This window comes from Perna viridis, chromosome 15 (genome assembly GCF_037379345.1).
Source record: "Perna viridis isolate PV_CMFRI_1.1 ecotype Kerala chromosome 15, ASM3737934v1, whole genome shotgun sequence".
NCBI classification, from domain to species: domain Eukaryota; kingdom Metazoa; phylum Mollusca; class Bivalvia; order Mytilida; family Mytilidae; genus Perna; species Perna viridis.
The window spans coordinates 16,372,189-16,444,277 of record NC_142459.1 but is presented as its reverse complement, the minus strand read 5'-3'; the positions used below and the strand labels follow the sequence as shown (position 1 = coordinate 16,444,277).

The 72,089-nt window shown below is 36.3% G+C and overlaps 5 protein-coding genes and 1 pseudogene across 12 annotated transcripts; 4 read left to right on the top strand and 2 right to left on the bottom strand.

Moving 5' to 3' along the window:
• Positions 1-143: 143 nt before the first annotated feature.
• LOC148597168 (thrombospondin-1-like) lies at positions 144-12,043 on the top strand. 2 transcript variants are annotated; one of them, XM_088563971.1, is made up of 8 exons: positions 187-269; positions 2,353-2,425; positions 3,740-4,110; positions 6,276-7,513; positions 7,970-8,024; positions 8,274-8,384; positions 8,586-9,137; positions 9,614-12,043. In XM_088563971.1, the coding sequence occupies exons 7-8, from the start codon at positions 8,642-8,644 to the stop codon at positions 10,195-10,197; spliced, it is 1,080 nt and encodes a 359-aa protein (XP_088420097.1). In that variant the 5' UTR covers positions 187-269; positions 2,353-2,425; positions 3,740-4,110; positions 6,276-7,513; positions 7,970-8,024; positions 8,274-8,384; positions 8,586-8,641; the 3' UTR covers positions 10,198-12,043. The 2 variants fall into 2 exon arrangements, with proteins under 2 accessions (XP_088420098.1, XP_088420097.1); XM_088563972.1 differs by lacking the exon at positions 9,614-12,043 and having other exon boundaries at positions 144-269; positions 8,586-8,789.
• Positions 6,476-6,928, top strand: LOC148597169 (uncharacterized). The gene has a single exon (XM_088563009.1). The coding sequence runs from the start codon at positions 6,476-6,478 to the stop codon at positions 6,926-6,928; it is 453 nt and encodes a 150-aa protein (XP_088419135.1).
• Positions 12,044-25,759: 13,716 nt separating the features above from the next.
• LOC148597167 (uncharacterized) lies at positions 25,760-37,890 on the bottom strand. Of its 5 annotated transcripts, none has more exons than XM_088564128.1 (2): positions 37,725-37,890; positions 25,760-26,888 (listed from the first exon to the last, which is right to left on the bottom strand). In XM_088564128.1, exon 2 carries the CDS (start codon positions 26,816-26,818, stop codon positions 26,126-26,128), a length of 693 nt encoding a protein of 230 aa, XP_088420254.1. In that variant the 5' UTR covers positions 26,819-26,888; positions 37,725-37,890; the 3' UTR covers positions 25,760-26,125. The 5 variants fall into 5 exon arrangements, with proteins under 5 accessions (XP_088420254.1, XP_088420256.1, XP_088420253.1 ...); XM_088564130.1 differs by lacking the exon at positions 37,725-37,890 and adding an exon at positions 29,770-29,948; XM_088564127.1 differs by lacking the exon at positions 37,725-37,890 and adding an exon at positions 29,354-29,496.
• Positions 37,891-37,907: 17 nt separating this feature from the next.
• Positions 37,908-49,348, top strand: LOC148597165 (uncharacterized). 3 transcript variants are annotated; one of them, XM_088564133.1, is made up of 7 exons: positions 37,912-38,047; positions 40,841-41,071; positions 41,269-41,409; positions 41,904-41,948; positions 42,652-42,805; positions 43,865-43,979; positions 48,692-49,348. In XM_088564133.1, exons 2-6 carry the CDS (start codon positions 40,908-40,910, stop codon positions 43,940-43,942), a joined length of 582 nt encoding a protein of 193 aa, XP_088420259.1. In that variant the 5' UTR covers positions 37,912-38,047; positions 40,841-40,907; the 3' UTR covers positions 43,943-43,979; positions 48,692-49,348. The 3 variants fall into 3 exon arrangements, with proteins under 3 accessions (XP_088420260.1, XP_088420259.1, XP_088420261.1); XM_088564134.1 differs by lacking the exon at positions 43,865-43,979 and having other exon boundaries at positions 37,908-38,047; XM_088564135.1 differs by lacking the exon at positions 37,912-38,047 and having other exon boundaries at positions 40,906-41,081.
• Positions 43,995-47,797, top strand: LOC148597166 (uncharacterized protein KIAA1958-like; annotated as a pseudogene).
• Positions 49,349-49,455: 107 nt separating the features above from the next.
• LOC148597164 (uncharacterized) lies at positions 49,456-69,962 on the bottom strand. Its single transcript, XM_088564126.1, has 7 exons — positions 68,594-69,962; positions 66,349-66,631; positions 66,105-66,183; positions 55,309-55,446; positions 54,876-54,980; positions 52,202-52,404; positions 49,456-51,661 (listed from the first exon to the last, which is right to left on the bottom strand). Exons 1-7 carry the CDS (start codon positions 68,614-68,616, stop codon positions 50,771-50,773), a joined length of 1,722 nt encoding a protein of 573 aa, XP_088420252.1. The 5' UTR covers positions 68,617-69,962; the 3' UTR covers positions 49,456-50,770.
• Positions 69,963-72,089: the final 2,127 nt, after the last annotated feature.

The window sequence follows — 72,089 nt, the reverse complement described above, 5'->3', positions numbered from 1 at the left end:
AAGTACACTTTGTTATCTTAAGATAACAGTGCCCTCGTTAATAAAATACCGACAAGAAGTTTTGAATGATTCACTACTATAATCTTGAAGTTTAAAAAAAACTGCACAATATAGAAATAGGAAGACCATATTGAGTAAATAATACTTGACCCTGGAAGGTACAATAAAAAAAATTATGTAAATACCTAACCTTTTTACTACACAGATAAGAATGACGCGGTTTAAACAAAATCATCGGGATGTCCATATTTGTGCAGAGGTCTTTCGTGGTAAGGTATTTTTTCTCTAATGAATTGACTGTCAGCTTCTTTCTTTCACATTTTAATTTTTCGTTAATCTGTATTTGAAATACTATGTAAACCATTATACGTCAAGCAGCTGTTTAAGGATAATGACCTCCCAATCATAATTTTCTACATTCATTTCATTAGGCCATATATTCATGGTATATACTACATTTGTATGATAAGTATTTTTTTTTTAATTCATACATTCCATTGCTTATACGTAATAATCTCAGATTATGTAGTTTAAGAATGTAATTACTTTCATCTCATTAAAATATTTTACAGTTTTAATGTGTTCATTCCACGTAAAGCAAACATTTGTTTCAAATAACTGTATTGCACACTATTTTGAATCTTGTTGTCCATACCCCTAACCGATTTAATGAAAATTAACCTAAACAATGTGCTGAATACCATTCCAAAAGAAGACGCATTGTTAATTGCAGATTTTTCTAACCATGTTTTAAAAATATATATGTATAATTGACAATACGATATAGAAGAAATATGATTTGTTACATGTATGAAGCCAATAACATTTGTCACAAAGTACGGGTATGCATTAATGTCTAAGGTACAATGTGCACTTCAGATCACCAAATTCAAGCACTTCACTTCAGTTTTCCTCATTGTATTCGTATTTGTCATAATTTGGTTTTTCCATCTATAAATATATATAACAGGTGATATTAAATAAAACATGGTAGTAGTTAAGCGACATTTCATACATGTAAATTTGCTATAGCAGGCATCATACATGTAAATTTGCTATAGTAGGCAGATTAAATGCGGTAGGAAAGGTAACTTTAAATAGACATTTTATTTATTTCGTCTAATGTTAAGTGCATGTGATAAGATTTGATGTTATACTCGAGAATACAAAAAAAAAAGATATTAGCCGTTGTTATAATCGTGTTGCTTCCTGATCTTCCTCAACGCCTTTTCAAGAGAGATAACAAATGTTTTCTTTTTGTTTTTTTTAATAGAAAATTAATTGACAATTGTTCTTGTCTTATTTTGATGACAAAAAGGAAAAGAAGAAGGGTTTGATGATTTTGTTTAATCTGACATATATCCTTAGAATGTTTTTTTTACTGTCATCCCAAAGACTTAATATATCCCGTACAATATTCCTTGAGCTTGTATGTCACACGATATAGACTGAAATGATATACTTTTCAGTTCCAATGTCTCCTTGAATGTATATAAATAATTTATCATAACAACGGAAATCCTTAGAAAACAACAGAATGAACATCAAAATGACAATAAAAAAATAAAATTAATAATGGCGCCCCAGAAAAGTCATACAGCACAAATACCACTATAAACGAAGATAAACAAAGGTGCCTAAGAGGGTCGAGCAGTTATTTAATTATAGTGTTTTGTTCTAGTAAAGTTAAATTATATCCAATAGATCTATATGCGCACATGCTTAGTGTCAGCCGTTAACCCCTAGAAAGCGCGTGGGTTGCAAAACAATCATTCAATGGGTTTGAGCAGATCGAATGTTATCTCAACGAAAGGACTAATCTTCGGTTTCATATGTATTAAAAATCGCAATCACGTATTCGTTCATCTTTCTTAAACGATAATTTGTTCACCGGTGATATTCATTAAAATACGTATCATACTCATGATTCACTGCAGCGAACAAACATAATTTAATATGTACTAGTACATATTGAAATAGGACCTACTTACTTTTCGGTAAGGTACTCCGATGATGCCACATTTTCCTGAACAATCAATTAGTGACGCATTTCATCTCAGTTATTTATTGCGATGAACAAATGGACGAACATATTTCTTATTTTGATGGTCGCCACATCATGATCTCGTGGATCATTACGGTGTAACCATTGGAACATGATGTATCAAAAGCGCGAATCTTTGCTCGAGATAAAAATCGAAATTGAAAAAAACAAACCTTTGCATGTAAACGTCCCGGAAGCATTATTTTCAATGAATAACATTTTTTTTGTAAATACAATACGATATGAATTGAGAAATGCAAAAATGTGTTTGTTAACAAAAAATGATATTTTCATTTTTTCTTTAACAGAATAGAAAAAAAATGCTTCTTCATGTAAAAGTTCTGGCAATATTATGTATATCTATTTGCGCAACAAATAACGGTAGGTAAGATTACTAAATTTAATTTCGTAATTAGTAGTGTATTAATTAGTAGAATGATAAAATGATTAATTATAGCACAAAATAAAGTATCAACCAAATAGTCAAATATCAGAAGATGAAATAACATTTCTTCATGTGTCCAAAAACGTCTATCTAATCTGTAATGTTTGCAAAAGTAATTAAGGAAACCAAGGAAATCAAAAGAAAGTAATCCAGGGACAAAGACCAAACATGCCATACCCACCAAAGAACATGAAGTAACTAAAATAATACATACAAAGTAACAAAAGCAAATGAGCAACTCGGACTCCACTAAAAACTGGGAGCATGGACCAGGTGCACCGGTAGGATAAGGTCCTCTGCTTTTCTAGAAACACCCGCCGAGTTGTTCATAAAAATTCAAGTCCGGGGTAGACAAACGAGGAAAGGAAAACTTTGACCCGTTGAATAAATCAGTTTTCATGGTGCACATGGATACACCATAACGATCCACGAGTTCATGATGGCGACCATAAAAATTTTGTAGTGATGACTTCAATCTTGTAGCAATATATCCCTGTTCCAGAAGCCTTACTGTAACAGTCCTAGCGCGATACAATAAGTCTGCGTAGTTACGGCAAGCTCTGTCATTTCGTATGAGTTCTGATATGGAAACTCCATGCGCAGGTGTTTAAGGGATGTTACCACAGATGAAAGGAAAGTTGACAATCTGGATGAAAAGCCATGACGTTTGTTGTAAAGTTTGGTCAGTAGTTCCCCTTTACCATTGATATCTAAGTGTAGGTCAAGATATGAGGCTGACTTCACAGGGGAGATATAGTTTGTACAAATATTATATCATATGTTAATCATTGGATCAAATATTATGGCTAACTTAACAAAACAATAATTAAAAAAAAACATGACATCTTTTTATGAAGAATTTTCGCTTTTATTCTGTGCTAGATTTTGGACAAAATGTTCATAATTTTTTTTATTTGCCAAGCACTGAAGTTGTTTGGGTTTTTGTGCTTATAGGAGAATGTATGGATTTCAATCGTTTACTTTTCTTCCTGTTTATATTTTAATATGGCTGGTTGAAAGCCTTTCTTATTTGTTACAACTCTTTTGAGGAATGCATTTAAATTATATGTTTTGATGACACTTTCTTGTTGGCGAATTTCATTCCTTACATTAAAAATAAAGAAACACCTGCTATATTTTACACAGTTACGATTGCATTTTTACTATACATTACATAACTATTCTTATTTTGGTGTCTACGGTTATTTTGAATGTTGGATGGTGAGATTGAACATGTCATTACATTTTAGATACTGACATTCCATGGGGTAATATTACAGCATCATGGAGTGAATGGGGAAATTTCACGACATGTTCAGTGACATGCGGTATTGGGGAAAAGGTTCGGAACAGAACATGCGATGCTTTGGACTCTAATATCAACGACACATTAACCTGTAATGGGAGAGTCACAGATAGAGTTCATTGTGTAAATAAGCCTTGTGACCCCGTAAACGGCAACTGGAGTAGTTGGTCAACATTTAGTGAGTGTTCCAAGAGTTGTGGCGGTGGCTTTCAAACTAGAACAAGATATTGTGACAATCCATTCCCTCAATATGGAGGTTCAGACTGCGAGGGAGAATCTGCCGATAACGTAACTGTAACTAACATGACTGCCCAGGTAATTTGTTAAAGGTGTAGGAGCTATGGATATGGCTTAGAAATATTAACTTTTGTTGTAATAACATAAAAAGGATTCAAAACATAGTAAAATATAGAAATATCAGGAACGCATATAATTTGTGGTATTAGTTTCTTGTTCTGTCTTTTGAATGCAAGAATTATCATAAGTTTTTATTTTTTCTCATTTCTGATGGATTCACATCTCCAATTTCTCATGTAAATTATTCAACATTTAATAATTAATTTGAAGATAATGTTTTGGCCAATAAGGCTCTTTATTGCCCTTTCTCCTTTCATCTTCGTCAAGGTAGTAGTTTTTTTTTTACTAGAAGCAGACGTAAACATTGTTTTAACCTATTTCATGAATGAGGCTTTGAACTACAGACACACTACGACACATTGTATAATAAGCTTAAATATCATAATAACATGGCCTTTTTAACGAAGTAAACTAACGGGGAAAGTTTGTTACAAGTATAAAAAAAAATATCAAAAGAAAATACACTTTCGACGACACGTAAAATGATTCTAATATTAGAAAATAGAACGTAAGATTAAGTACGCTGGTACAGTAATTGAACCGATCCGAGCAACTACAATTGCGATCGGTCAACGATCACCAATTAGTCATCGAACCGGCAAATCCGTCTGTTAAACCGGTGATCGCCTTAATTGATCAAACATCAATTTATTAATTTTATTTTACATTTGGTCTATTTTTTTTTAACAAAATGCAATGTGTGGATTTAAGAGCCTCTGTCTTAGAAGACCATGCAAAATCGTCCAAAAGTGATTTCAGTCCAAAATAATTTAAAGTACATTGGGTAGGACCCCATGTGAAACCGAAACAGCATAATATTTTGGTTTCGTAAAATTTAAGATGTTCGAGATTTGGCCGCCATTTTGTTTTCTGAGAATTTCCAAGGAAAATACCAATTTTCATGTAAAAGATATGCAAAATCAAGACTTTATTCATTTAGAAAGTTTTTAATATATGAGCAATGAAATTAATTTGCTAAATAAAGTATAATTAATTTTCTAAAGCAACAAGCATATGATTATAATTAGTGACCAAAAAAATATGAATATGTTTTGCCAAAGTTCAGAAATTTTTTATTTTAACCACACCTTAACTTCTTTTAATTGCCGAAGTAACTGTTTTATTTTTTTATGGAAACATAATGAAACACCCCAAAGAAGGACTGCAGCTGGGAATTTATCAAAAGATAATTTTATAGCATGAAGGAGTTGGCATGGTGGGTGCAAAAACTTGTATTTATCATTGATTCTTTACTTCATTTACAATATCTTAACAAGTGAGAAACATCTAAAAAAAGTTTTAGGTATATAACATGACTTTTTATGAGCAACTCGGCGGGTGTTTCTAGAAAAGCAGAGGACGCTTACCCTACCGATGCACCTGGTCCATGCTCCCAGTTTTTAGTGGAGTCCGAGTTGCTCATATACTTTTGTTACTTTGCATGTATGATTTTAGTCACTTTATGTTCTTTGTTGTGTATGTCTGTTTTCCATGTCTGGCCTTTGTCCCTGTATTACATTCTTTTGATTACCGCTATAACCTTGCTTCTCTTGATTACTCTTTATATAAGATATTGTGTTTCAAATTGTTGTAAATGCTATTCATTGTTTCTCTGATTTCAATCTTTTAGTCGACTTTCTTTACTGTACAGATTGTATGAAGATAAGCATATGGTATATACAACATCTAAAAGAAATGCTGAACAAATTTCGAATTTTTACGTAAAATACAACTTTTTCAAGTGTATGAAAAGTTATGAAAATGTAAAAATCCCAGCTCGACATTTTATTTGGCAACAGTGATCTTTTAAACGTAACGGTATTTGATTTGAAGCGTTATTCCGGCTTTGACATTCTTCCGAGAATGCAAAAATGACATATGGACAAACAATGAATTTTTGCATGGTTTTCTCAAAGACAGCTTCTTAATATCTTGAATTTAAATTAAATTTTGCATTATATTGGATTCTTTCCATTGAAAGTTTCCACATGAACCCGGTAACCCGTCATTATACATAACAAAGCTGTGGTAAAATCGGTCAGCAATCATGCAACAAACCTTCAACGTTCCGTCTAATTGTTGCACGGATCGGAACTCTAGGTACCATTTGTTTTTTTTCATAGGATGGACCAACAAAGGGAAAGAATTTATTTTCGGATTCATGGAAAATATTTATAAACCAGCATCGTTAAAAATATTTGTTACAACAGATGAAGATGGTGATGTAAAAGTGAACGTGACTGTCCCACTTTTTATGTCATTCTCAAACTCATTTGTTGTTCGAAAAAAAATGATACATAAAATTGATCTCGATGTGTCGATCATGGGAAATGCAACAATAGAAAATAAGGGAGTTCGAGTTGTTGCCGAAAAGGATGTTATAGTTTACGCTATAAACAAAAATATATTTTCTACCGATGCATTGGTTATTCTTCAAATCGCAGCACTTGGACAAGAATATTATGTTCTTGCTTGGTCTAAAAACTCCGCATTCATGGTCATTGCAACTGAAGACTACACAAGGATTAATGTAAAGTTAGGACCTCACAGTCCGTCGATTATTATTGAAGGATCTCAAAGATCACATGGAGAATCAATCTCAATAATTTTAAGCAAATTTCAGACTTTTTTTGTTAAATCAGTGAATGGTGATTTTACTGGGACGCATATCTATACTAATAAACCAGTGACTGTACTTAGTGGCAGTGTTGGTGCTAGTATAGGAACTGGAGGCCAAGACCACATGATCCAACAAATGCTACCGATAGAAAAATGATGCAAAGATTTCTTGACAGTTAGCATGCCTAGCTGTTCTTCATCTGACACATTCAAAGTAGTTGGAAGCTTTCGTTCCACTACAGTAAATATATCTGGTGTGGGTCTACACAGAATTGCAAATCCAGGTGATTCCTTTGTTTTTCAATTAAGCGATTTAAGTTCAAAGACTGTATCTGCTGACCGACCTATCGCACTAGCTCTTTTTGCTAATGGTGGCTGTGATCTAGGAAACATTGGGGACCCGGCAATGGTTTTAATTCCTGCAATTTAACAATTTTCTTCTGATTACACATTTGCAACAGTATCGCTTGATGGGAGCGACTTTGTTAACTCCGTCGGTCTTGTAATTGCTGAAAGTTATATAAACGGGTTAAGATTCGATTGACAAAGCCTGCCTCAAACTACCTGGAGATCTGTTGAGGGACGTCCAGATATTAAGTACACAGAATTTATCATAACAAGTGGTGTACATTCAATTGTTCATGTTGACACAAAGGTGACGTTTCTTGCTCTCTCAACTGGAGTCCAGTCCTTTAACTCTTATGGGTATCCTGCCGGTTTGAATTTCCGTCAAAGTATTACGGTAGGTATTTGTTCTTTGTGTTAGTATGGTATGTTTATAAACGAGTTATTGTTTTACTTCTGTCATATTGTTTCCTGCTAAGCTCAAAATTAAAAAAAAATAACAAAGGAATAAAAAAAGAAAAATTGCAAATTTAGCGTAACTAAGCTAAGGCTAAGATGAATTAACGTTTCAAAATAATTCAATACCTTTCATGGCCATGATTCTTTAATTTGCAGTTTCAGGTACATTGTATATGCTGCGTGTTAAAGTTTAAATAGGACATTTATTCACATGCGCGTATTTATGCCATATTCATATACACTGTAGCTGATTTTGTTTGTTGTTTGTTTGTTGGGGTTTAACGTCCGAGCAGCAATATTCCAGCTATATTCAGACAATGAACATGAAAGCTGATTAATGGATCATATTTCAATATAATGACAATCATAACACATTGGCTATTGATATTTGTAGAATTGCAGTTCTGACAGAAACAGTAAAGACGTTAATCGTTGCAGTGTAGGGTTAGGTAATGACAACTTCTACTTTTTTTTACTTATTTCAGCAATTGTATAGAGTTATCTCTTGGTTCCATTGTAAATTATAAATGCTTATATTTTGGGAGTTCCGGCTAACTAAATTCTGTTTCTGTGCGTTGATTTTGGTCATCTTCTGTTGAAATTTGTTAAGATTTATGGTGGATTTGTTTTTATATTGACGAGGTGTATTTGATTTGATTCACTAAATTAGTATTGTATAGTTTTTTTCGATTTTTCAGACCCGTGTAAAGATCAGCCATGCCTCAACAATGGAACGTGTAAACCAAGAGGGTGGACAAACTACGAGTGCACATGTCCCCCTACGTTTTATGGTCCCGTCTGTGAAATAGGTAAAATGTATATTAAATTTTGTGAACTAAACAAGTATTATTTGACATAAAAACCTTTAAAGATATATTAAAAAGAAAAGTGCATTTTGGTGCTAAGAAAACAATTGTAATTTTCTATAATGAATGTATACAACTATTGGTAAAATATCAGAATCAATTCTTGAAATGTGTCCAATTGTTCACATGTGTTTGTTGTTACAGATTTGTGTCAACCGTTTCCAACTGATGTTCTGTTTCTAATTGACAACTCAAGAAGTATGGGAAAAGAATATTACGCTTTACAGAAACAGTTCATAATTAATGTAACTACGAATTGGACGATTGACATTAACCACTTTCAAGTATCTGTTGTTTCATTTGCAAACACAGCAAAAATTGAGGTTGACTTTGATAATGTTAATAACATAACCGACTTTCGGAAAGCAATTCCAAATTTAAAATATACTGGTGACATGTCAAATCTGCATAAAGGATTATCAACGGCCAAAACTATTCTTGACAATCGAAACAGACGGGTTTTATTTACAAATGTGAGAAAATATTTGATCGTGTTATCAGACGGGCTGACAACTCCGCCGATAAACATCCAATCAATCGATTCACAATCCATCAAAACAAGAGTTATAGCTGTTGGAGAAGACATTTCCCATTACTTTTTGCGAGAGATAACTGATAACATTGATGTGTTACCGTTTGATGCTAGAAAATTTATGATACAGCTACGATTAGAACTTATCCATCCAATGTGTACAGGTAAGGACACAATGAATGTATTCAATCTAATCTTACAGAATAAGGGCGTAAACGTAGAATACCCACCAATTTCAATTTGTAGCGGAATGGAATATTAAATGGTTAACTTCTAACATTAACCATATATTATCCCCTATTCCAGATCGTATTCACCATTCCCCATACAAAAACATTATTGCAAATAGAATCCGCATGACATTTACTATATCATTTTAATATATCATAAACATCATATGATTACATCGTATTGTATTTGTATTAAATCAGGATATAAAACTATTTCCTGCATTCTTCTTAACAAACAAGATTCCATATTATCCATCCCGACATACCATATCATTATGGAATATTAAAAATTCAAAAATGAAAAAGTAACGAGATTTATTAATTGAAATCTACTCAAAGTAAAATGAAAATAATCAAAGACTGGTTTTAATACTCCATTATTGAAGATTCAATTCTTATCTATTTAATAGGTTGTGGAAAAAGTGAGGAAACTGACGTGCTAATCGCACTTGATATTGGTATGGATCGTAAAGACTTAAATGAGGCGACGAAAGCTTTCATCGGTGTTATATTTAAGAAGATTGGATTAGGTCGACCCGATGTCCGAATATCATTTGTTACATTTGACGAGGATGTAAATGTTCTTTTCTTAAACAGATTGTATTCAAACACAACACAAGACTTGACGACACGACAGACCTCGTATTTCCAAAAATCGTCATCACAAGTTTTGAATTTTACAAGAATCTTATCATCTTCAGTCGATTTGATTTCTGATTCTAAGAAAGGGCGTCGAGACACGGCAAAGAAAGTTCTACTAATTGTTTCAAATTTTAAATTCAACATTGACAAAACTGATGTGCAAGATGTATTAAGGGGGCACATAATTGACATATATACAATCGGAATGAATTTTGAGGATGGGACCTTTAGAAAAATGCTTACCTTATCACCCTCGCCCTTTCACGTAGGAACGATAGGTTCAATTTTTGCTGATAAGGTCGATGTATTTCTTGACGCGTTTATAAGTCAATTGTCATATGTGAAATGTTAGTACCCTTGATATGAATAACTATTAATGTTAACTGATATGCTTGTGATTTTATGTTACAGCTATTCACGACAACATGCTTCTGAGATCATTTTTTTTACATGACAAATATTTGCCTCCAAATATCTCAGCGACTGCTTTTTTTTCTTATGCGATTGATTTTAATTCATGGAAGTGCTGCAACATTTAATAGGAAGTTTCATTTCGTTCCCTTTCGTTATGTAGTAGAATTTGAATTAGTGCTTCATTGTATTTCTGATGTGCATTGAATGAATTTTCATTCTGCTCACTTTTGTTATGTTAAAGAACCTAAATAGTATAATGTAATGCGGCTATCTGTGTAAAATGCCAACATTTGTTGTAACTAATTCAGATATGTCAATTGACAGGATATATAGTATGCTGCAAACGCACACAATTAATAGGAAACAAAGAATAATGCGGTATCGTACTGTATAATGACTTATTTTTTGCTAACAAATTTTACATGGTTGTAAATGCATACATGTGTGTGTCCCCTGCTATTGAAATGATTCGAAATTCACTCTGCCCCAAAACTCTTACGCACATATTTTGTCGTCAAAGTTTGATTAAAAATGGAAGAAGCCATCAATCTTTTCAGAAAGGGTATACACCAACAGCGTTTTTGACATTTGAGAAATGATTAAAAAAATAGTCGTTCTAAATTACTAAAAGAGTCTTTCAGGTCTTACAAATGTGATTAAATCAAAATTGCCGTATATTATTTTCATTTATTGTGAACACACACTTTAAACTATGTAATATACCATTAAACGTATGGACGTAAGTCAACCATCTGTTTCAAAAGAGATGCGTCAATAATGAGTGGACAAGAAAAAATTGTATACATGATGGCGGTAAATTTTAGAATTTCATGTTTAAGACCAATGCACCCGCTCAAATATGGAAGGCGTTTAACACACAGATTATGAGCAGAGGGGTCAACAAAGTCTATTATTAATAGATCTTGAGACACAAATCAAAGAAATAAAAGTCCCATATAAAGTTTGTCGAATTCAAAGTATGATAAAGTATGAAATCGAATACTACATAACATTAATCCATCAAAACATGAAACAGTTGGGTATTCTCAAAGTTGTTGATTTTTCGATGGAAAACAAATTATTCCCGTCATTTACCCAGTGCATATCAAAACTTTTTTGTTTTGTCTGTAATTGGTTAACAAAACATAAATATTCAGTACTCAAATGAATGAACAGAGAGAATAAATATGCCATTAATAATTCTCTAACATATTTTATTCGTATCTGCCCTCTTTTATCAATTGAAGAATTAAAGTAAACAACCATCTTTCAAATGTGTAAATGCATATATTTGGAATATTTTCTACTGTAAAGTATTAGTCTTCGTGTAATAGCTCCCCATAAATTAGCCTTAACTATTGATATTTGTCTGTATGTTAGTAGTTCGTAGCTTTAATTAAGTTCACTAATAAAATTCTGCACTAAAGCTGTTGTAATATATATCGTTTGTATTGTGTTAAATTTTCAAACACAATAAAATAATTCCGTTTAATTACTATGTACATAAGGCATAACAACTTATATTTTATTAGTTTCAATTGTAAGAGAAATAGCTTCTCTGAGGAAATATGAACAGACGAATCGGAGAATATTATGGTTCATATGTACTCCATATGTGTGGTCAATTACGTATTGATCCTGTTTTCCGTATTGAACCTGTTTATCTGTACTTGTCCTGTTATTGTTTTTGTGACTCTTCGATTTGTGTTGAATGACCAACCAACTGTGCACATATTTCACGAAATATGTTTATACAACAAGATATTATTTTTTACATTCAATATAATGGGTCATCGTATTAAAAGTGTAGTTAATTCTTTGGATAATGTCATTTAAGAATTGGCTATGATAAAAATGTTGTCTATTGAAAAATAAAAATAAATTTTCCATGTGCATATTGTTTATTGCGCGATGTGCAATAAACAAAATATGCACATGGACGATTTATGTTATTTTTCAATAGACAAAAATTTTATCATAACCAATTCTTATAAATTAATTTTAAAAAATATTTTAACTTTAACATGAAAAAAGTAGCTCTGAATTTAACTGAATTTGGGTGTGTCAATATTTTTTTTATCTATCGAGATATAACAAAATTATTTTAGCCAATCAGATTACAGTATTCATCTCAAATTAATTTATTTATAATTGATTTCATATTTTTAAAAGTAAGCTGAAAAATGTATTTGGCCGATATGATAATCCGGGTAATGATTTCAAATTGTTATTACACTCGTAAAACATCAGTCAATCAATATTAATCTTGTCCAATGTGTTGTCATAATTCACAATTAGTATACTAAAACAAAATATACTTAGTGTAACGAACAAAACTAATGGTCCCATCCCAAAAAATGTATCGTCAAGATAACAAATCCAAAAACTCAAAAACGTCTTAGTTCGTAAATGTTCAAAGGTATAATGATTGATTGATTGATTATTGCTGTTTATTGCCGTTTCGGCGACCAGGGCCATATCACGGCAAGAACATTTAATGCAAGGAAAATATTAAAATTAAGATCAAAGTCTCTTCATAAAATAATGAAATTAAAAAGAAGCAGCTATTTACATATAAAAAGGTACATAAAAGGTGAACCTAAGACATAAAATACATATAGAAACATAAATTCGATAAAACATTTAAAATATTGAAAAACTAAGGAAGGTATCCAATTTAGATTTTATTAAATAAACTGATGTCCCGAAAGAAATCGATGATGTTTTCAGATGAAACGGTCTTGAACAAATCAAACATATTGGCGCAGTCAAAATAATTTTGCCTGGTGTTGGCAAAATCCACACAATCTAGAAGAACATGTTTGATAGAGAAAGGGCAATCACATGGGATACACTCAGATGGAGGATCACCAACAAGCAAATGGCCATGTGTAAATCTAGAATGTCCAATGCGGCATCTAGTCATGACCACTTGCTCTTTGCGATTGCCCGACCCGGATTGATGAACGCCTAGATCGGGTTTTATGGAATTGAGTTTGTTGTGATCAAGACCGTCCCAACGGTCCTGCCACATCTTTAAAATATATTTCCTCATTAAAGGTTTAAAATCGGTGCATGGCAAACTAACGTCCTTTATTATTTCATTTAATGCCTTTTTGGCAACCCTGTCTACAACTGAATTCCCCTGAATACCAACATGACTGGGTACCCAGAGAAAAACAATCTCTTCATCAAATTCCCGAAGTCGATGAATAAAATACAAAATTTGTAAAATAAGAGTGTTTTTCAGTTTGTGATTCTTAATTGCCAAAAGACAGCTCAAAGAGTCAGAACAAATAATAAACTGTGACAGATTAGATTGAGTAATCAATTTAAGTGCTAACAATATGACTCGAGGTTCAGCTGTGAATATGGAAGCGCTCGATGGCAACCGTTCAGTTACAATTCTGTCACCATGGACAGCAGCACATGCAACGCTATCGCCATCTTTTGAGCCATCTGTATACACCGTCGAAAAATCCGGATAATTTGCTTTAATTTCAGAAAATTTTGTTGTAAAAATAAAGGATTGGTATCGGACTTTTTATATTCACGCAGATCAAAAATGAAAAGGATGTGGAAGCTCCCATGGAGGGCATTTCGAAGTAACAACAGGTGTCACTGCATTGGTCTCCAGATGAATTGCTTCCAAATGAGGTTTTATTCGAATTCCAAAAGGAGGGGTTTTGCTTTCATGTTTTCGATAAATGTCGACATAAATAGGATTAATGACACAGTCGTAGGCAGGGCTATCTGGGATAGGCCATAAGTTTACTTACATATTGAAGACCTAATTTCAAACGTCTGTCTCCAAGGGATGGTTCATTTGCCTCGGCATAAAGGCTCTCAATAGGAGAGGTTCTGAAGGCACCAAGGCAAAGTCGCAACCCCTGGTGGTGAACAGCGTCTAAAATTTTAAGGTAAGATTTTTTGGCGGAACCATAAACAATAGATCCATAATCAAGTTTAGACCTAACCAAAGATCTATATAAATTTAATAAAATTGAGGTATCAGCACCCCAATCGGTACTGGACACCATTTTTAAAATATCTAGTGCCTTAAGACACCTAGATTTAAGTAATTTGATATGGGGAAGAAAAGAAAGTTTACTATCAAACAGTAATCCAAGGAATTTTGTTTCTTCTACTATTTTGATTTTATTACCATAAAGAAAGAGATCTGGGTCCGGATGCAGCTTTCGCTTTCGACAAAAGTGCATACCAACAGTTTTAGATGTAGAAAACTTAAACCCATTCTCCAAAGCCCACTGCTCAATTCTTTTGAGGCAAAGTTGTAACTGCCTTTCAATATTACTCATATTTTGTCCCCTGTAGCAGATCAAAAAATCGTCTACATACAAGGAACCGTCAATATTGTCCTTCAAAACTTGGGCTAAACTATTAATTTTAATACTGAAGAGAGTGACAGAAAGAATACTTCCCTGAGGAACACCCATTTCCTGTTCCTTCTCCTCAGAAAAAGTCGAATTTACCCTCACATTAAAATGACGATCTGACAAAAAATTAGACAAGAACAGAGGAAGTCTTCCTTTCAACCCCATATCAAATATATCTTTTAAAATACCATATTTCCACGTCGTGTCATAGGCTTTTTCTAAATCGAAAAAGACCGACACAACATGTTCTTTTTTAGCAAATGCATTTCTGATGAGCGTTTCAAACCGGACTAAATGGTCAAGAGTACTTCTGCCTTGCCTAAAACCACACTGAATATTAGTGAGTAAGTTGTGCTTCTCAAGGAACCACACAAGGCGATCATTGACCATTCGTTCCATTGTCTTGCAGACGCAGCTTGTCAATGCGATCGGGCGATAATTTGAAGGATCCGTATGATCCTTTCCTGGTTTTGGAATAGGGACAACTGAAGCCGTTTTCCAGATGGACGGAACGTTACCAGAAGTCCATATCTCGTTCATTAACGCAAGAAGTGTATGTAGAGATGGATCAGGAAGATGTTTCAAAAGTTGATAGTGAATATTATCTAGCCCACTAGCTGTATCGTGGGCTTTAGCCAGTGACGATTTTAGTTCCTCTATAGAAAATTGAGAGTTGTAGGATTCAGCATTATTTGACTTGAAGTTTAATTTTGTCTTTTCTGCAGATGATTTAATTTTTTGAAAATCCGGTTTGTAGTTAGTTGAGGATGAATGTTTAGCGAATGTTTCAGCTAGCTTATTGGCGATATCTTCTTCGGTGGTTAGAGTGGTATTACCAACTTTAAGGTGTTTCACTGAAGAATTCGATTTTTTTCCTTTTACTTTTCTAATAAAATTCCATACTTTATTGAGGGGAGTGTGAGATTTAATACTAGAAACAAAATTTTTCCAAGAGGTTCGTCTGGCTTGTTTACATGTACGTCGAGCTTTTGCTCGAAATATTCGGAAGTTTGACAGATTTACTGGTGTAGGATTTTTGTCAAACCGACGATGGGCCTTGTTGCGTTCTTCGATCGCTTTGTCGCACTCATCAGTAAACCATGGTTTACTAGGCCTTTTTGGATTTGTCGAGGTTTTAGGTATTGTTTTATTAGCAATTGATGTCAGTCTTTCATTAAATAATAAAATGGGATCTTCAACATCCTTCATCGTTTCTAATCGTAATTCTTCAAGACAGTGGGCTTCAAATGAAGCCCAATCTGCTTTCTCAAGTTTAAAACGAGGTTGACGTTCCTCCGTTTTGGAGGATAAATGCTCCAAAATAATTGGAAAATGATCACTACGGCACAAGTCATCATGAACTCGCCATGTAAACTCTGAAAGTACGAGAGGATCACAAATGCTTAAATCAATAGAAGAATACGATCCATTGCCTGAATGAAGGAACGTTGAAGATCCGTCATTAAATATGCACAAATCTTCTTGCTGAAGGAGCTCCTCAACTTCTTTACCTTTATCATTCGTATGATTACTTCCCCATAAAGGATTATGAGCTTTAAAGTCACCCAAAATAATAAATGGTTTGGGCAACTGCTTAACCAAATCAACTAATTTATTTCTGCACAAAATTGAATTTGGGGGAATGTAAATGGAACAAACGGTTATGGTTTTATCAAGGGATAACCGAACGGCCACTGCTTGTAGATCGGTAGTTAAAGGAACTGAACTATGTATTACTCTGTCCCTAATAAAAATGGTAGATCCACCAGCAGCTCGTTCATTTGCCTCAGCAAATGTACTATACATTGTATATCCTTTTACGGAAATTTGATCCGTCTCTTTTAAATGAGTCTCCTGGAGACATAATGCAACTGGTAAAATAGACTGAACAAGAAGAGTTAATTCCAAAATATTAGCCTTTAAACCTCGACAATTCCATTGAAGTAATTTGGCCATTTTTATGGGTGACGAATGGGGGATATTTTCTCTGACTTGGATCCGCGACCACGACTCGATGACCTTCTAGTACGAGTGCCACCATTAAGGTCAATTCGAATTGACTGAGCGCGCTGCTCCTTGTATTTTTTCATGGCAACAGGATCTGTTTGGTCAATCTGATCAAGGTCGGGACCCAGCCAGTTTTCACCTGGACAAAGTCCATGATCTGTTGTTTCCATGTCAGATTCGGAATCCGAGTCCGACACCACAGGCGACACAATCTGTCGCCTAGACTTGGATTTCTCCAAGTCCTCCACACGGAAATTCCCCAACTTTTTTGGGGGTTGGACATTCTTCTGTTGAGATTTGGAAGACGATGACTGTTGTGATGATGGAGATGATTTTGAAGATGATCCGGAATTTTGGGATGACTGAGTCTGGGAACATTGGTGAGATTTCTTAGCTCTGGCCTTTTTAATTTCCTCTAAACATTTTTCGGATGGTTTCATTATTTTGGTGGATACCTCAGTGGGCAGTTTGGCAAGACCATTGATATCCTCTTTCCAACTCATGATCGTCTGCACCTCAACAGTCGAGGACAGACAAGCACGCTTTGCAACACTAGCATAAGATGTTTTGCCAGATGCAAGAAAATTGTTGGAAAGGGACCACTTCTGGCGAGCTTCACTATATGAAATTTTATTTTCAGTTTTTATCTTTAAAATATCTTTTTCTTTCTTATAAAGAGGGCAATCTTTAGATGATGACATGTGAGCTTCCTCACAGTTTCTGCATTTCAGATCTTTTCTGCAGTCGATTCCCTCGTGTCCTTCTTCAGAGCATCGGAAACAAAACAGTTTTCCTCTACACTGGCCCTTTCCATGCCCAAACTTCTGGCATTTAAAACACCGAAGTGGGTTAGGAATATACAGACTGACAGCTGTCCTGTATGGACCAATGTATACATGAGATGGCACTGAAGTGGAACTAAATGTTAACAGGATTGTTCTCATTAGTGTGGTTGCATCTGCACGTCGAGAAGTAAATCTTTTCACTGACTTAACGCCTTGTGATTTCAGTTCCTCACAGATCTCCTCATCAGTCAAGGCGTCGAGGTCTCGACCCCGGTATTTAAGGACACTCTGTGACTGATTTAGTGACTTGTGTGCAGATGAAACCATATCAAGGTCACCAATCCTGGTTAATTTTAACAAATTTGATGATTGGCCAGGTCTGAGGCATTCAATTAAAATTCCTGATCTTATATTCTTTGTATCTTTAACATCACTTTCTACACCCTTGATAGTTTTCTGTATTAAAAAAGGAGAAAGGTCATTAACATTTTTGTCTTTATCTTTTGCAGAAATTACAATAAATCTTGGCCAGTTTTTATCACTTTCGTCAGAAGAATTGCAGACATCACTTTTTCGTTTTTTTGAATAAGAAACATTGGACTCCCCGTTGTTTTTTGTCGCAATGTTAAGTTTTAGTAAGTTTCATCGTCTCTGTTCCCCACCCGCCACCGAGTGCCAACACGGGCGATGCTAGGACTCTACGGATTTCCAGCAGATAGCATCAGGGATTCCAGAGACGACATACTCGAACAGAGCGTATCTATCAATGGCGCATAGACAGCGTACTACTCAATTGACCCATGAGCCACCGCCTTCTTCATTTGCCATTTGTAAGCTTTTGAAAATCTTAGAAACATTGGATTTAACAAAATGCCATCAGTAAAGCAGGTGGACAAATGAAGGGCATGGCGCGACCAGCCGATTGATCGAACCGGGTCCATCCGATCTCCCGTTGAGATGACCTAAGAGCCGAGTGGCATATACAGCCGTATCCTCGATCATCCAGCCATCGATGACACGGGGTTTACGTCACGACTGGAGTCTAGATACGACCTTCATCCACTAGGACCTCCTCGCCCACCAATAACTCACGGGTTGCAACTCACGGCAAACAAGTAGGTGAACCCACTTTTTATTTTAAACACCGGGCCCACGGTCGATGTTCGGATCGCTTTAGTCTGGCCTCTAACCTTTGACCTTTCCAGCATGGGTAACCCTACCAGGAGAAAAAACTCCAGCTGGCATAGCTCTTAGGATCACTGAGGCACGCAAGCCCCCCTACCACGACAAGGATAGCGATCCACAGGGGGGTCAAAGGTATAATGAATAAAATGGATGTGAACACTTTTCACAATTCCAATTACTTGCATAAGCCAACTACAAGTCATGGTAAGGCATGGTTATTATCCTCATAGGAATGGGGCTTAAGATGAATAATAAAAAAGTTCAAAGTTAAGAAACATATTTATAAATACACATTTTAAGTCGCAAACAACAAAGATTGCCTATTAGCAATTGAAAGTCAATGTACTGAATGTTATTTATTCTCAAGAGACAAAAAAAAACTATTATTCCTAGAAACAAATAGATACTTAATCGAAATTTTAATTTAAAAGCATTATTTGAAAGAAGGACATCGTTTTGCTTGATCCTTTAAAATGAAGATGTGGTAAAACAATACTGCACCATGCTAGACTACATACAACAAGATTTCTGGAACAGGTTAGTATACCGCGAAAATGAAAGATGCCACGTTCCTCGCACGTTAAAGAACCCTACTGTGGTATTCTCCCGGAGTAGGAACCATAGGGCTCCGCCACAGGAGGCTAAATTGCCCGACCCTACCCATCTCTCCCTATTTCCAGTGGCTCATTTTCGCGGTAATAAGAGGAGTATGGGTTGCTCATTTACTTTTGTTTCCTTGTATGTGTTATTTTGTATGCTTCATTCTGTTTGTTGTTAGGGTCTACCTGTTTAGTCTGTATCTTTAAGTCATATCATTGATTTTCCTTTCATAACGTGGTGTTCCCGTTATTGTGCATATTCAGAAGGTTTTGAAATATTTTCAATACAGTCATTCGAAACTCAAATAGGAAGCCAGAAAACGAATATGTCAATAGTTATAGAACGCCTATATGATAAATGTTCAATATATTTCAATTTTATGATTTTTCTTCGCTAATTTTAGAAATTGACCAGCCTGACAATGGCATATCCAAGATGATTAAGAACATCACAAAAATGTCTTACACAGAAAAAATTATTTTAACTCGGCATTTAACATATCACACACTTTATCAACTTTTTAACTTACATAAATATTCAAACGAAAAATCATATTTGTGTACAGTAAATCATCATTTATTTAACCAATGCTCTTAGAACAGCTTTGGTGGACACGCTTTCAATACCCCTCACACCCACATGTGCACATTAAAAAAGTCTCAAAAGCAAACATAAACCTGTTCCCGGTAGGACAAATTTCAAAATCAATATCATTCAAAATTTTCATTGCTACAAGCATTCAAAAAATAGGATATTATTGAAAAAAAAATGATGTACTCTCCAAAAATAATATGGTGCATCTTGAATGATTTCCCTAAAATTATTTCCATCCAAGCTTTACAGCAACGTAAAGTTAGACGAAAATTAATTAAAAAAAATTTAAAGCGCCACGTTGGCTCAAATTCTCAACTTTTTATCGAAGTCCCCTTCCAACAGTGGTTTCCCTTGATCGATTTCTTTAGAATTCTATTCTATCCAAGCTTTTATAGCTACTTATCATTCAAGAGGAAATTTATTAAAATGGAAGCGCTGTCCAATCGATATCCCTGCATCTTATTTAGTTGTGTAATGCAAAATCACTACACTTTACTACCATCATTTAAAAGTTATATATCAACTTGACCTTTTAGCGAAGTTTGTCTGTATTTTTCCTCTTCACAATCACGATAACTGACTTTCATCAAACTTAAGCTCTTTATACAAAATAATATATTAAGATATTAGTTACATCCCTTATGATTTAATATGTTTTGCACAAAAAAACCCAAAAAAAACCACTATAATGAATGCAATAATAAATGAATTTAATAATATTCCATATGTTTTCATTTGTACCTGTAGAATATTTACACTAATCAGTGTAATCATTTAAACGGAAAACACAACCAAATATCAAGTATGTAATTTTTTTTTTAAAGATTTTTTTTTTTTTTTATTATTGAACGACTAATCACTACCAAAGTCGTGTAGTTGTAAGTATTGATACAAGTAGAGAAATAAATCCATTTATAACACATAACAAGGATGTGGAAAGATTGCATCATAAGTGCGAACAAGTCGAATTTACTATGATTAGAAAGACGCTCTAATAAACAGCTTATAAATGTTTTGTTTGTTTGTTTGTTGGGGTTTAACGTCCAAGCAGCAATATTTCAGCTATATTCAGACGATGAACATGAAATTGATGATAAAATGAACATGAAATGATGATGAAATGAAAAAGGGATAGGACACAAGGACAATAGGTTCGACAAATTTTGATTGCCACTGGAAATAGGGAGAGATGGTTAGGGACGGGCAATTTACCCTCCTGTGGCGGAGCCCTATTGTTTCTACTCCGGGAGTATACCACAGTAGGGTTCATTAACGTGCGAGGAACGTGGCATTTTTCCCAATACGGTGCACCACTATGGCTTGCGGTCAGGTTTTCCGTATTATAGCCTGACAACCCCAGCATGTAACACACCAGGGGTACCCCATTCCACCACCTGGGACACACAACCCTGTTGCTCTGTGGGCAGAGCACCCTAGCCCCCGGTTAAAGTTCTGAGCACTATTTAGTCGCCCTTTACGACAAGCTTAACGCTGCTGCAGGCCTATTCTTTTGACACCTGGACCTGCACGGGGGCTTATAAATGGTATAAAGTTTCAATTCAAAACATTTACCATCCCCCATTCCTTCTTGTCCGCATCACCATTCCTCACAAACAAATCACCATTGCATTTAAAAAAAAAACATTGTCCCTTAACCCTTTTCAAAATCCCAATCCCCCCATACACTTACCCATCCCCTATTTCCCATCCCCAATATACCATAGAATGGGAAGTCCCCCATACAAGTACTGTACTGTTTGTTTGTTGGGGTTTAACGTCCGAGCAGCAATATTTCAGCTATATTCAGACGATGAACATGAAATGGTTGATAAAATGAACATGAAATGAAAAAAAAAAAGGATGGGACACAAGGACAATAGGGTCGACAAATTTTGATTGCCACTGGAAAAAGGGGGGATGGGTAAGATCGGGCAATTTAGCCTCCTGTGGCGCAGTGCAAAGGTTCCTACTCCTATCGAATACCACAGCAGGGTTCTTTAACGTGCGAGGAACTTGGCATCTTTCCCAACACGGTGCACCACTATGGTTTGCGGTCAGGTTTTCCGTATTATAGCCTGACAACCCTAGCATGTAACACGCCAGGGGTACCCCATTCCACCTCCTGGGGCACACATCCCAGGTGCTCTGTGGGCAGAGCGCCTAGCCCCCGGCTAGGTTTCTGAGCACTATTTAGTCGCCTTTTACGACAAGCTTAGCGCTGCTGCAGGCCTATTCTTTTACCACCCGGACCTGCACGGGGCACAAGTACTGTACTATACAGTATACTGCATAAGTAATAAGTAATAGAATGATAGACATTTACATTATTATTCATGCAGAAACTTATTATACAATTCTGTTGTTGTAGTTGATTTTTGTATAATGTTATGATATATCTAAAATTCAATCTTTCCCATGCTTTTGCAAGCTGACATTTCGTCACCTGACAGTTATCTGTCACCAACTTGTCCGTTAAAGTTTACATTTTTTTTCTGATGAAAGGAAGGTTGACAATTATTATTGAAAAGTCATCGCGTTTGTCGTTTTCCTTTAACATCGGTGACACTATTTAGTCCAATAAGAAATTAGTATGAATGTTCCAGAGGGTATTCTGCATAGAACTGATGAGAGATTTTTTTTATCTATGAAAAAACACACCCGCTGTTACTAATACCTGGTCAGACAGACGTTTTTTTCCTATGTATCTCCAAATCGTAAGGATTAGCCACATTCTGACCGGGTAAACGTGAAGAGATTTATCTATGGTCAAATCTTCTTATAAAGTAGTTTAGCCATGTTTGAATAATTGTCCTTCTTCGAGGTTTTTTTTTGTTGTTTGTGCCCCGTGCAGGTCCGGGTGTTAAAAGAATAGGCCTGCAGCAGCGCTAAGCTTGTCGTAAAAGGCGACTTAACAGTGCTCAGAACCCTAGCCGGGGCTAGGGCGCTCTGCCCACAGAGCAACTGGGATGTGTGCCCCAGGTGGTGGAATGTTCATCGTTTGATTATAGCTGAAATATTGCTGCTCGGACGTTAAACCCCAACATACTTTGTTGTTTGTAACGATTTAACTTTAAAAATCTTCTTTTCTGACACTACCGTACCAATCTTATATAAATGCATCTTTTTGCATAGAATTGATGATATTGGTATTTTTGATTCCTTGCAGACATTAACCGCCGTTATTAAAACAGAACATAGGGTTCAGAGAAGTTTTTCGCTTCTAACTAAAAATACGTTAGTTTTAACTAAATTCGGACAATTTCAGACCGGATTAATGTGCTCAGCATGATGAGATCTATCTTTGGTCAAATTGTAAGTAATTTTGTCATGCCATGTTGAATTTGATATCATTTTTCGATGTTTTATTGTGGGGGGGGGGTTGAACCGTCAAAAACATGATTGCTATAAGAAAAAAATTAATCCCATATATCTCCAACCCAATTCTCGGGCGACTCCTCGCTAGAATACAAGTTTTCAGCTAATTTCTAGAAAATCATTATAGATTGAACGAAACATTCAATTTTTTTTTATTCTTATTAAGTCTTTTTTTAGTTGAAATTGTCGGACAGCACCTTGTTAGAGTTACTGATTTTGAAAACATAACCATATTAGCGATTCAGGCTCTTGTTTGTCATCTACTTGGATTTTAATATCTCTAAATACTCTGTTCTGGAGCTTTGGAATTTTGCGTAAGTTGTAAAATATTATTCTGTTAAAAATAACAGTTATACTGCAACCGTTCTATTTGAGCAGTCAAAATGCATTGCCCGTATATTTGCAAGTGATATACGGTCACTTACTGAATGTACTGAATATAACTTTCTGATCTGACATTACAACCGTTACATTGTTTTTTTTTAAATTAAGTTTCGAATGAAAAAAAATAGTTTTCAGAACTTTTTTTTCTAAATTTTTGTTGCAGTTAAAGAAAATAACAATAATCTAGAAATGTTGCTATACTCATTCGGATCGAACCGGTGAAAATGCTTGGTTCAGTCTTGCATATTCCAGCAATTTTGAGCTTCACCTGTACATCAGTTTTAAGGCATTGCACAGTTACTGTCTACATACTTTTTAGTTGATTAAATGATTGTGGGGGTTTAAAGCCCAAGCAGCAATTTTTAAGCTATATTTAGGCGATGAGCATGAAATGATGATGATGATGATGGGATGGGACACAAAAATAATAGGGTCGAGAAATTTTGAGCGCCACAAGAAAAATGAAGAGATGGATGGGGCCGTGCAATTTAGCCTCCTGTGGCGGAGCACAAAGGTTCTTACTCTTATCGAATACCACAGGTTTAACGTCAGAGAAACGTGGCCTCTATCTGAACACGGTGCACCACTATGGTTTGCGATCAGGTTTTGCGTATTACAGCCCGACAACTCCATCATGTAATACGCCAGGGGTACTCCATTCCACCACCTGGGACACACAACCCAGTGCTCTGTTGGCAGAGCGCCCTAGCCCCTGAGCACTTTTTAGTCGGCTTTAGCGACAAGCTCAGCGCTGCTGCAGGCCTATTCTTTTGACACCCGGACCCGCATGGGGCTTTGTCAGTTGAAAAGGAATCAACATTTTCTATTTGTACCAATAAAAAACAAACTTTATAGGAATATTACTTATGATATTCTGCTAAGATCTGAGAATGTTTTAGTTTTTTTTATCCTTCAAAAACAGCAAATACCCTAAAAACTATGTTAGAAAGTAACTGCTGACATGATTCTTATAATACGTCTTACCAAAGTCTTTTTTTTTTGTCAAAATTGTCGGACAAATCCTTGATAGAGACATTGATCTTTTAACAAGGTGAGTGATTCTGGCTCCAGGGAGCCTCATGTTTGTCATGTACTTGGATTTTGATGCCTCTAAATTTATTTTGTTTTCTGTTTTTCTTTTTTAATACTTATATTGACAACATTTTGTTTACTTAAAAGACGGTGATATATAAAGAAAGCTTCCACGATTTAGGCAAAAAGGTGACACCCAGTCAAAAGAGGAGTGATTATCAAGTGAAGATGCAATGGCAAAACAAATTATCTCTTCTCTAACATATAAATGCTTTTGTCTAGTATTATCACCTAACCGTTTCCGTCACACGTATCCTTTTCTTCATTTTTTTAACATTTACCACCATCATGATTTGATGCACTTTTTTGCTGCAATGATGTTGATTGTAATATCTGGGGCTTTAAATATAATCAATTGCAAAAATTAGATACCTATAATTTACACTAAGGTAAGTTGCAAAGTACTTTTCGATAACAAATAACATTTATACTGTACATCACATTTCTCATAAAACGTCAAGTCCGGGGTAGACGAAAGAGGAAGGAAAGCAATTAATGACACGATGAACAAATCAGTTTTCATGGCGCAGATGGATACATCGTAACGATCCACGAGTCCGTGACCATAAAACTTCTGTAGTGATGACATCAATCATGTAGCAACATAGCCCTGATGCAGAACCCTAACTGTAAGAAGTCTAGTGCGATACAAAAAGTCTGCGTAGTAATGGCAAGCTCTGACATAACGTATGTGTTGTGATATGAAAACTCCATACGCAGGTGCTGAAGGGATGTTGCCACAAATGAAAGGAGAGTTGACAATTAAATTTAAAAGTCATAACGTTTACGTTTGGTCAATAGATTTCCTTTACCATCGATCTCTAATTGTAGGTCATGATATAAGGCGGATTTAAGAGTGTCTGTATTTATCTCTAGTTCTTTAGGGTAGATGCAATGTAAACAAAACTCGTAATTCTTAATCTTAAAATTAAAATTACTTGTCCTAAACTGTTTCAATGTGACATTCAATTAAGAAAACAAACTACAACTAACGTTGCCTATTAAAATTATTGTACTACTTGAACACTGATAACTACCTTAAATTTGATGTTGTCAAGCATTTTTGTAGGGAGATAATTCGTTTATCTTTTAATATATTTAATTCCCAAAAACACAAGAGCTACAGCACATGTGAAATATGAACAGTATAACCTTAGATCACCGTTTCCCCTGTTATCATTTTCGTTGCCACCTTCATGATGGTTTCCTCTATCATTGTCACCTCCGTTTTCTTCGCTGTTTTTGTGGTGATATTCTGCATCATTCCCAGGACCCTTGTCTTTGCTCTTGTCATGCTGCTTTCCAACATTATTTTCCCATTCCTTTCCTTAGCCCTTGTCGTACTGTTGCTCTGCATTATTCCCCCGACCATTTCTTTTTTTCATTTTGTTCTGATGTCCTGCATTATTTTCCCGTCCCTTTCTTTCGCTCGTTTTGATTTGATGGCCTAAATTATTGACACGTCTTTTTCCTTCGCTTTTCTTAAGATTACGTACTGGATTAATTCCAGGTCCCTGTCCGTCGCCGTTTTTTTTTTTTTTTTTTGTTGTTTTCTTTCTATATTTCCTAGTTCGTTTTTGTCGTTTGTTTCCCATATTTTAAGTTTGTTTGCTTCACTTGTAACGAAATCAGCGCGTTCCTTTTCTTCTTCACCATTTTCAAAGTTATTTCTTTTATCTGTACTTGTTTCTGTCGCACCGTCGTATTCATTATCTTCCACTATATCATATTTTCTCTCTCTCCAGGTGACACGTGTTGCTCCCTTACGACACTGAAGCCTTTCCGTTTGTAAATCTGATGTTGTAACTTCAAAACTTTTAAATAAAGGTGAGTTTAAAGCGTTTTTGGACTGGTCCTGTTGGCTGTTATTAGATCTACCAGATGGTTGGTTTACAGGATATTCAGTACTTTTCTTTTCAGTTAAAGTCCCCTCAAAATCATTTCCATTTTCAAAATCTGATTTAGATTCATTGACATTGTTATTCCAAACACTTTGTCTCAATCGATAATTAATATTCCTGTATAAGCAGTCACGATTGCTGGCTTCTGATTCACTCTCCGCTGAACTATCATCCTCCTTTTTAACATTTGTTTGTCTGTAAGGATGATACATACTCCGTAACAATTTGTCCTGCTCCATATAACTTCAGACTTGAGTACAGTAGATCACAAGTGAATCTTTAACCCTTTTCTTCTGGCATTATTTCTATCTATATAAGACAAAACTTGAAATGTAAAATCAGTCATTAGTATTGTCATTAACATCAGTTTTACAGTAAGTACCTGACCATATAAAATTGTGACAGTGCTAAAATTAAATTGATTATCGTTATCGTTATGCATATGTAGTATACTATAATTGGGTATGTAAGTCTCGTTCTGGTTTCCTTTTCATTACCGGAATTTCCGACGTAAAACGTATTGAAAACCGAAGACCGATCTGCATTTTATTATTTACTTCCGGGTACTCGAAACACTATATAACAATGCAAAATCTTCTATTTCTTCTATTTTATGTTTTTTTTTCTTAATTACCTATATCACGTAGAAATATATATTTGTCATTTTTATCGATATGTTTTACATAAAAAGATGTTTTGTCTTGAACACTGAACCCAACGCTCTCTAAATGACATATCTCCATGCATTTGAATGGTAGACAAGGACCCATTCTCGTGAATTCACGAGGTCACGTTGACGAGACTTACATACCATATACGTAGAATTAAACTTCATCGTGTGTTCGGTTGGTTTTTTATAAACCATAAATTAAATATACTATAGTGTCTGAATTTAATCTCGACTGGTAATAAGCACTTTCTTATGAAAAAAAAAATTTACATTACAAAATGATGTCAATACATGATAAAATGCAAAATCGGTTAATAAGGTCGTATATAACATTTGTGTAAGCAAGTTTTGTGTGTTTCAATAAAATTTTATGGATTAATTCCGAATAATTCTTTGAAAATAGTACGACTAGAACACATAAAACTAGGGAAAAAAGTAATATTAAAATATGAAATAATAATTGTTCATTGCATTGTTTAATAATATTGAAACACATAATCTAGAGTCAATACAATACAATACCATGAAAACATAGTAATTAAGTATAAATGAATGAGACATTTTTTTTCTTTTAAACGAATTTGGATGACAGATTTAAGTATTTAACTTTAACTTAATAACACATTTATTTTGCAATGTGGTACATAAAGAATATTACTTGTTGAAACCATATGCAATGGCCCAATGCGTGATGTTCGTCAGGTGTTGAGATGGTATATGAAACAGATTTTCATTATTTAATATATTTCAAGTATATTGCCCCGAGGTAAACACTATATGGCTTAAACAGAAACTTGTAATGCATTTACAAAAATATATATTTTGATTCAAATATAAGACATAAATAGATGTCAAAAACGACAACTAATTTTGTTTTACCTATGGAACATAATTTACATACAAGCTCAAATTGGAGAGGTCATTAGATTAGCCCGCATGAAATGTTCTAACTTCACACCACCTCCAGTACTAGCAGACCTAATTTATCTTAAAAGGGAAAATGCTACTAATCGCACTTGTTATGGACGCGTTTTTCACCAAACGGTCGGCATTCCAGTGCTCCTCTTCTTGCTGACATATTCCTTCACTCTTATGAGACTGACTGTATAGCTGATCTGATCCGAAAGAAAGAATGTCGTTTATCTTTAAACAATCCTAATTTCGGGGATTTGATACAGCGCATCTATTCCAAAGAACGCGAGATAAAAGATACTACATACACTGTCAAGTTAGCCTCATATCTTGACCTACACTTAGAAATCGATGTTAAAGGGAAATTATTGACCTAACCTTACGACAAACGTGATGACTTTTCATTTAAAATTGTCAACTTTCCCTTTATTTGTAGCCACATACCTGCGTATTGAGTGTTCATATCACAACTCATATGTTATGCCAGAGCTTCCTGGAACGCATACTTTTTTGTATCTCGCTAGAATTCTAACAAATAGGTTTCTGGAACAGGGTTATCTGGCTACAAGATTGAAGTAATCACTACAGCAGTTTTTTTGGTCATCATCATGAACTCGTTGATCGTTATGGTGTGTCCAAATGCGCCATGAAAATTGATTTAATCAATTTGTCATAGTTTTGGGTTTCTCGTTTATCTACCCCTGGTTTGAATTAATATGAGCAACTCGGCGGGTGTTTCTAGAAAAGTAGAGGACATTGATTCCTTTGATTATTCTTTGCACTACATGAATTTCTTTATATAAAACTTGTCTAATATAAACCATACACGGATACGTGTACGAATGTATAATAGATCTAAAAAGCTTCTTTATGATGGTTTGTTTAACCAAGATTATTTAAAGTAGCGACTTGATCGCTTTCTCGGCCTTTCTTCTTGAAAATAATATCCGAAACAAATAAACCGAAATTAGGCATTCATGTAATAAGTAAGTACATGTAAAGGTCTAATTTGTTTGAATTGTTCTGATCGTACAAGGGAAATCGAAAGCCGATTAATAGAAGAGAAAGTAGAGGACAAATAACGATTTACCAGTATATCTCCAATTAAATATTGTCGTATTTAAAGAAAGAGTAAATTTTGGTGAAGTATGTTTCAATTATAATGTAGTAAATTAATAAAAGTTAAACTTACATGCGACTATAAAAAATTGCTGCAAAAATATGTATCTTTCCGTGTATTTCGTAATTGGTCACGCAGTGATAAAAGTAGAAATGACAAACAACTGATAATAAAATAAAGGTCTCTTCAAATTTCGTGTAATCTGAAAACATGTACTAAAATACATTTAATATGACAAGGTGTCCATAGACCGTACTCTCAATAAAACCCTACCTAACATGATTTTACCTACTTACCGTTTTTCACCTAATGTTATCTCAAACAGACCGGCCATTTTTCTTGGCCTTATTTTAAAATTTGGAAATATATTACCTGTTTTTGTATTACAGTATTGTACCGCATTCGTTATACAAATTAATAAAATCAATATCACTGTCCTTGTCGTAGTGTCACTAGGCATTGATTTCAACAAAAACAATATGACATACCTATGACTTTTTATTCTGTATTGTCAACTTTCCTTTCATCGGTGGCAACATCTATTCAGCACGCTCGTATGGAGTTTTTATATCACAACTCAAGTTATATCAAAGATTGTTGTGGGTATGCAGACTTTTTGTATCGCAACGGACGTCTTACAATTAGGCTTGTGATACAGTGTTATGTTGTAACAAGATTAAAATCATCAGAACAGAGTTTTAATGGACGTCATCATGAACTCATAGGTCATTTCTGTGTACCCATTTGCACCAGGAGAATTGATTTGTTCAAAATGTCATAGTTTTCTTTTCCTCTTACGTTTACCCTGAATTTGACATTTTTGAATAGCTTTGCGAGTGTTTCTAGAAAAGGTGAGGACACTTACCCTACCGATGCACCTGGTCCATATTCCCATTTTTTGTTGTGGAGTCCGAGTTGCCCATTTACCTTTGTTACTTTTTATGTTTTATTTCGTTTTTTTTCTAATGTTCTTTGTTCTGTGTATTTGTTGTCCATAGATTGCATTCTGCGAGAACTTGGTTTCCTTGATTAACAAAATATGCAATCACTTTTATTTGATTTTAATGCTGCTGATGAGAGATTACTTTTTGAAACAATATATGTACAGCATATCGAAGTTCAAAATAAATATGAATGATTGTTTTTGGTATTTTGTGATCGCATTTTAAACTTTTGAGTACGAATTGTTTGAACAGAAGTAAAATTACAAAACCAGACTATAATGAGGTTATAACGTTATAATTTTCCAAGACGTCTATTTAAAGTACACGGGCCTAAATGTATCGAAAATACTTCATATGGGTTTATATCAAAATCTGGTTGTAGATATACACATGCATTTGTTATCTTAAAAATGGCTAGACTTTGTATAACAAAAACATCTTTTCAGATAACGATAACATTGACCTTATTTTTAATCTATATTAGTTTAAATACAAAAGAAATTGACCGGTTAATGGAGCATCATTTTGTTTTTATGAAAAAAAAATAATAAGAATTTTAGTTGGTCTTTATTCACAATTTAACTGGTCTTAATATAAACCTTCTCCTCCAACACTACAAGACCAATTAGAACCAAATTTGGACATTAACAACTTTACTACACTTTGTTCTTTTGAAAATATTTGACTAATTAAAACAAAACTTGGTTTGAATGTTTCTTGTTTTTTGCACGGAACTAATGAGAGATTTTTTTGATCTGTCGAAATACCTTGGCCGCTGTTACTAATATTAGAACATAGGGGTTAGATAGGAGATTTTCACATATATCTCTACAAGCGTCAGCTTTATCCGTTTTTGACTGTTATTTTATATATTTCATATTTAAGAAAAAATATTATCAATTGAAAAATAATAAAATTAGTTACTCAAATGTTCTTACAAAATTGATTGAATCAAAATTGCGGAATAGTTATTTCACATATTTTTCAAGCTTTCGCCTGAGTAATATATTATTGGCAGCATAAACGTAAGTCAAGCACTTATTATAAAGGAGATTCGTCAATGATTTAAATGTTGACAATCAAATGCTTTTTAAGTGAAATATATCTGACCAAATATACAATTAATACTTAAAACAATCAATCGAAAGTCAAATATTACTTCATAATGTAAACGTCAACGCAATTTCTTTCACTCTTAGTTTCTTTATATCGCAAATTAATCATGTCAATTACAGTGAATTACAATTCACTCTGGTAGATCATGACAAGGACTGCTACCTTTCTTTAAAAATAAAACCATGATCTCATCAGGTATGAACATTCGAGAGATGACGGTAACAAATGAAAGCATAAAAGCATGACAAAGTTATGATGCAAATCCAATAAAAAAAGTTTGACAAATAACGCCTTTAAATAACTACATAAATGCATTTAACATATCAATATAATTTCAATATTTCTATTTTTTCCAACTATTTGTCAAATATCACGTTTAGCCAAGTGGTATCATTATTAAACAAATACCAGATTTAACGATTTTCACTGCAGCTTTGTCGGGTTTGAAATGGAGTGCTCTGTCAAGAAAGTCTTGTTTATCTTGGTTACGGTTTACTCTGTGATTATCTAGTACTACTCTTTCAGTGTGATTTTTTTTCACACAAATTTAGGTAAGACGTATGATAGTTTACAAAAATATTATACAAGTGAGATATTTGCCAAGTATCAGTAAAAGCAACTATGATGAAAATACCGTTTTATTGACACTAGGATTATTAAACTTTTGTTTCATAAAAAAATATATAATTGGATACGACGGTTACAAATTTACCAATATTCATGAAGTGCACTTTTAAAGCATATACTGACGGTAAAATGTTTCTTCAATGATAAAACTTTAAAAGGTTTTAAACAAAAACAATCCAATCAGGATTGATAAGGTCGTCGTTTAACTATAAGAAACAGTATTCCACATGCTAATGCTCCTGCAATAGCCTAAATCCAAACTTTTTCGCTGTTTTCATGTTTCATTTCTTAAATATCTTCATTTTCGACTTTCCTACAACGATTTCTTTTTCATTGCCTTCATTATTTTCAAGTTCTTTGCTAACGCAACTATGACATTGTGTTTCATTGCTTTGGTTAATTTTGTTTGCCTCCATATTTGCCGTTGTAGTTTTTGTATCGGGAGACGGTTTCTTTTTTCGATCATTTATTGTTCCATTACCTTGTTTTTTATTCCTTTTATTCGAGTTATTTTCCGGAATGTTTCCAAATAATTTTGTTCTGATGTTCTTTGATATAGTATTACAATGTATTTTATTATCATTCTGCAGCAATATTTATGGTATCAGGATTTGTAACAAACAGTCCCTTCTAAATCAGATGTATATTCAAGAGATCGTATTTTGAGTGTTGAATCACCAGCGGCAAAAGTGTCCCATGTGGGGACTGATTTTTTCGTCTTTTTGGAGTGGTTTTATTTGCATCTGTTGGATTTGACCTTTACCTGGTGAACAATTCATCGAAATTTGGTTTTTGTCTCCCGCTCGTAGGTGTACTGACCTGTCTAATATATAATTGCACGACGCACGATACATGAATGATCGTGTTTACCGGAAGTATTAATTACTGTTATTGGCATATTTCGGGAGGGTCTACAATGCATAAGGGTTTTTGACATTTTCAAAGGTCAAATCATAAAAAGTAATATACCAACAATCAAAATCTACAATGTATTGATAATATATATCTACTCGTGCGACAAATATATATATATATATATACAACGTCTCAGGATGTGACGACTCTATTCACTACACTGCTCCATCGGATCAAATTGATACAGGGAAGATAACGTAAACTTATAGAAGGGTCTGAAAAATTCCCAACGATGTTAGAACTGTCAAATTTGCGAAGCAAATTTTTGTCGTTCCCTCCGCGGGACTCGAACTCGTACCGCTGTGACATCTATGGCAACACCGCCTGCACTAAGTCCAGCGCCCTAGATCACTCGGCCTAGCTAGGGTACGAGTTCGAGTCCCGTGGAGGGAACGACAAAAATTTGCTTCGCAAATTTGACAGTTCTAACATCGTTGGGAATTTTTCAGACCCTTCTATATATATATATCCTACAGGAAACTGTGCACATGTAGCAGGAGGAAGTGTCCTGTCAAGTTTTTCGCCAATATACTTTTCCTCATATTCCCCGGGTTGGTTTCTATGCCTATCAGTATTTTCGTCACTGGAAGCCGTAGACACAGAAGTGTCCTCTGGTATATCATTCAGCTGTTTTTTATTAACTAAAAAGAAGCCCGTGCAGGTCCGGGTGTTAAAAGAATAGGCCTGCAGCAGCGCCGCTAAGCTTGTCGTATGAGGCAACTAAATAGTGCTCAGAACCCTAGCCGGGGGCTAGGGCGCTTTGCCCACAGAGCAACTGGGATGTGCGCCCCAGGCGATTTAATGGGGTAACCCTGGCGTGTTACATGCTGGGGTTGTCAGGCTATAATACGGAAAACGTGACCGCAACCCATAGTGGTGCACCGTGTTGGGAAAGATGCCACGTTCCTCGCACGTTAAAGAACCCTACTGTGGTATTCTCCCGGAGTAGGAACCATAGGGCTCCGCCACAGGAGGCTAAATTTCCCGACCCTACCCACCTCTCCCTATTTCCAGTGGCAATCAAAATTTGTCGATCCCATTGTCCTTGTGTCCCATCCCTTTTTCATTTCATCATCATTTCATGTTCATTTTATCATCAATTTCACATTGTCTGAATATAGCTGAAATATTGCTGCTCGGACGTTAAACCACAAACAAACAAACAATTAGCTAAAAAGTTGACCTTTTTATTTTCTTTGGAAAGATTTTCAGAACCTTTTCCTTCCATTTTAACAGACCTGTCTAATTTATCACACTTAGGCTTTGCTTCTCCAATCTTCTCTTCGGATCTAAATTTATTTGCAGGATGTAGAACGCTCCGATCCAATTTATCACGCTTGCTTGACATTTAAATCATATATCGCAATAACTAATGCTCATTTTGACAGCTTCTACTCAAATATATTAGGACAGAATTTTACTGCAAAGAAGCAATTATTAAAACATAACTGTGATTATTTAAAACTGCTGTGACGTACATGTATTTAAAAAAGCACGCTTTACAATAATGACTCATGACACCTATTATATGAGTAAAAGGCTAGATTCATAAAGAGACAGAGTTATATGTCCCTGCAATCCACAAATTTAAGATGGTAGGGGTGAATAAATAGTTTGAGTGTGCAGAGCTTGTCCATGTTCTTCGGTTTATAAGCCTTTGGTATAAGATTTATCTTAATTTGTTAAGAAATGTAGACGTGGCAGAGTTTAAAAAACACACGCCAAGCCATGTCCAACCTCACAACATAAGTCACAAGAATTCATTGCAAGAAATGTTACCTACAGTTTTTTTTGTTTAGAGTGTAAAAGTTATTCTTGACATTAATTTAAGTTTATTTTAATATCAGATAATATTTACCCTTATAGTGGTTTAAGAGGAGAATAATTGCAAAGAAAAGTTAACAACGGACGACAGACTACGACGACAATGCCTACCACGGACGCCATGTGATGACAAGACTTTACATGACCTTTTAGAGCATTTGTTTGTTTGTTTGTTGGGGTTTAACGTCCGAGCAGCAATATTTCACTATATTCAGACAATGAACATGAAATTGATGATAAAATGAACATGAAATGAAAAAAAAGAAAGGATGGGTCACAAGGATAATAGGGTCGACAAATTTTGATTACCACTGGAAAAAGGGGGAGATGGGTAAGGTCGGGCAATTTAGCCTCCTGTGGCGGAGCGCAAAGGTTCCTACTCCTATCGAATACCACAGCAGGGTTCTTTAACGTGCGAGGAACGTGGCTTCTTTCCCAACACGGTGCACCACTATGGTTTGTGGTCAGGTTTTCCGTATTATAGCCTGACAACCCCAGCATGTAACACGCCAGGGGTACCCCATTCCACCACCTGGGGCACACATCCCAGTTGCTCTGTGGGCAGAGCGCCTAGCCTCCGGCTAGGTTTCTGAGCACTATTTAGTCGCCTTATACGACAAGCTTAGCGCTGCTGCAGGCCTATTCTTTTAACACCCGGACCTGCACGGGGGCCTTTTAGACCAAGTAAGGGAGCACTCATCACAATATTTATTCGTGACACCTTACAGAGATATGAGTAAAAGGCGATATAAATAGTTACAGAGTTAGTCCAAAGTTTAAGATAGTAAATATAGCGTTGTCATATAAATGACCTTAGGGCGCTAAGCTTGTCACAACATTGGTCACAAAAGATCATTACAAGTTTATTTCAAGAGTGCGAAATGGCTATCCTTTACATAAAAAAGTTTTTTTTAAACAGAAGATATGTTTCTTTTCATATTCTTTTTATTAATTTTTCTGTTTTCACCTTCCCCGTGCAGGTCCGGATGCAGCAGCGCTAAGTTGTCGTATAAGGCGACTAAATAGTGCTCAGAAACCTAGCCGGGGGCTAGGCGCTCTGCCCTAAGAGCAACCTGGATGTGTGCCCCAGGTGGTGGAATAGGGTACCCCTGACAACCCCAGTTGCTCTGTGGGCAGAGCCTAGCCCCCGGCTAGGTTTCTGAGCACTATTTAGTCGCCTTATACGACAAGCTTAGCGCTGCTGCAGGCCTACTCTTTTAACACCCGGACCTGCACGGGGTCAAAAATGCGATAATATGGAATTTAGCCGTCCAATATGGTTTTGGCCAATACGTCATATTGGCCCGGTTAAAATACATAATGACTAATATTACGTATTGGACTATTTAATCAACAAAGGTATAATTGCGAAAGGTTTTCCACATTGCCCGAATTATTGGTCATAGGTTAGCAAGGGACCACTTACTACGCCAACATAGAAAACGTTACGCAATAATACTATAATATTCATTTCAATATATGTATATATGTTCATAAAATATGTTAGCATTAAATGGTTTTCAGATTCATGTATATGTAATGTGGGAAAATTTTTTAACTATTACCATCCAAAGATGTGTACAGTTACTTTCGTGCAAAATAAGTTTGATATTGAAAAAGAAATTCGCTCGTAAATTAATTCGTTCTGCCTATATCATTTTTACGTGAACGTGAAAATACGTACATTTTAGGGTTCAAATAACATCAATTCATTCCAGAATAACTATGAACTTAACCATGAGCTTATCTATCAACGATCATTGTAATTCCATTTATTGAAAATACAATAGCCCCTTACAAGTTCGGTTGTCGAAAGAATAGGCCAGTAGCAGTGCTAGGCTTGTAAAAGGCGACTAAATAGTGGTCAGAAACGTACTTACAGAGCAAATGGGATATGTGTCCCAGGTGGTGGAATGGGGCACCTCTGGCGTGTTACATGCTGGGGTTGTCAGGATATAATACGGAAAACCTGACCGCCAACCATAGTGGCGTACCGAGATGGGAAAGATGCCACGTTCCTCGCACGTTGAAGAACCCTGCTATGGTATTCAATAGGAGTATGAACCTTAGCGCTCCGCCACAGGAGGCTAAATTGCCAAACCGTACTCACCCCTCCCTTTTTCTAGTGGCACTCAAAATTTGTCGAACCTATTATCCTTGCGTCCCATCCCTTTTCTTTATTTCATCATCATTTCATCATCCACTTCAAGTTCATTGCCTGCATATAGCTGAAATATAGCTGTTCAGGCGTTAAACGCCAATAATCAGTCAATCAATCAATCCATCTACAAATACATTAGATTTGAATTAATTTTAATATTGCAATCAGAGCTGCACTTTTTTTCCAAGGCGGGTCAAGTTCTTGAACAGCAAGTGAAACGAGGATACAAATGCAAAAGTACAACCAACTATTCTAGAACAAAGGTTTAAACCCAGTAAAAGATTCGCCTACAACTGACAAAAACAATTGTCAGGGTTGCCGCCTTTATTTTCCGATGATGATGAGAAACCCAAGTAATCCAAAGGCGATAGCAGTTACAGCATATAACCACAATTCACTTTTTCTATCATCGTCAAGTAAATATTCTTTTCTAAATGAACTTTTTGAAGAAGCAGCATGTCTCTGATGTAGTTGCATACGATCTTCATCCGATATTCTTTGATATAGGATAGTCACATTTTTGTCAGAATGAGTCGAAGCTAAAACTTCCGTCGATTGTTTGTTGGATGTATTGTTATTCCATAGTTGCATTGGATCCTCAACTGATAATGTAACCATTTTATATCGGTTAGCCCTTCCTGATAGTGAATAGATCTAGTTAATGTATCTAGTTCATGCAGTGTATCACAACTGATGTGAACTATGTTCCACGGCAATATTTCTGGCTTTATATGAGGACGGTTCACGATCCGTCTTAACTTTCTTTGTCAATGTGGTCCTTGGAGTCAAAATGAAAGTTAAAAAAGTCTTACTTTTATTTGCCAATCAAAACGAAAGTTGAAAAAAATATACTCACAGTAGCTGTAATTGATGTGTCCTATATATTTGTTGTCTTTACGAATGACCCACTCGACACTGAATAATTATAATCCTAATTAAATTTCCTACTCCCTATAAGGAAATTGAATACCTGTACACGTATATACGGGATGACCCGTTATGACCTACCAATCATGAATGAATACGTCATTTTGCAGTGTTCTCTTGTGTTTTTTCTTTCACACATAACAAATTCATTCTTATCCGTGTCGCTGACTTCTATACCAAATAGTACACGAAGGTCAATATGAAAACTTCCGGTAAATAAGATGTTGGTATTGTCAGAAAATCATATAAAACGTAAGTAGTAATGTAAAAGTATACATTGTGTACATCAACAATTATCGTCCATCTTATGTAGGCTGACGATCAATATATCTACATAAATCAACACACCATTGGATATATTTTGTTCTTTACCATTATATTATGTTTGTTTGTTTGTTGTTTGTTGGGGTTTAACGTCCAAGCAGCAATATTGCAGCTATATTCAGACAATGAACATGAAATGGATGATAAAATGAACATGAAATGAAAAAAGGGATGGGACACAAGGACAATGGGGTCGAAAAATTTTGATTGCCACTGGAAATAGGGAGAGGTGGGTGGGGTCGGGCAATTTAGCCTCCTGTGGCGGAGCCCTATGGTTCCTACTCCGGGAGAATACCACAGTAGATTTCTTTAACATGCAAGGAACGACCATTATATTAAGATTATAAGATTACTTAATATTCAGAAATATACCATTTCACTTTTCTGTATTTGTTTGGCTTCTTTGTTTGTTTGTTGGGATTTAACGCCCGAGCAGCAATATTTCAGCTATTTTCAGGCGATGAATATGAAGTGGATGATAACATGAACATGACGATGAAATGAAAAATGGGATGGGACACAAGGATAATGAGGTCGACAAATTTTGATTGCCACTGGAAATAGGGAGAGGTGGGTAGGGTCGGGCAATTTAGCCTCCTGTGGCGGAGCCCCATGGTTCCTACTCCGGGAGAATACCACAGTAGGGTTCTTTAACGTGCGAGGAACGTGGCATCTTTCCCAACACGGTGCACAACTATGGTTTGCGGTCAGGTTTTCCGTATTATAGCCTGACAACCCCAGCATGAAACACACCAGGGGTACCCCATTCCACCACCTGGGGCACACATCCCAGTTGCTCTGTGGACAGAGCGCCCTAGCCCCCGGCTAAGGTTCTGAGCACTACTTAGTCGCCTTATACGACAAGCCTATTATTTTTAAACCCGGACCTGCACGGGTCGTTTGGCTTCTAATATACTTTTAAGATCTTCCTTTGAAATCCAAAATATCCGGTTTGACATGTTGACTTCGCCCCAAAATCAAAAGAACTAAATTAAATTTGTTCAAATGTCACTCATCAGTTAAACATAACCAAAACATAAGTTACGTGACCGCTTGATCATCTTTCGAACCAGCAGGATAGCGTTTAAAGCAGCCTTCCAAAAACAAAAAAAGTACGTGAAATGATTTTGAGAAGTTGTTTGTCAAAACAGGTTCCTTTTGGTAAATAAATTTGCTGCGGATTAAAACATTTCTATGACATTTGAAATGTTCATATTTACTTCAATGTCAAATACCACAGCAAATATAAAAGTCCTGTTTTATAACCTTCCTTTGACAGCCATTTTCTAGAAGATTGCCAAGCACATCAAATTAGTTTTACCATAACTTATTGTATACATGTTACTCTTGAGTGCTTATTTACTTTCCTTGACAAGATTTCAATATAAGAAATGCACCTATCTACGTACCATTTCTGCTATTACATTGACTGTTATATTGCAATCACCTTGTCCGTCTGTCCGTCCGTTGGAATTTCGTTGCAATTATAGATTGAATGGTTCCAATTATGGTGTTCCGCTTAACATAAATATTAAGTCAGTAATTGTGGGTGCTGTCCAATGTCATACGTCGTGTATGAGTGGGAGTATACCTAGCACGACAATGCTTTCGACTTTTCTTCATAAAAAATGGCACTCTTACAAAGAACTAAAATAAATCACAATTGTATAATATTGTGATAGTAATAGAGTTTTGGAATCGTTTAATTCTAGTACTCTATTACTAAAAATAGAGTAATAGACCAGTAAGACAAAGTTGATATATTTACCACATATAAAAAAATGATTTAATAATTATATACTTACAAAAAATACACAATATAACCAAAGACAAATCCTGTTTATCGCACAATTTCGTAGATAAGACCTTTCAGAAACAACATATAGAGATACTGAAGGGGTTGAAATCGCCTGGCCGACAATCGTCTTGGTTCAATGTTAAACTGCTTCTGCTGGCCTATCCACAACTTTCAAGTGCGTGATTTGATTTATAATGTCACGAACGATATGTTCATACAAAATCTGAACTGCTCCTTGGTACTCAGAATACAAGGTATCAATTCAAACAATTTAACCAATTCTCATGATAGTTGACAAATTGTAAAAAATAATCAAATAAGTTCTAACCCGATCTTGAACTTAACAGAATGTTAGAGTAGAAGAATATCAAGACGGTTCCTAGATGTATTAATCTGCTTTCGAGGATTCCCAACTGTTTTTAGCCTTTGTTGTATTTTAATATAAGCACTTCTTTACTTGACTGTCAGTCTCTGTAAGAATCAGGCAGTGGGTGAAACATGGTATGAAAAAAACAATACCATATTGAATGTTTAATTTGACTATATGCACCCACAGATTCAAAGAAAAGAGATAGAGTTTTTCATATCATTTTGGTAAATTGAGTTATAATTTCATTCATTCATGTCAATCTAACGTATTGGACTGTTTAGTTAATAAAAGTATAAATAACGTAAGGATTTCCATATTAGCTGAGTTATTGGTCCGTGGCTTGTCATATTAGATTTCTGCTACGTCTCAGTCAAATATGGCTAGCCTCGGACCAATAACTCTGCCAATATGAAAAACCTGAAGCAATAATACTATAGTATTTAAGTGGAGAGAATATCATTTACACGTACTAGTATTAAAACATGTAATTCTATTGATAATATGTCTGTCCATTTAAACGGATCAATATTTACTTCCACGTGACTTTATATAGGTGTGTATTGTGTGACGTACCTGTCACTGTACACAAAATGTAAACAGTGAGAAGATGTAAACAAACTATGACAAATGTTGGAGGCAAACTATATACAAATGGAAAACAGGAAAATGTTTGCAATATTTGCGTTCGGTCAATGGAAAGGAATGAGAAGGACTGTCAATTTGTAGCTGAGTTAAAGGTTCAGGCGAAGCAGAGGGAATATATTCATGCTACAAGTAGAGGAAGGTACTACTGTGTGTGTTTTTTTTTCTTACTTCTAAAACAATTCCTGTTCAATGAAATATTAACGCATTAATTCGATCCATATATTTTTTAAAATATTGGTATTGTTGATAGTCTCTATTGAATTGTGTTCATTGTAGCATTGAAGCTAGAACTCCCATTTTTCTTTTGCTTTTTTAACATTTCTTCATCACCTTCAGTTTGGATACTATAAGACGAGTATTGGCAAGAAATCACGAAGAGCAAGATGACTGGTTCTACAGTCGCCATTTCATCATCGAATGTAACGGGGAACCAGCTGGTATGTTGGCCTTGGCATTTCCTGGCGACCCAAAACCGATGTAAGTACAAAAAACTGCACCGCCATCCTAGATTGATTATTGTATGCCGGCAAAAAGAAAGACTACGAAATTGATCAACAGTTATGTAATAAATGTCAGACAAAGTAGTGAGAGAACAAGGATTTTGTATTTGATGAAGTGGTAAAGACAAAAAAAGAACAGCCATCTTGCCAACATTTTTACATGTACATATCAGCAAGATTTGTCTGCAGATAGCATTTATACGTTTCCACCTCGGGGTAGGTGTGGGGTGGGTGGAGGTCGGGTCTTTATAATTCAAAATTGCCAACCCTTTACTTCAGATTCATTAGGGTCACGTGATGTATATTTTTGCACGGAGTTCGGTAAATGCAGTCATTAACCATATATATTTTAAAATACGACATAATCATATTCGTCCACCGGCATAAGATACAATGTACATGTCTATTTGACAAGTTTGTTTGGTTTTTTATATATATATCATGACTTTTTTCTGTTGGTGATATTTTTAGCGAAAGTGACTATGAAATGGACTTCGGATGCACTGATTTATGTGGGTTCGTATTAATGTTAAATAAATATGTTCTCATAAATCTAACACAAATTAGAGGTACCTCATTTCTCTGCTGAAGTTCCGTTTTGCTTACCTTTTTCTTCTAGTCAGTTTTCTGTTAAGATTTAGACCATTATCATAGGTGTTTATCTAACGTTTGTTCAAGTTTATACCGTTGTCTTCATGATCCGTATTTTCTTATGAACATGAGCATAATCATGGTGCTGTTCTTGGATATGTTACGCTGTATCGAAGCTTAAGTGCCGTGGTTTGAGTCGTACATGCGAATCATGGTGCTGTTCGTGGATATGTTACACTGTATCGAAGCTTAAGCGCCGTGGTTTGAGTCGTGTATGCGAATCATGGTACTGTTCGTGGATATGTTACGCTGTATCGAAGCTTAAGCGCCGTGGTTTGAATCGTGTATGTGACTTTCCTCTAAATCAAGCACGTATCTCCGCGTATAGACAAAACTCTTCATTTCTCATTGTTGTAAGTGTTCCTATGGTCACAGTTTGTTTTAATTATGGTGGAAAACTTCAAATATTACACATGACATTTAGTTTAATTTCGTGTGTTAAAATTCGCTTTTATAACATTTTGAGTTTAAAACTATAATTTGTTTTCGAGGCTTGCCTGTTTGAGATGTAGTTAAAGTTTTTTTCAAGGCGGGCATGTTTAAAATGTTGTATAACTGTTTTTTCAAGGCTGGCATGTTTGAAATGTGGTATAGATGAGACAGTTGGAGAACTGGAGGGCTATATCACTATTATGTATGTGCTGGAACACTACATGCACCTCGGCTTAGAACAACTTTTACTTCAGAAAGCAGAGCAAGAAGCACGACATTTCAACAAAGAGGTGGGTCTTCTAGAACCTTGATCTTCTTCATCGTTGCCACTCTCTTTAATTTGTTTTTTTAGATCTTCAATATCTACCAACATCTTAACCGTGTTAAGTGATGGAATTAGATTGGACACATGTAAGATATTGATGTTGGTACACACTTTTCGCTACTCACGCAGAGGCAATATTCGCTATGTCAAAGCTTTTTACCTCAGCCACACCCAGTAAGTTGTCCCGCCTCCTGATGCAATTTAGTACAGAACATCGGTGACAGCCTCGCGGAATTATGACGAGTAGTGCTGATGCCCTTTGAGTTCTTTCACATCCTGGCCCCGTGCAGGTCCGGGTGTTAAAAGAATAGGCCTGCAGCAGTGCTAAGCTTGTCGTATAAGGCGACTAAATAGTGCTCAGAAACCTAGCCGGGGGCTAGGCGCTCTGCCCACAGAGCAACTGGGATGTGTGCCCCAGGTGGTTGAATGGGGTACCCCTGGCGTGTTACATGCTGGGGTTGTCAGGCTATAATACCTGACCGCAAACCATAGTGGTGCACCGTGTTGGGAAAGATGCCACGTTCCTCGCACGTTAAAGAACCCTGCTGTGGTATTCGATAGGAGTAGGAACCTTTGCGCTCCGCCACAGGAGGCTAAATTGCCCGACCTTACCCATCCCCCCTTTTTCCAGTGGCAATCAAAATTTGTCGACCCCATTCTCCTTGTGTCCCACCCCTTTTTCCATTTATCATTTCATGTTCATTTTATCATCAATTTCATGTTCATCGTCTGAATATAGCTGAAATATTGCTGCTCGGACGTTAAACCCCAACAATCAATCAATCTTTCACATCCTGTGTAGTAGCGGTTTCAAGCTAGCGGAGTGATACGTATCTAGGAAACTTGTAATGTCATTGATAAAACAAACACATTTAAGTTAAAAATTACATACTGTCGGCGGAGACGCTCTTGTAAGTATATCAACATTGAAATAACGAAAGAAATCTAAAACAAAAAATAATCATAAAAAAAAAACTGACGTTTCGTGAGTTTTGTTTATGTTTAAACTTATTATATATTGTAGAAACTTTTCTTATATGTTCCATTCGGTTGTCCGGTCAAGCAGTTTTACACAGAAAAATGGCTTCCAAGTTGTGGATAAAACATGTTGTTGCGTGTGGTGTGCCATGGGCCACTGCGTAAGATATGATTAAGACTTCTATGCACTTTAATTAATAAGTAAAGAAATTCGTTTCATTTGACATATCAGTATGGTTATCGTATATCCTCAGAACTAAGGGCATGTTATAAATTCACCGTTGTTGTTTCTAGACTGTTCACGATCAAGTAACAGTTGGACGGGTGATATGAGTGTGATATGAAAAATGACATGTTATGATCTTTTTATCATATACTTCAATATTGGTGTTTCATATATAGATCCCTTTGGACTCCCTTTATCAGACGGAGGCATGTGATATCAATTTAGCTGAAAATAACTGGGTTTTTTGCGTTTTTTTTCAAAATGTACTACACACATTCACTCCATAAACATTTATTTTTATTTCTGTCATCTTGATTAATAGTTCAGTAATTATGGACAATATGCAGTTGAAAAAATTTATTGTGTTAACATAACAATAAGAAAACATAACAATGGCTTATATCATATGATCAATGATGTGAATCAAAGCCAAATTGATCTAGCTGAAGCTTTTAAGAGGGAAAATTAATTGTTACATTTCCAGTAATTGTTGCCCCTGAAAACATCTGAACAACTTTGTCCTTGAAATTATCATTAATGATCTCCGGCATTTCTTGGCGGTTTTGCTTTGGGGTTTCAGTTTTTTTCAAAGTTTGTAATGTGTGTAATATCTTTCAACACAACATTCAATTCTGCCTCCTGAGAGGCAGTTCATCATCATCCTCATCTGGCATTTCTACAATGATATCGTCAGGCGGCATATTTTTGTCAACATTTTTCTGTTGGTATTGGCATTTTATGTGAGTTTATGTAGTCCTGCGTTTCGTCTCCGCTGTCGTCTGCCATGTTTTGATTCTGGGCGATAATAGATTTTGAATCGATAACGGAACATTACGTGGCGCGATTACGGAATTACAGGTGTGATATAATCCGAAAGCGTGTGATATAACAATGTCATATCACACGGCGGGCTGAGGCAATTCGGGGATCTAATGGAAAATATATAATTATGTTTATGTCATTGTCATATTATCATAGGGTAAAATTTTGGCATTATTTTCTCTAAGTATATTGTGGCGAATAGCGTCTTTAATTTGCATTCGTTTTTAATAAAAAAAAAACTTCAACAGAGGTTTCCAAGATCATTATACCTTATATTTGAGTGATATTCGTGTTTAATTTGGTCTTTTGTCTCTTTTACTTCGTTAGGTCCATTATGATTGTCCGCGAACTAATTGAGTTTTGAATGAAAATTTACTCTCGGGTTTTTAGTATTGGGTGCATTCAGGGTTAAAGCATGACTACTATCCTCATTTTAGGGTAAAGCAATTTTATTTGAATACTTTTCATAGATGTATTAAACAAGTTATTTGGAGATTCCTTTTATGCAAGTGTACTTTGTTTAACCTTTTTTCCAGTAGTATATAAGCTCGTGTGATTCTCACTTTAGGGCTTTTTTTCTCACAAGAGCCAATAGTGTCTGTGCAAGACTAAGGTAGGCTCCTTTAGTAAGACGTTGTGCTACCTTGCAGGTGTAGCCAGTACCAATCATCGATTGTGTAATTTTGGCTCTTGTATACCTTTCCAATATTTGGCATTTTACTGAATTGGTAGGATCTTCCACGTCTGGTCTTGTTTGGATAATTTGACGTTACTTTAATTAGGAATGCAGGTTTCATGAGCAGGGTTTTATTAGCGAGTTATTCGTATAGGTTGATCCATTAAACTATGTTAAACTTCTTAACTTATTAAACAATAGTTACTTAATATATAACAAATACACTGCTGATAATATATAGACATTTTTAACTATTAAATATGTAAACCTTACTTGCCTTTTACTTCGTAAAGCCAGGAGGAGACAGAAACTCAGGTCCCTGTGTTCGAAACGGAATAAAAATGCTATTGATTGAAAATAAGACTGAACAACTACAATGTAACATCTAAAATTCACTAGCTCCGGTTACAATATGATGAGTGATATTACCCCACCTATAATAATTATCAGTTGAAATCAAGTAATCGGCGCTCTGCATTTTGATCACGTGAAGACGGTGTATTTCCGATACACAGTCACTATTTTAGCAATACCAGGTCAGTTATCGTTTTTTAGTTTACTACAACCAAAATTGAGACCAAAAGTTTTGCGTCGCTTACGGCACACGAAATACAAAAAAAAAAAAGAAAATGATGGTGAATTCAAAGGAAACCACTGAAAGTAATCAAAAGGCCACACGATTACTTAAGTCTTGTTTCAGGGAAACCGGTCAGGAAAACAATTTTGAAGAGTTTGACCCAGTTAAGTTGAATGATGTGTTGGACAAATTTTTCATGAATGCACGGAAGCAGGACGGCGAACATTATAAGGCAACCACGCTTGAACATACGCAACACGCCATAAACAGATATCTTCAGGATGTTCCATTGAATCGTATAATTGCCATTATCAAGCACAAGAGTTTTTAGATGCAATTTTTTTTCCAAAGAAGCCCTAGCAGAATTAAAACGTATTGGGAAGGGAAGTATCGACCACCACCCAGTTATCAATGAAACAGATCGTTGGAAACTATATGACTCTGTTTATACGAAGACAAATTCACCTGAGGCCTTGTCAAATAAAGTGCAATTTGACATTCGATTATTTTTCTGCCGCAGATCCCAGGAAAATTTGCATGGCATGACAAAGTCTTTACTTGAAGTACTTGAAGACCCCAAAACCGGTTTGAAATTTGTTGCCAAGTGTGAGGATGAACTTACAAAAAATCATAGCGGTAATGACCGTGAATCAACCTCCGGGGTTATGCCTGAATTCCCAGGATCCACATATTGCCCCGTAAAGTCTTTTGAGACTTATGTTGAGAATTTGAATCCCCTATGTGACAGCTTACGGCAAAGGCCGAAGGAGTCATTTACTGAAGATGAAGCAGTATGGTACTGTAACTCATGTTTAGGTGAAAAGATTTTAGCCAAATTCATGTCAAAATTGAGTGAAAAAGCAGGACTTTCCCAAATTTATACTAACCATTCAGTTCGTGCTACAGGAGCAACAATATTGACCAAATCCATGTTCAGTCCATCCCAGATTATGTCTGTTACTGGACACAAATCTGTACAGTAACTAACAGTATAGTATATCGAATAACTGACACAGAAGAAAAAGTTGCAATGGGACATGCCGTGTACAAAAGTTTAGCTCCCAAAATTCTTGTGCTTTGGCGTTGCTACCTGATGAAAGTTCTCAACATAGGCATTACCAGCTCTTCAAACTTTGGTGGCAACCGAATCCGGTGATGCGTCTATAGATAGCAGCTTAATTTCCATTGCTGAATTGCAAGGATTAGATATTTCGCAACTGTTTTCTTACTTTATTCAGTACAGACAGAAACTACCATCTCAGCCGTTCATTATCGTCAAATTCTGCCAGCATTCTCTGGTTGTACTATTGGTACAATAAACTTTAATGTTTCAAAATAATTTTACTATACTAATATAGATCAAATTGAGGAAAAGAGACACATTTAGTCATAATTTATTATTTTTTTTTATAAATCATAAGATTTTACAATTTTTACTGTGATACATATTTGTTGTTTACATTGTTTAATTAAATTTGTTATTGTTAAGTATGCACATTTTTATTGAATCAAGGAATACAACGAAATAAGCTATCAAAAAAGATCAAAAGAAATAAAAAAACAAACAAACAGGGTCAATAAAACAAAAGTACCATTGAAGCAACACAAGGGTAAAAATTGAAACAAACATCAGGAACATTAAAGAAAATTATTGCCATCTAAAACTTTTGTTTTTTCTCTCAATTCTCTTAAAAAACAAAAAAAACAAAAACAAAATCATCGATGGGGTAAATTCGTTACATAGTGATTGTGTGACCGTGTACGGCCACTAAATCATTATGCAACTGATAACATTACGTCGCACTGAAAGCAGTACATATTTGTCTACATTCATCAATATCACTTTCGAAAATAATTTAAGGAATGATTATTATAATTTGTCCATTTATGGAGAAATAACCTAAATCACGTGGGTGTGCACCACGGGCATTGATGGTATTTCAAAAAGACCGACAAATGTAACAGTCATTACGTACAGTTTATTTTTGTATCAAAATTTAAGGACTAAATCTTCAAAAAAAAGATGGATTATGTCACTGTCGCCTTACAAAATTTGGTCTATATTTTTTTATATCCAATCAGAACGTGTTACTTCTGAACTTAAATTATTTGGACTTGACCACATGCATGTAACCAAGTATCTGAAACACGCGTAAAGCAAATCGAAATTAGCAATGGATAAGATTGTTTTTCCTAAGCAGTCGGTATAGTTTCGATTTTTACCCTTTAACCTTAAGGACGCTCTTCCATCCATGGAAACGCAAGTCACCTGATCGCAATTCTTTTTCCCGACTGGCCAAATACTGATATTTTAGTGGCGTTCGAAAAAACTATATCAAAAAATTTAATTGCGTGCCATATGTTGTTTTCTCGAATGAAATTTTAAAAGAACAAAATTTTACTGTATCGGTTATCTTTTTTTTAAGATAGTACTAGTTATTTTTAATTTTACATTTTTGTTTTTTGTAATTAACACAGCTTATTAGGAGCTGGCGATGTATGATCATCCGATTATTCCTTTAACTCAATAACTCGCAGTCAATTTAAACCAGTTTTTTTTTTCTTTTAAAAGGGCTTCTATAGACTGGAAAAACGTTTTGAGACGGAACAGTCAACTCTTATCGTAGAACAACCATCGTAACCAGTGCAAGATTAACAACATTGGGACTTTTGCGTGTATAACGTGTTACATGTAGTTGACAGAATTACACGGCTTGAAATTGTGTATGTATGATAAAAATTATTAAAAACAAACAGATCCAACGATACGGGCTTCTTTGATGTTTTCATCGTTTGCAATCGGTTCGAACGAATTTACTAGTGTTCCGTAATTGGTTTATTCCAGGGGAACTGGAAGCAGCATTAGTTAAAAACAGTTAAATCTTACTTGTTCACTGAAAACAAATCTGGTCGAAGATTGCATTGGCATCTAATCAGCAAATACGAAGACATTATTCCATCAACATTTTGCTCTAAATAGAATAAACAACTTTAACCATCTTAATTTCAAACAACAGCAGTTTATGGTCTTGTGCACGTCGAATTCAGTGTTGAAAACTACACGGTGCTCTCCTGTTGACATTATGACTTATACGGACATGTGACTAGGTGGTTATCTAATTTCCCGATTTTTTGTTCAGATTTAATATAATCATTAAGTAATTTTCATGTTGTGCCATGTTTCATAGAAATCTCTTAATCAGGCTATATTAAACAATCATTGAGAACATGTTATCTTTTGGTTTTTTTTATTATTGAATATACACTATTAATTATTAATAACATCGGGTTTTTTTTTTGGTCATCCACCCACACATACACAGCTTATTTTCAGGTTTAAAACTGCACTGTTTACTGTTTATTGTTTATTATTTTCGTCTAATACAAATCGAAAAGTTCCATTTTGATATAGTCAAAGTCGAAACACTGAATGCAAGTATAAAAATATAGCTGGTAGAAAAAAATATCCCACATTCTTGTATGCATTTTAAAAATAACGATTAAGACGTCTTGCAAAAAGTTCGCAATTATCGCCGGTTTTGGTTATGATATAGTTGTGCTTCCATGTACAAAGTCTGAATTCTCTTTTTTTATTATTTTATTAACGGTACTATATAACTTTCATTGACAGTTTCACTTTACAATGAATACATCATATCAAACGATTTGAAGAATGAAATAATAGCTTTTTTCATACATTTTACAAAATATTTTTAAGTACTTCTCCGTCTAAGAATCAGGCAAACTGTGTATAAGGTGTGGCACGTGATGAAAAAATACAGATTTTATTGCATTGTCCAAGTGTTTATACCTTATAACCTCAAGAAATAACTGTCAGAGTGTTTGTAAAGTTTGCATTTTTCAGATATTGATAGGTAAAGTTTAGTTGATGTTTGTTTGTTGTGTGTTGGGGTTTAACGTCCGAGCAGCAATATTTCAGCTATATTCAGACGATGAACATGAAGTGGATGATAAAATGAACATGAAATGAAAAAAAAAGGATGGGTCACAAGGATAATAGGGCCGACAAATTTTGATTGCCACTGGAAAAAGGGGGGTGGGTAAGGTCGGGCAATTTAGCCTCCTGTGGCGGAGCGCAAAGGTTCCTACTCCTATCGAATACTACAGTAGGGTTCTTTAACGTGCGAGGAACGTGGCATCTTTCCCAACACGGTGTACCACTATGGTTTGCGGTCAAGTTTTCCGTATTATAGCCTGACAACCCCAGCATGCAACACGCCAGGGGTACACATCCCAGTTGCTCTGTGGGCAGAGCGCCTAGCCCCCGGCTAGGTTTCTGAGCACTATTTTGTCGCCTTATACGACAAGCTTAGCGCTGCTGCAGGCCTATTCTTTTAACACCCGGACCTGCACGGGGCTAAAGTTTAGTTGAAATGCACTATGGAAAAATGGAGGGAAAATCTTACCGCACTTTTCCCTTATATAAACAGTCAAAAAATATCTACGCCACCAAAGTTTCAGGATAAATTTAAATAGCTTTATAGTTGTTTTCTAAATGTATTTGAATTTGTTTGAGACAAAAAAAAAAAACAATTGAGAAATATGATGTGCCACTCATTACCTGATTCTTACACAGAATTGTACTTAAAACTCCCAATATTGAAATTCAAATGTCAAATTCTTTGTCAATTTATGTACATGCATATGGTCTGTCGTGACAATAGAGGTTATAAGCTGCGGTCAATCCGGACTCCAGAGCACCTTGTATCCATCCATAGGAATATGACACCCCTTCTCCTGCTAGGTATAACGGATGAGCCGGAATGTGGAACGTTTTCATGTCGTTATATTGGAATGGAAGGGGGTGGACATGTCCGCCCTGTGCTGTGGGATCTCGGTACCATGCCTGTACCACAGCTTTCTCGTATTCTTTGTAAATTTCTGGATGTATTTTAGATATTTGATACAAAGCACTCTCTATTGCCTCTTCTTTTGGTTGGGATGCCAATGTTTGACCGTCCTCACCCCACGCGTAACAAAGAAGTATGCCTCGTCGTGTTTTGGTATTGTTTGGCTTAAGGTAATAAAGTTCTCCAATAGGCAGTGAGGTTCTAGAGCATCCTCCAAACCCTATATCTTTTTCCCAAAACCGAGTACGACATTGAATGAGAACCTTTGTCATTGAGATATAGTACACATTCGATAGAGCCTTCTGATACTTCATATCAAAGGCAGGTACCCTAATATCAGTCTGACGAAGGATGTTCAATGGCAACGTACATATAACAGCATCTCCTTCAAAGTCTGCTACCTTTCCTGTCTTTAGGTCACGTCCACTAACGACGATCTTTGATCCCCAGTCTGCGACTAGTTCTTCAATGCAGTCGACTTTAATTCCATAAACTACTCTTGATGCCAAATCAATGTCAGTCTGTCCATCTGCTCCCTTCTTGATGAATTTTGCCGGAAGTGCTTCCATGCCCCCTACCGGTGCTTGGAGTATGTCCGACCACCACATTCCCATAGTATACCTCACGAAATCATCCAGAGCTCTTTCCATTGGTAAAGCGTACTTGCATACCTGAAAAAAATGTTTAACGTTTATACAGTTATAATAAGACGGCTTAATCAATGGAATGAGCCTGCTTTGTATTAACACACTGAGCGAGCTGAATTCGTATTGCGCTAGAACCCGGAAGAAAAAACAATGTGATTTTACTCAAAACATGTTACTTATGTATACCTCACTAGAACATAATCACGAATTTGAGAACGTAAATCATAAAATGGACCTATGAAATTGCTTGTGTTGGACTACTGATATTGCAATCATATGTATTACTTGGTCAGGAATTTAATATATATTACAGCACATTCACAATAAGCGATTAATTGCGCAACCTTTGAAAATTAGGTACAATAATGCACATGTGAACACGTTATCTTTTGATCACACCTTCTACATGTAATAATTTGTAAATTGTAACTTTTAGTCGGTGCAAAACTGACCAAATTTATTAATTCATGGAGTACAAGTAAGGTTTCTGATATAATTTCGGTTCATAATTTTATAATCCCTCGTAAATTTGTTCGTTGATGAATTTAAGAATACTTTGAATACCCTAAATGCGTCAACGGCAGCTGCAGGCCATGGTCTGTACGCAGGATATCTAGAGTCTTGAAGTCTATCCGTCCGCAGGAACTCGTCAATAGAAAGAGAAGACCATTTCAAACACCACTTTTCCCATCCATCTTTCGAATACTTTTTCAGGTGATCACATAGATCTCTCACCAGTGGTTCCAATGTAAATTTGAAGTAATCATCTGAAACAAATGATATTGTATTCATATCATTAAAAGTAATGTACAAGTAATGGACAATCTCATCCACAAACATATAATACAATTTCAGACGTAACATGGTTTCTGATTGGATAAACATTTCGTTTATCATCTCAAAAACCAAATTTTGTAATGACTATGAATCAATTTTTATCAATTTTTTTAATGATTTACTCGTTTAATTTTTGTACTTAAATGAAATCATCAGGTATAAATGATATATTGTTTTGATCTATTTGGAATAACCTCAATGCCCGTGATATACACTTAAATGCACTACGTAGGTTATTTAGTTCGTTTGTTCGTTTGTTGGGGTTTAACGCCCGAGCAGCAATATTTCAGCTATATTCAGACGATGAACATGAAGTGGATGAGAAAATGAACGTGAAATAATGATGAAATGAAAAATGGGATGGGACACGAGGGGGGAGGGGGGTAATGAGGTCGACAAAATTTGATTGCCACTGGCAATAGGGAGAGGTGGGTAGGTTCGGGCAATTTAGCCTATGTGTCCGAGCCCTATGGTTCCTACTTCGGGAGAATACCACAGTAAGACTCTTTAACGTGCAAGGAATGTGGCATATTTCCCAATACATTGCACCACTATGGTTTGCAGTCAGGTTTTCCGTATTATAGCCTGACAACCCCAGCATGTAATACGCCAGGGGTACCCCATTCCACCACCTGGGGCACACAACCCAGTTGCTTTGTGGGCAGAGCGAGGGTTCTGAGCACTATTTAGTCGCCTTTTACGACAAGCTTAGCGCTGCTGCAGGCTTATTCTTTTGCCACCCGGACCTGCACGGGGCCGTAGGTTATTTAGTGTGCACCATGTGATTTCTTCGTAGACTGAAAAAATATAACAGGCATTCCTTAAATAACCTTCTGCATTTACTGCGTATTCCTCCGCAAGCTTTTTGGTTGTGAAAACTTCAAAGGGCATGACCACTACTCGTTACCAATTTGATGCCAGAAGCAAAGACACAAAAAGAGTAGCAATTTCGTTTGTATTTCAATTTCGGAAAAGTCTTTATTGTTGTATATTGTTATCAACAACTTGTAACGGCGGATTTTTGTGAAAACATATTAGTCGAATTAGCTAGGTTTCATTTTTAGGGTCCTATGATTGACTAATGTTAATTCCCTGTTCACGCATTTTTTAAAATTTTGAAACCGAAATCATTTTAAAACGGATAAAATGTACTAAACATGATAAAAAAAACGTGATATTTAAATCTTTAGTCATGACACGATATGGCAATTCAGCAAGCGGGTATGGGTAGTTCACGTGATATAGATGTGTATCTTACTTGACGCGAACCTTGCCTGAACACATGAATTTCATGTGAACTTTGCAACAAACTTGATTTGTTCAAACATATATAAATCCCTGAAAGTATTTAACCTTCAGAACTTAAATTCATCCTGTATAATCGGAAGGAGTTTTGGGCAAACGAAAACAATATTTCTTTTACAAGCATTGTGTACAAACATACTTGTATTTTTAAGTAGCAGTCCTTGTAAGAATCATGCAAAATCTGTTTGTTTTGTTTTGTTTGTTGGGGTTTAACGTCCGAGCAGCAATATTTCAGCAAAATGGATGATATAATGAACATGAAAGGAAAAAAAAGGATGGGTCACAAGGATAATAGGGTCAACAAATTTTGATTGCCACTGGAAAAAGGGGGGATGGGTAAGATCGGGCAATTTAGCCTCCTTAGGCGGAGCGCAAAGGTTCCTACTCCTATCGAATACCACAGCAGGGTTCTTTAACGTGCGAGGAACGTGGCATCTTTCCCAACACGGTGCACCCCCATGGTTTGCGGTCAGGTTTTCCGAATTGTAGCCTGACAACCCCAGCATGTAACACGCCAGGGGTACCCCATTCCACCACCTGGGGCACACATCCCAGTTGCTCTGTGGGCAGAGCGCCTAGCCCCGGCTAGGTTTCTGAGCACTATTTAGTCGCCTTATACGACAAGCTTAGCGCTGCTGCAGGCCTATTCTTTTATCACCCGGACCTGCACGGGGGTGGAAAATCTGTAAAATGTGATATACCTAAAAAAAAAGGCTACATATTTTTATTTTTGATATTAAGTTGATTTACGAGTCTATATTATGAAATGTGTAATTATTTATTCGAATCTGCCTGCTCTTAGGAGATAATCAACATTGAAAATCTAATAGATTGTATTGTACTTGAGTGTCATTTACAGAGTTATCTCCCTTAATTTTGAAATCTACAGTGCATTCTCTATAATTTTTATCTCCTAAGAGCACGGGGTAGATGAAAAACCGACTGTTAAATTTCTGTTTACTATGGCATTTCAAACAAAATATCAAAAATAAAAATATGTAGGCTTTTCACCTATGAATCACATTTTGCGTGATTCTTAGCCGGAATATTACTTGACACTCATTTGTCGGAATACTCCACTATCATCAAAACCTACCGATACCATTGATGCCCTCCCTCTGTGACGCCTTTAGTTTCTTAAGTTGGGCATCCCACCCAGGAAATATATCGGAGGCTATGGCATATCCGTTTTCCTTCCAGTCTGAAAAGAGTACATTTTAATTATGGAAAGCCTTCATGATCATGGTTATTATGATCAATACTTTTAGCAAATTACACTTTTTTTAGGATTTGTAGGCCTACAGAGCTTATCAATTTTTTTTTCAGATGTCCCTATTTCATGAAATTTTAGACTGTCTTTATTAATAAAGCAAGATAGCTTAACCTTTTGCTACGCCCTTATAGGTTATATTTATAGGATTAACTATTTAATTCTCCTAATTTGTTTCACAGTTTAAGTGATTCAAACCCAAGGTTATTTTGTCGCTGCAAGGCGAACGCTGATTCAATATATTCGATAATAATGTTACCTCCCATTCTGATCTTCTTCCCATACAAGAACAGGTAAGTTCTCGGATTGTAATTGATCCATTCATACAAATTGATCTTGAACTTGTCGATGTACGCAAGAGTCAGATACTGAACTTTTGGAATTCGCATTGCCCCGGCTGAAAAGAAGAATATTTCTTAGTGCAAGGAGACCCTTATTGAAATTATAAAAGAAACAGAATAATTGCGTGGTTATTTGAAATTCACATATCTAATAGAATAGACGTATTTATCATATGAAGTTAAAAATTCCTAAAATTGTATAATAGTAGAAATTTTTATAAACAAGACCAATGCAATCTAGACCAGCGTCACCGTCAAACATCTGTCAGCACTTAAGTGCTTCAAGTGTCTTCAAGTTAAGGTTCAGCTAAAGTCAATAAGGACATCCCTTAATGAAATGTTTTCATTCATAATTTTATCTATACATTAACTTTAGGGCTGAAATATTGCTAAATTCATCTTTATATGTATTTGGCACGCAAGCATAAATCATATTTAGGAAAAAATATGTCATAACTTCTGTATAACATTAACAACAAAGTTGTTATCAACGTATATTAGAATAAATCTACCGTGCATGGTCCGGTTGTCAAAAGAATAGCTCTGCAGCAGCGCTAAGCTTGTAAAAGGCGACTAAATAGTGCTCAGAACCTTATCCGGGGGCTAGGGCGCTCTGCCCACAGAGCAACTGGGTTGTGTGCCCCAGGTGGTGGAATGGGGTACCCCTGGCGTGTTACATGTTGGGGTTGTCAGGCTATAATACGGAAAACCTAACCGCAAACCATAGTGGTGCACCGTGTTGGGAAAGATGCCACATTCCTTGCACGTTAAAGAGCCCTATTGTGGTATTCTCCCGGAGTAGGAACCATAGGGCTCCGCCACAGGAGGCTAAATTGCCCGAACCTACCCACCTCTCCCTATTTCCAGTGGCAATCAAAATTTCTCGACCCTATAGTCCTTGTGTTCTTTCCCTTTTTCATTTCATCATCATTTCATGTTCATCGTCTGAATATAGCTGAAATATTGCTGCTGGGACGTTAAACCCCAACAAACAAACAAAAGAATAAATCTGCCTCTATCAAAAACACGATTTAAAGTCTGAAATTATATACTCATGTTCCTAAATGTATTATGCAGTGCAAGCTAGCATCAATTTTCTTGAAAAAAAAAACAAAGTGTCATTTCTTTAAATTCTGACGAAATGGAATATTTTATGCCATGGTCCAGCTTAACACCAACACCAATAGACGTAAAATATTAAAATTTTCATTCAAATCTGCCATTTTGTCACAAATTTACCAACTTGCACTGCAATAGAAATTAAGGCTACATCATATTTGCATTTCCTAACAAAAATCTGTTCTACTAAATCTGTACATTTTATTTGACAATTTTACGTTGTCAATTCTTTTGTATACAAAATATGGTTGAACTAACATGTTTTGTGAATGAAGGAAACATGCATATATTATTATGTTTTTGTTTGTTGGGGTTTAACGTCCGAGCAGCAATATTTCAGCTATATTCAGACAATGAACATGAAATGGATGATAAAATGAACATGAAATGAAGAAAAAAAAAGGATGGGTCACAAGGATAATAGGGTCGACAAATTTTAATTGCCACTAGAACAAGGGGATGGGTAAGGTAGGGCAATTTAGCCTCCTGTGGCGGAGCGCAAAGGTTCCTACTCCTATCGAATACCACAGCAGGGTTCTTTAACGTGCGAGGAACGTGGCATCTTTCCCAACACGGTGCACCACTATGGTTTGCGGTCAGGTTTTCCGTATTATAGCCTGACAACCCCAGAATGTAACATGCCAGGGGTACCCCATTCCACCACCTGGGGCACACATCCCAGTTGCTCTGTGGGCAGAGCGCCTAGCCCCCGGCTAGGTTTCTGAGCACTATTTAGTCGCCTTTTACGACAAGCTTAGCGCTGCTGCAGGCCTATTCTTTTAACACCCGGACCTGCACGGGGCTATATATATTATTATGTAGAATACTCTATAAGTAAAGTGCCCCGTGCAGGTCCGGGTGTTAAAAGAATAGGCCTGCAGCAGCGCTAAGCTTGTCGTATTAGGCGACTAAATAGTGCTCAGAGACCTAGCCGGGGGCTAGGCGCGCTGCCCACAGAGCAACTGGGATGTGTGCCCCAGGTGGTGGAATGGGGTACCTCTGGCGTGTTGCATGCTGGGTTGTCAGGCTATAATACGGAAAACCTGACCGCAAACCATAGTGGTGCACCGTGTTGGGAAAGATGCCACGTTCCTCGCACGTTAAAGAACCCTGCTGTGGTATTCGATAGGAGTAGGAACCTTTGCGCTCCGCCACAGGAGGCTAAATTGCCCTACCTTACCCATCCCCCTTTTTCCAGTGGCAATCAAAATTTGTCGACCCTATTATCCTTATGACCCATCCTTTTTTTTTCATTACATGTTCATTTTATCATCCATTTAATGTTCAATTTATCATTCATTTCATGTTCATTGTCTGAATATAGCTGAAATATTGCTGCTCGGACGTTAAACCCAAACAAACAAACAAACAAATATAAGTAAAGTTTTCATGAACATATAGATGCATTCTTAACATCTTATTGTCCTTGTAGCCCATCCCTTGTTTTATTCCATCATCATTTTGGAAGCAATTCATCTGGAGACCAATGCAGTGACACCTGTTGTTACTTCGAAATGCCCTCCATGGGAGCTTCCACATCCTTCTTTCATTTTTGATCTGCGTGAATATAAAGTCCGATACCAATTCTTTATTTTTACAACAAAAATTTTCTGAAATTAAAGCAAATTATCCGGATTTTTCGACGGTGTATACAGATGGCTCAATGCCCCGTGCAGGTCCGGATGTCAAAAGAATAGGCCTGCAGCAGCGCTAAGCTTGTCGTATAAGGCGACTAAATAGTGCTCAGAAACCTAGCCGGGGGCTAGGCGCTCTGCCCACAGAGCAACTGGGATGTGTGCCCCAGGTGGTGGAATGGGGTACCCCTGGCGTGTTACATGCTGGGATTGTCAGGCTATAATACGGAAAACCTGACCGCAAACCATAGTGTTGCACCGTGTTGGGAAAGATGCCACGTTCCTCGCACGTTAAAGAACCCTGCTGTGGTATTCGATAGGAGTAGGAACCTTTGCGCTTCGCCACAGGAGGCTAAATTGCCCGACCTTACCCATCCCCCCCCCCTTTTTCCAATGGCAATTAAAATTTGTCGACCCTACTGTCCTTGTGACCCATCCTTTTTTTTCATTTCATTTTCATGTTATCATCCATTTCATGTTCATTGTCTGAATATAGCCGAAATATTGCTGCTCGGCCGTTAAACCCCAACAAACAAACAAGCGTTGCATGTGCTGCTGTCCATGGTGACAGAACTGTAACTGAACGGTTGCCATCGAGCGCTTCCATATTCACAGCGGAAGCTCGAGCCATCTTGTTAGCACTTAAATTGATTACTAAATCTAATCTGTCACAGTTTATTATTTGTTCTGACTCTTTGAGCTGTCTTTTGGCAATTAAGAATCACAAACTGAAAAACACTCTTATTTTACAAATTTTGTATTTTATTCATCGACTTCGGGAATTTGATAAAGAGATTGTTTTTCTCTGGGTACCCAGTCATGTTGGTATTCAGGGGAATTCAGTTGTAGATAGGGTTGCCAAAAAGGCATTAAATGAAATAATAAAGGACGTTAGTTTGCCATACACCGATTTTAAACCTTTAATAAGGAAATATATTTTAAGGATGTGGCAGGACCGATGGGACGGTCTTGAACACAACAAACTCAATTCCATAAAACCCGATCTAGGCGTTCATCAATCCGGGTCGGGCAATCGCAAAGAGCACGTGGTCATGACTAGATGCCGCATTGGACATTCTAGATTTACACATGGTCATTTGCTTGTTGGTGATCCTCCACCTGAGTGTATCCCATGTGATTGCCCTTTCTCTATCAAACATATTCTTCTAGATTGTGTGGATTTTGCCAACATCAGGCAAAATTATTTTGACTGCGCCAATATGTTTGATTTGTTCAAGACCGTTTCATCTAAAAACATCATTGATTTCTTGCGGGACATCGGTTTATTTAATAAAATCTAAATTGGATACCTTCTTTAGTTTTTCAATACATTGTATTTTAAATGTTTTATCGAATTTATGTTTCTATATGTATTTTATGTCTTAGGTTCACCTTTTATGTACCTTTTTTTATATGTAAATAGCTGCTTGTTTTAATTTCATTATTTTATGAAGAGACTTTGATCTTGCTTTTAATATTTCCATTTCATTCAATGTTCTTGCCGTGATATGGCCCTAGTCGCCGAATCGGCATTAAAAGATAACAATCAATCAATCATATTCCATCATTCATGTTCATTTTATCATCCTTTTCATGTTCATTGCCTGAATATAACTGAAATATTGCTGCTCGGGCGTTAAACCCCAACAATCAATCAATGAACTTAACATCTTGACTAATATTATTGAGACAATTATTGTCCTAGATTTGTAACTTAAGCAGACCAACTACGATACGGGCAATAAATGTCCATGTGTAACAATTTTCACCCTGAAAGAGGACTAGGATATGATGGCGGATAATACATTTTTAAAACAAATGCAAAATTTGTTTATATTTTTGCAACAGCCTAATACAGTACTTCAATTGAAAATCTGCCTTGTAAAGAAATGGGGGAGTATAATTTTTTTTCTATGGATGAGTATTTTTTTTCTTTAAAAATTTAGAACATAAATCTTTTTCTAAAAAAATATTCAACCCCCCCCCCCCCTCCTTCACTCAGAAAATTGTCGGTGTCTAATGATAGCAAATACTGCTAAAAAAAATGGCTGTATTCAACATGTTAAAAAATATCAAACTTCTCTAGAATAGGAGGTTCACATCTTCAGTATTTTCATGTACAGGTATATAATCTCTGAGTAATATAGCTTTGATGTTTTTTTAGATAAATATTACACAATGTAGTTACAATTTACAACACAAAGTGCAAGGAGTTGCATATCTTCGACATGTATTGATTCTGTGCAAAGTTTGAATAATATTTCTAAAATACTTTATGAATTACAGATTACAAAAAGTGAGTACCAATTAATGTGACGGACTGAAGGTCGGACTAGGGCGGCTACTTTACCTGCTATAACCGTTTCACGATTATTTTTTATATATTCATTGTAAAATTGCCTAACTGAAATATTGTCAATGACTTCATTGACACTGAAGTATAAAATAGTTTGTTGATGAAATGACAACATTCGAAGTAACTTATATTATTTACACTCCTAAAATTTAAAAGGTTGGATTTCCATTCAGTACTCCAAATACCTGCCTTGAAATCGGTGTAGAACCCACGCATTTGAAATGTCAGTCGGATGTAAGAATATAATGAAAGTGAGTTCTAGTTTCCTATACCATAGGGGAGGGAAAATCGGTGTAGAACCCACGCACTTGAAATTTAAGTCGGAGATGTAAGAATGTAATGAAAGTGAGTTTTAATTTTTCATACTATAGGGGAAGGGATTATCACTAACAATATTGTAAGGTAATGGACTGTCTTATTTTTTGTAATTACAATGGTTCTTATAGATACACTCATTGAGACGTTTAGGTTTCCCACACGCACGATAAACGAACGCTTCTATCTTGCGTTTAAACGTACGATAGACGAAAACTTTAAAATAATAATAACAAATGATGCAAAAAATATGTTTGTTTGTTGGGGTTTAACGTCCGAGCAGCAAAATTTCAGCTATATTCAGATGATGAACATGAAATTGATGATTAAATGAACATGAAATGAAAAAAAGGATGGGACACAAAGACAATAGCATCGACAAACCTTGATTGTCACTGGAAAAAGGGTGGATGGGCAAGGTCGGGCAATTTAGCCTCCTGTGGCGGAGCCCAAAGGTTCCTACTCCTATCGAATACCACAGCAGGGTTCTTTGACGTGCGAGGAACGTGGCATCTTTCCCAACACGGTGCACCACTATGGTTCGCGGTCAGGTTTTCCGTATTATAGCCTGACAACCCCTGCATGTAACACGCCAGGGGTACCCATGTGTGGTTCCTTGAGAAGCACAACTTACTCACTAATATTCAGTGTGGTTTTAGACAAGGCAGAAGTACTCTTGACCATTTAGTCCGGTTTGAAACGCTCATCAGAAATGCATTTTCTAAAAATGAACATGTTGTGTCGGTCTTTTTCGATTTAGAAAAAGCCTATGACACGACGTGGAAATATGGTATTTTAAAAGATATATTTGATATGGGGTTGAAAGGAAGACTTCCTCTGTTCTTGTCTAATTTTTTGTCAGATCGTCATTTTAATGTGAGGGTAAATTCGACTTTTTCTGAGGAGAAGGAACAGGAAATGGGAGTTCCTCAGGGAAGTATTCTTTCTGTCACTCTCTTCAGTATTAAAATTAATAGTTTAGCCCAAGTTTTGAAGGACAATATTGACGGTTCCTTGTATGTAGACGACTTTTTGATCTGCTACAGGGGACAAAATATGAGTAATATTGAAAGACAGTTACAACTTTGCCTCAAAAGAATTGAGAAATGGGCTTTGGAGAATGGGTTTAAGTTTTCTACATCTAAAACTGTTGGTATGCACTTTTGTCGAAAGCGAAAGCTGCATCCGGACCCAGATCTCTTTCTTTATAGTAATAAAATCAAAATAGTAGAAGAAACAAAATTCCTTGGATTACTTTTTGATAGTAAACTTTCTTTTCTTCCCCATATCAAATTACTTAAATCTAGGTGTCTTAAGGCACTAGATATTTTAAAAATGGTGTCCAGTACCGATTGGGGTGCTGATACCTCAATTTTATTAAATTTATATAGATCTTTGGTTGGGTCTAAACTTGATTATGGATCTATTGTTTATGGTTCCGCCAAAAAACCTTACCTTAAAATTTTAGACGCTGTTCACCACCAGGGGTTGCGACTTTGCCTTGGTGCCTTCAGAACCTCTCCTATTGAGAGCCTTTATGCCGAGGCAAATGAACCATCCCTTGGAGACAGACGTTTGAAATTAGGTCTTCAATATGTAAGTAAACTTATGGCCTACCCAGATAGCCCTGCCTACGACTGTGTCATTAATCCTATTTATGTCGACATTTATCGAAAACATGAAAGCAAAACCCCTCCTTTTGGAATTCGAATAAAACCACATTTGGAAGCAATTCATCTGGAGACCAATGCAGTGACACCTGTTGTTACTTCGAAATGCCCTCCATGGGAGCTTCCACACCCTTCTTTCATTTTTGATCTGCGTGAATATAAAAAGTCCGATACCAATCCTTTATTTTTACAACAAAAATTTTCTGAAATTAAAGCAAATTATCCGGATTTTTCGACGGTGTATACAGATGGCTCAAAAGATGGCGATAGCGTTGCATGTGCTGCTGTCCATGGTGACAGAACTGTAACTGAACGGTTGCCATCGAGCGCCTCCATATTCACAGCTGAAGCTCGAGCCATATTGTTAGCACTTAAATTGATTACTCAATCTAATCTGTCACAGTTTATTATTTGTTCTGACTCTTTGAGCTGTCTTTTGGCAATTAAGAATCACAAACTGAAAAACACTCTTATTTTACAAATTTTGTATTTTATTCATCGACTTCGGGAATTTGATAAAGAGATTGTTTTTCTCTGGGTACCCAGTCATGTTGGTATTCAGGGGAATTCAGTTGTAGACAGGGTTGCCAAAAAGGCATTAAATGAAATAATAAAGGACGTTAGTTTGCCATACACCGATTTTAAACCTTTAATAAGGAAATATATTTTAAAGATGTGGCAGGACCGATGGGACGGTCTTGAACACAACAAACTCAATTCCATAAAACCCGATCTAGGCGTTCATCAATCCGGGTCGGGCAATCGCAAAGAGCAAGTGGTCATGACTAGATGCCGCATTGGACATTCTAGATTTACACATGGCCATTTGCTTGTTGGTGATCCTCCACCTGAGTGTATCCCATGTGATTGCCCTTTCTCTATCAAACATGTTTCTTCTAGATTGTGTTGATTTTGCCAACACCAGGCAAAATTATTTTGACTGCGCCAATATGTTTGATTTGTTCAAGACCGTTTCATCTAAAAACATCATCGATTTCTTGCGGGACATCGGTTTATTTAATAAAATCTAAATTTGATACCTTCCTTAGTTTTTCAATATTTTAAATGTTTTATCGAAGTTATGTTTCTATAAGTATTTTATGTCTTAGGTTCACCTTTTATGTACCTTTTTATATGTAAATAGCTGCTTGTTTTAATTTCATTATTTTATGAAGAGACTTTGATCTTGCTTTTAATATTTCCATTTCATTCAATGTTCTTGCCGTGATATGGCCCTAGTCGCCGAAACGGCATTAAAAGATAACAATCAATCAATCAATCATGGTACCCATCCCAGTTGCTCTGTGGGCAGAGCGCCTAGCCCCCGGCTAGGTTTCTGAGCACTATTTAGTCGCCTTTTACGACAAGTTTAGCGCTGCTACAGGCCTATTTTTTTAGCACACGGGGCTGCAAAAAATAGAAAATTGAATTAATGAAAATATATAAATTTATAATAGCCAATAATATGAAAAGAACAGTTGAATCAAGGAAAAAAAGTACAAAAATAAACGAACGCTTCTATCGTGCGTTTAAACGAAGGCTTGTGTCGTGCGTTTAAACGAAATTCCTAGCGTGCGTTTAAACGAACGCTTCTATCATGCGTTTAATTGAACGCAAAACCATGTGTAAACGCACGATAAACGATGCACGAACGCTAAATTGAAAAACGTGAACGTTTCAAGGAGTGTAACTTAGTTTATTTCATGTGTCTGTTTTCCTGTCTAGTCTTTATCTCTGGATTACATTCTTTTCATTTCCACTAAAACGTGGTAACCTTGGTTACTTTTTCTATTGCCCCGTGCAGGTCCGGGTGTCCAAAGAATAGGCCTGCAGCAGCGCTAAGCTTGTCGTAAAAGGCGATTAAATAGTGCTCAAAAACCTAGCCGGGGGCTAGGCGCTCTGCCCACAGAGCAACTGGGATGTGTGCCCCAGGTGGTGCAATAGGGTACCCCTGGCCAGGGATTGACACTAACTTTTTTATCTTGGTTGCCACCCGGGCTCCTAAGTTAAAAAATCTAGGAGCCCAGAAAAAAAGTTAGGCGCCCAGAAATTTTTTCAGAATATTAGTTTAATGTGTAATTGTTTGAAAATACATTTCTTTTCAAGAGATTTTAAAAGTATTATGGAATAAACTATTTATTTCCCTGTCTTCAGTTTATTACCTAATTGGTTCTCATCTAGTACTGTAGTGAGTACTCACAAATAAACATTTCATGAAATAGTTTTTTTATTAATTCTTAAACAATAATGAAGTAAAACTCATTAGTGATTGAAACAGTGAAACATCATCAATCTCTTCCAAAGTCAGAAAGTCTTTCAAAAACAAAGTCCTCATCTAAATCAGAATCCAACGATTCATTTCCAGAGTCACTTTCTGAGCTGGCATAATATTTATTGTTCACACCAAACATCAGATCATCTTCAGCATCATAATTATTGTCAGAGGTTGGTTCTGCTGCACTAGGACCTTAACTATCAATAGCATGAAAATCACCATTTTACCATGGTCTTTACTAACTGGTATTTATTATTTGTATTTGTACGCAAAATTCAACCAGTTGCGATTCCCGGTATGCCTAAAAACCGGAAAACAAACCCGACCACGTACCAAAATTACGGTCGCCACTCGGACGACAAACAATGGTTATTATCGTCGCCCAGCAAAAATTTAAGTCGCCACGGGCGACTGGGCGACTGTTAGTGTCAATCCCTGCTGGCATGTTACATGCTGGGGTTGTCAGGCTATAATACGGTTGGTTGGTTGGTTGTTGGGGTTTAACGTCCGAGCAGCAATATTTCAGCTATATTCAGACAATGAAAATGAAATGGATGATAAAATGAACATGAAATGAAAAAAAGAAAGGATGGGTCACAAGGATAATAGGGTCGACAAATTTTGATTGCCACTGGAAAAAGGGGGCATGGGTAAGGTCGGGCAATTTAGCCTCCTGTGGCGGAGCGCAAAGGTTCCTACTCCTATCGAATACCACAGCAGGGTTCTTTAACGTGCGAGGAACGTGGCATCTTGCCCAACACGGTGCACCACTATGGTTTGCGGTCAGGTTTTCCGTATTATAGCCTGACAACCCCAGCATGTAACACGCCAGGGGTACCCCATTCCACCACCTTGGGCACATATCCCAGTTGCTCTGTGGGCAGAGCGCCTAGCCCCCGGCTAGGTTTCTGAGCACTATTTAGTCGCCTTATACGACAAGCTTAGCGCTGCTGCAGGCCTATTCTTTTAACACCCGGACCTGCACGGGGCGCTATAATACGGAAAACCTGACCGCAAACCATAGTGGTGCACCGTGTTGGGAAAGATGCCACGTTCTTCGCACGTTAAAGAACCCTGCTGTGGTATTCGATAGGAGTAGGAATCTTTGCGCTCCGCCACAGGAGGCTAAATTGCCCGACCTTACCCATCCCCCCTTTTTCTAGTGGTAATCAAAATTTGTCTACCCTATTATCCTTGTGACCCATCCTTTTTTTATCATTTCATGTTCATTTTATCATCCATTTCATGTTCATTGTCTGAATATAGCTGAAATATTGCTGCTCGGACGTTAAACCCCAACAAACACACAACTTTTTCTATTATTGTTTTAAACATGGAAGCTTACCATCAGCAACCAAACCGTCATCGAAGTGAATAGTTTTGATTCGTCCTCCAACTCTGTCTTGTAATTCAACAATCGTGGTCTGAAATTGCATGAAACATCTCATAAGATATATAACTATACAAATGTAGAAATATAATAACCTTGAATAATACACTACGGAATGTTTTATTCACATGTATATGATCTGTTTATATATCAAATACAAAGCAACGTAACAAAGGTTAAAATCATTTTGATAACGAACCTCATATCCAATCTTTTCAAGTTCGTAAGCGGCAGCAAGACCAGCTATACCAGCTCCGACAATTATCACATGTTTGCCGCTTACACCACTGTGTTCATCGGATTTGGTACCATGCCTCATGTCATAAGCATCTATAATATCACCATTTACGATGCTTAAGTAGAAAGCCTTGTAAACATTGTCTTGTTGAAGAACGGAAGTGAGCTCCTTAACTTTTCTCGTTCCTTTTTTCAAGAAGTTGTCCATTTCAACAACAAATGGACAGCTTGTTAGTGACGAACACCTAGCAACCAATAAAACAATGAAAAATAAATTCGATAAGAACTTAAGTAGCTGTCTTCGTAAAAATCATGCAAAATCTAAAAAAATGTGATACAACCCAAAGAAAGGCTACATATATGTATTTTTCTTTTGTAATTAAGTTGTTTTATGGGTCAATACTATCAAATGTGTCATTATTCATTCATACGAGATAATCAACATTAAAAATCCAATAGATTCTATTGTATTTGAGTGTCATTGATAGAGTTGTCTCCGTTAATTTTCAAATCTACAGTGTATTCTATATAATTTTTATCTCTTAAGAACACGGGTTATATGAAAAACTTAATGTTAGTTTCTGTTTACTATGGCAATTTCAAACAAAATATCAAAAATAAAAATATATAGGCTTTTTACCCAGCTCCGTGCAGGTCCGGGTGTCTAAAGAATAGTTTGTTTGTTTGTTGGGTTTAACGTCCGAGCAGCAATATTTCAGCTATATTCAGACAATGAACATGAAATGGATGATAAAATGAACATGAAGTGAATAAAAAAGGATGGGTCACAAGGATAATAGGGTCGAAAAATTTTGATTGCCACTGGAAAAAGGGGGGATGGGTAAGGTCGGGCAATTTAGCCTCCTGTGGCGGAGCGCAAAGGTTCCTACTCCGATCAGGCCTGCAGCAGCGCTAAGCTTGTAAAAGGCGACTAAATAGTGCTCAGAACCTTAGCCGGGGGCTAGGGCGCTCTGCCCACAGAGCAACTGGGTTGTGTGCCTCAGGTGGTGGAATGGGGTACCCCTGGTGTGTTACATGCTGGGGTCGTCAGGCTATAATACGGAAAACCTGACCGCAAACCATAGTGGTGCACCGTGTTGGGAAAGATGCCACGTTCCTCGCACGTTAAAGAACCCTGTTGTGGTATTCGATAGGAGTAGGAACCTTTGCGCTCCGCCACAGTAGGCTAAATTGCCCGACCCTACCCACCTCTCCCTATTTCCAGTGGCAATCAAAATTTCTCGACCCCATTGTCCTTGTGTCCCATCCCTTTTTCATTTCATCATCATTTCATGTTTATTTTATCATCAATTTCATGTTCTTCGTCTGAATATTGCTGCTCGGACGTTAAACCCCAACAAACAAACAAAAAACAAGCTTTTTACCCATGAATCACATTTTGCATGATTCTTAGCTGGAGTGATACTGAAAAGTATCATTTCAATTCTCTAATCCTCCCAAATAACATTGTGTTAGAAAACACCAGCATTAACTGACAAAATATACACCTAATTAGTTTAATCGTATCCACATCCTTCTATGATGTAATATTATAGAGAGTTGTATATTATACATGTTGCTGGTGCTTTCAGTTAACATTAGGACAATTTTACTCCTAATAGCATTCAGCCCCGTGCAGGTCCGGGTGTTAAAAGAATAGGCATGCAGCAGCGCTAAGCTTGTCGTAAAAGGTGACTAAATAGTGCTCAGAAACCTAGCCGGGGGCTAGGCGCTCTGCCCACAGAGCAACTGGGATGTGTGCCCCAGGTGGTGGAATGGGGTACCCCTGGCGTGTTACATGCTGGGGTTGTCAGGCTATAATACGGAAAACCTGACCGCAAACCATAGTGGTGCACCGTGTTGGGAAAGATGCCACGTTCCTCGCACGTTAAAGAACCCTGCTGTGGTATTCGATAGGAGTAGGAACCTTTGCGCTCCGCCACAGGAGGCTAAATTGCCCGACCTTACCCATCCTCCTTTTTTCAGTGGCAATCAAAATTTGTCGACCCTATTATCCTTGTGACCCATCCTTTTTTTTCATTTCATGTTCATTTTATCATCCATTTCATGTTCATTGTCTGAATATAGCTGAAATATTGCTGCTCGGACGTTAAACCCCAACAAACAAACAAATCTTATAGCATTCATGCTATTAATAATTGCTAAGTAAACAAATTGATTTCTTGAAAGTAGAAAAATATACTTACGCATTTCCGGTTGATTTGGCCATTGCTCAGTATATGCAATTCAGTAGTCTATCGAAAGTTAAAAAAAAAAGAATTAAAAAATGACCAAAAACAAAACATGATTGCAGAGGAGATCCAGTCAATCTCTCCGGGAAACTATCGGTCACAAGGGCCGTTTCTTGAACAGTTTTAGAGGTGTCATAAGAGTTGTAGAGACGACGTTGCTTGAATACGCGAAACTTCGACAAATCAATAGTTTCTATGATTAGGCTGTTTTATGTAATTTTTGGACGGCTAGATATTTTGCGATATCACACTATGAATTAGCGTGATGAAAAATACGCCGTTGTGATAACTCTTGTTATTTTATTACAACATCTTATCGAACTTGTCAATAATCGTTTGTAATGATGTTTAAGTAGCAGACTTTATAAAAAAAAATCAAACAGGAGGTGATTCACGCACGTCAAAAACCCGCCATTTAAAATTATTACTTATGTATTCAGAAACAGTTACATACCACATTGTCAGTTGGTTGTTGCACTTTTAAGTAAATATATATATATTTGCTGATTTTAGTGGGAGCATAAGGTGTGGTATACTCAGAAGTACAGAAAGGACTACTAACGTATTGTCATATAAAGGTATAACATATGTAGCTCAAAAACACCGTTCCTCCGGTGAGTTTTTTCTACACGCTGAACCACTTTACTACAGGCAGAGTTTGAAATATATATGGACTGGTACTGAAATTAAATAACTTGGACTGACATTTTTCGATATTCAACTTTTACTCAATTATCACATTACTTCGATCACGATTTTTCAGTATCTTGAAAGGCGTACAACCATCTTATTTGACTATTTTCAAGATTATTAAATAGTGATCAAAATAGAACTTACTTTTTTTCTCCCTTGCAACACGTCTGCTTTCTGAATAAATTGCAAATGCTTAAGGGAAATGTGACTGTGTACCATTCTCTATTATATTTGCATAAATTATAAATCGACAAATTATGGTTGCCATAGCAACAGGTAGGCAATTAAATTGATATTTTTTCTTGTTGTACATGTAAGTAGAATAAAGGGGATGGTGCATATATCAATAATTGAATACCATTATATACCAACATTGTTTTACGACCGAGATCCCTATATAAGCCCGATGGACTAATGATTACATGGAGCAAATGCTTATTTCCGCATTTATAAGGCTTCATTTTTATTTTGTTTTTGGTGTTGGCTCTCCCGTCAAATTCTATTGCATTTATTTCTTCTCAACTGATTTATGGTGTTCAATGCCCAAGCAACAATATTTCAGCTGTATTTCAGCTATTTCCAGGCGATGAACATGAAATGGTGATGAAATAAAAATTGGTTGGGATACAAAAATAATAGAGTCGGAGAGATTTAATTGCCAATATCAGAATCGGAAATTAGAAAATCAGTTTCAAGTCTGAAGCCCCGTGCAGGTCCGGGTGTTAAAAGAATAGGCCTGCAGCAGCGCTAAGCTTGTCGTATAAGGCGACTAAATAGTGCTCAGAAACCTAGCCGGGGGCTAGGCGCTCTACCCACAGAGCAACTGGGATGTGTGCCCCAGGTGGTGGAATGGGGTACCCCTGGCGTGTTACATGCTGGGGTTGTCAGGCTATAATACGGAAAACCTGACCGCAAACTATAGTGGTGCACCGTGTTGGGAAAGATGCCACGTTCCTCGCACGTTAAAGAATCCTGCTGTGCTATTCGATAGGAGTAGGAACCTTTGCGCTCCGCCACAGGAGGCTAAATTGCCCGACCTTACCCACCCCCCCCCCTTTTTCCAGTAGCAATCAAAATTTGTCGACCCTATTTTCCTTGTGTCCCATCCTTTTTTTTCTCATTTCATGTTCATTTTATCATCCATTTCATGTTCATCGTCTGAATATAGCTGAAATATTGCTGCTTGGACGTTAAACCCCAACAAACAAACAAACAAACAAACAAACAAACAATCAAGTCTGAAAAATATGAAAGCTTTAGGCAATGATAAAATATTGAATAAATATGTAGGAGATTGTTATATATAGTTTTTATACCCTCTCAGTATATCTGCCGTGCAGGTCCGGGTGATAAAAGAATAGGCCTGCAGCAGCGCTAAGCTTGTTGTATAAGGCGACTAAATAGTGCTCAGAAACCTAGCCGGGGGCTAGGCGGTGTGCCCCAGGTGATTCAGAAACAAACTTCTTTTCCGCGAAGATTATGTTATCAAGTATGATACAATTTACGAACGAAATATTCACGGGAACTTCGATTGCCGTCGAACATTTTTTAGTCAAAGGGAAATAACTCGCATAGTAACGGAATCAACGTCTTTTCCGTAATCCGCTAGGGGCGTCCTTTTAAGTGACTTACGCGAGATGGAATTAACGAGAGAAAATAATTCATTTTTAGGTCTTGGATCTAAGGCTGGTACAGCACTACTTGCTATACATAAACACGCCGTACTACTATATTTGAACTTTTGATTTTTTGAAATTGTCTTCCACAGTAAATTGTAACTTTGATAAAAAGACCCTCTTTGTTATTTTCATTCAGGCACCTCAGCAGTTGCTTATGTGAGCCTTTGATAAAGGTACAATCACCCACAGCACACGCTATTCAGCTTCTGAATCTGTTTTGATCTTGAACTTTGTGAGTTTTATGCTCATATAGTTTTATGAGTTTTATGCTGAGGAAGGATATCTGTTATCCGAAATATTCAATTGAAATTTTACCATCTTCTGGTGATGTTTATTTTATTTATTGTTTTGTTTCGCATCGGTTTTAACGATCCATCACCCCGTAAGAGTGATTGTTGACTTATTTAGACGATTAATATATATTATATATATCTCATAATATATAATATTATTGTCGTTGATGTTGATACTAACATGTTAAATTTATATACACTGGTAGCAAACCATATCGTCCATTCTTACACAGGCACGTGCACTGAGAAGGGGGGGAATAGTTTCGATCACCCCTTTTTTCCGATAACCATTATTTTCGTCCGATTCATTAATTTGATAAAAAATGTATTTTTGTCGGCTTCTGGGCCCATCCATTGTAATTCTGTAGAATTCATAAAAGTGTCCGACTCCACAAACATCTCCGATTTCATAAATTTGTCCAATAATCCGTCAAACAATACTAATAGTTCATTAGAGTTCATTGTCGTGCTATATATAAACAACGTCATATGAGAAATATTGATCCCAACAATGGCACAAAAATCAGCGGGGCCAAACGGTTGGAACATTTCTTCCCCGTCATAAGATTCTCGTAGGTATGGTTTAGTTTAACAGAAATACCGGTATATTATAGTTGTGTTCTACTTCTGTTTATTTATTATTTTAAGACGTATATATTAACTGCAATATGTGTACAGGTTGACAGGCGCGAATGAGTTTAAAAATGTAGGTGCCGCAAATGATGGCTTAAATATGTCCCCAAAGAGATTATTAGCGTACATTTATAACTCCAACGCGCCTTGTAC

Coding starts and splice junctions, on each gene's coding strand:
- LOC148597169 (XM_088563009.1), top strand. CDS start 6,476: ATGGGAAATGCAACAATAGAAAATAAGGGAGTTCGAGTTGTTGCCGAA.
- LOC148597168 (XM_088563971.1), top strand. CDS start 8,642: ATGGGAAAAGAATATTACGCTTTACAGAAACAGTTCATAATTAATGTA. Junction 9,138..9,613: donor TATCCATCCAATGTGTACAG/GTAAGGACACAA, acceptor TCTATTTAATAG/GTTGTGGAAAAAGTGAGGAA.
- LOC148597167 (XM_088564128.1), bottom strand. CDS start 26,818: ATGGAGCAGGACAAATTGTTACGGAGTATGTATCATCCTTACAGACAA.
- LOC148597164 (XM_088564126.1), bottom strand. CDS start 68,616: ATGGCCAAATCAACCGGAAATGC. Junction 66,184..66,348: donor TTGAAAAGATTGGATATGAG/GTTCGTTATCAA, acceptor ATGCAATTTCAG/ACCACGATTGTTGAATTACA. Junction 52,405..54,875: donor GGAGGGCATCAATGGTATCG/GTAGGTTTTGAT, acceptor CATTTGTTTCAG/ATGATTACTTCAAATTTACA.
- LOC148597165 (XM_088564133.1), top strand. CDS start 40,908: ATGACAAATGTTGGAGGCAAACTATATACAAATGGAAAACAGGAAAAT. Junction 41,410..41,903: donor CCTGGCGACCCAAAACCGAT/GTAAGTACAAAA, acceptor TGATATTTTTAG/CGAAAGTGACTATGAAATGG. Junction 42,806..43,864: donor CACGACATTTCAACAAAGAG/GTGGGTCTTCTA, acceptor TATATATTGTAG/AAACTTTTCTTATATGTTCC.